The 72089-nt window shown below is 33.6% G+C and overlaps 6 protein-coding genes and 1 long non-coding RNA gene across 13 annotated transcripts in view; 2 read left to right on the forward strand and 5 right to left on the reverse strand.

The window, feature by feature from the left end:
- Positions 1 to 110, forward strand: part of LOC107916940 (uncharacterized) — a 2894-nt gene extending 2784 nt beyond the window's left edge. The window contains exon 6 of the mRNA XM_016846317.2: positions 1 to 110. This exon is cut by the window's left edge and continues 294 nt beyond it. The gene's annotated coding sequence lies outside the window, so the exon portion shown is untranslated.
- A 29611-nt stretch (positions 111 to 29721) lies between these two features.
- Positions 29722 to 31144, forward strand: LOC121213801 (translation initiation factor IF-2). Its single transcript, XM_041086927.1, has 2 exons — positions 29722 to 30324; positions 30555 to 31144. The coding sequence occupies exons 1-2, from the start codon at positions 29808 to 29810 to the stop codon at positions 30941 to 30943; spliced, it is 906 nt and encodes a 301-aa protein (XP_040942861.1). The 5' UTR covers positions 29722 to 29807; the 3' UTR covers positions 30944 to 31144.
- A 1314-nt stretch (positions 31145 to 32458) lies between these two features.
- Positions 32459 to 43808, reverse strand: LOC107917724 (B3 domain-containing protein Os07g0563300). 5 transcript variants are annotated; one of them, XR_001689807.2, is made up of 12 exons: positions 43036 to 43808; positions 39711 to 39792; positions 39462 to 39557; positions 39144 to 39243; positions 38161 to 38413; positions 37856 to 37955; positions 37263 to 37437; positions 36632 to 36711; positions 35821 to 35940; positions 33228 to 33430; positions 32838 to 32938; positions 32459 to 32757 (listed from the first exon to the last, which is right to left on the reverse strand). XR_001689807.2 is itself a non-coding variant. In XM_016847011.2 (9 exons), the coding sequence occupies exons 1-9, from the start codon at positions 43152 to 43154 to the stop codon at positions 35929 to 35931; spliced, it is 1017 nt and encodes a 338-aa protein (XP_016702500.1). In that variant the 5' UTR covers positions 43155 to 43770; the 3' UTR covers positions 35640 to 35928. The 5 variants fall into 5 exon arrangements, 1 of the variants encoding a protein (XP_016702500.1); XR_001689809.2 differs by having other exon boundaries at positions 35868 to 35940; positions 43036 to 43770; XR_001689810.2 differs by having other exon boundaries at positions 33228 to 33435; positions 35868 to 35940; positions 43036 to 43770.
- Positions 43809 to 44128: 320 nt separating this feature from the next.
- Positions 44129 to 46447, reverse strand: LOC121213802 (uncharacterized). The gene is made up of 3 exons (XM_041086929.1): positions 46263 to 46447; positions 46062 to 46116; positions 44129 to 44476 (listed from the first exon to the last, which is right to left on the reverse strand). Exons 1-3 carry the CDS (start codon positions 46345 to 46347, stop codon positions 44317 to 44319), a joined length of 300 nt encoding a protein of 99 aa, XP_040942863.1. The 5' UTR covers positions 46348 to 46447; the 3' UTR covers positions 44129 to 44316.
- A 1078-nt stretch (positions 46448 to 47525) lies between these two features.
- Positions 47526 to 49237, reverse strand: LOC107917727 (3-hydroxyisobutyryl-CoA hydrolase-like protein 3, mitochondrial). Of its 3 annotated transcripts, XM_041086928.1 has the most exons (4): positions 48917 to 49236; positions 48685 to 48749; positions 47865 to 47940; positions 47526 to 47790 (listed from the first exon to the last, which is right to left on the reverse strand). In XM_041086928.1, exons 1-4 carry the CDS (start codon positions 48981 to 48983, stop codon positions 47771 to 47773), a joined length of 228 nt encoding a protein of 75 aa, XP_040942862.1. In that variant the 5' UTR covers positions 48984 to 49236; the 3' UTR covers positions 47526 to 47770. The 3 variants fall into 3 exon arrangements, with proteins under 3 accessions (XP_040942862.1, XP_016702502.1, XP_016702504.1); XM_016847013.2 differs by lacking the exon at positions 47865 to 47940 and having other exon boundaries at positions 48917 to 49237; XM_016847015.2 differs by having other exon boundaries at positions 47526 to 47940.
- A 17982-nt stretch (positions 49238 to 67219) lies between these two features.
- Positions 67220 to 68362, reverse strand: LOC107917194 (protein MAINTENANCE OF MERISTEMS-like). The gene is made up of 3 exons (XM_016846569.2): positions 67748 to 68362; positions 67538 to 67618; positions 67220 to 67429 (listed from the first exon to the last, which is right to left on the reverse strand). The coding sequence occupies exons 1-3, from the start codon at positions 68360 to 68362 to the stop codon at positions 67220 to 67222; spliced, it is 906 nt and encodes a 301-aa protein (XP_016702058.2).
- Positions 68363 to 71653: 3291 nt separating this feature from the next.
- The window catches only part of LOC107917728 (uncharacterized), a 3065-nt gene continuing 2629 nt past the window's right edge, over positions 71654 to 72089 (reverse strand). The window contains exon 4 of the long non-coding RNA XR_001689811.2: positions 71654 to 72089. This exon is cut by the window's right edge and continues 108 nt beyond it. This is a non-coding gene — a long non-coding RNA (uncharacterized lncRNA).

Raw genomic sequence — 72089 nt, forward strand, 5'->3', positions numbered from 1 at the left:
ATTACTGCACAGCGTAACTTTGTATATAATAATCTGTTGTCAGCTACTATGTAGTCTTTTATATTCTTACATTCTCTTCATATTTATGGAACCTGTAATCCAATTTTCCATTTGTAGGGTAATAACTTGGTTCAAACTCAGTTTTACTTTAATTGATTCATATAATCACGCAACAGTGCCATGTGCATATATTACGTAGTCAGCTTGACCTTATTAAGAGAATTTTTATTTCTTGTTTAAGGATTTGATTAGATTACAAATTTAATCGAAATACTGTTAGATAAAAAAATAAAAATTAGTATATTTTTCTCTTGAAAAAACTTAGATAATATAATCACATTTTACAAAATATATTTTTTTTTTGGGTTTTTTTCCCCTTCCTAGTTGACATAAAAAGAAAGCCTTTTTCTTTTCATACGAGTTTGAAAAAAGATTTAGTGTAATAGTTGAGTTGTTGAATTATTTGAGCCAGGCCTAACAAAATTTTAGACTTGACTGATAGGTTTGAGCTTGGATCGATCTTGTCCATATTAAAGCCTATAGTATCGATATAATAGGAAATGTATTGATACTTGCTACAAGGTATCGATACGTTAGGGGTTTTGATACTCAACAATTTTTCTTTAATTTTTAAACCATCGAACCTTAAAATGGTATCAATACCATGCAGGGTATCAATACTTTTGTGAAAGGAGTCGATACTTGTTAAGGTATCCAGGCTGGATCGGGGCTAAAAAAGCTTACTCGAGACTCAATCTATTTAGAAAACGTGTTTCGTTTTTTGTCCAAGCTCATATTTCGGGCTTATATTTTTGCTCAAACTCTTTCAATTTTCGAGCGAGCGTTCAAACTTGATTGGATGACTTGGCCCATAGACAACTCTAATCTACCCCTAAGAGTGTCAACTTCAATTTATTCCAACGTACCCTATATGCAGCAATGAGCGGCAGGAGCACGTGAAGGTGAAGGTTGAGAAATTAAACTTTCTCGTGCATTTGTGAGAGGTTGAAAAAATACTGAGGCAAGTTCACAAGAAAATAGTTTGGAAATGGTGGAACAAGATAGAAGGTTGAGATGATACAACAAAGGCGGAAAGTTATTTGGAGATGATAGAATGAGGCGGAAGACTGTTTGGAGATCATGGAACAATGCAATGTATGAGTAATAATAATGGCAAAGGTGGAGGAGACTGAAAATTGTATATAGATACCTTGCCACCAAGACAAGTAGAGTAAGTTTATTCAACTTTTTTTTTGTTGTTGAGCATTGTTAGTAGCTATTACCTTTTAAATATTTTACAAATTTCATCTATCTTTTTCGATCTTTGTATGTATTTTTTTTCATGATATGATAATTTATGTATTGATACATTAATATCTACTAAGTATTAGTGGTAAATATACGATAGACTCTTGGGATTGTTGTTGAACATATTTTAGTTTATAACAATTTTGAATATATATTAGTGTTGAACATACATTAAAAATTGATACTTATTAGTGTTGATTATCTATTTGTGTTAAATATACAATATGGTGTTGAATAATTATTTTTTAGTTTTATGTTGTGGTGAATTGTAATGGTCAAATTCGTGATACGGATATCGATGTAATTTTTGAGTCCAAAAGACTAGCTAACATGATGTTTGGAAAGGACATCACGTTAGTGGAGATGACACGCTAAATTGGTCAAAAAATCAAAGCTCTAGTTAGATTGTTGAGGCGTAGATTTATTACTTGTGACAATCCAGTGAGATATATTACATTTCCCGTAACAGATGATGATGATAATCTACAAATAATAATTACACTTCATGGGTCAAATGGTAGTGAAAGAGTCGAGCTATATGTCGAGCTCGACAACATTGAAGGACATGGGGGGCGATATTTCAAACTCATCTAGGACCCTTGTATCGATATCACATATGACTCATCTGGTGGATTTGCAAATTGAAACGCCGGACCAGACATACGGGTTGTTAATAGTTTCGTATCGTTGTTGGAAACTCTTTTTATCTCCGATGAATATACTCATACGGGAATGCAATCAAGCTATTTTGCATTGCAGTTTCTAGAATTCAAATTCAGTGGTGCTCCAAATTGAGATAAAGTTCCATCAGCAGTGCATGAAAATATCATCGGCTTGCAGTTTGGAGAACCCGTGGTGACTTTAGTGATGTCGACTCTGAGACTGGGGAACCTGTACATGTCGGTGATGTTGGATAGGATATTCTAAAATATCAATCTCTAGTTCATATGCTCGAAGTTAACTTTGAGTTTCCGAAGAATCCGCATATCACTCCAGGTTATACCACTCTAGACGCTACTAATCAGGGAAATGGGTTGGTACTCAGTTTCCAACGAAAAAGGATGTCGTCCAACATCTCTTGCATCCGTAGGTCTCTTGCATCTCACATTAAAAATATTGAACATGCCTTCGGACCCAATCTTCATTATGATGCCTCTACCGTCCAATCGGTGAGCATCAGGTATGTTTTTTTGAATGCCAAACTATTTTAAGACGCTACCCGGTTGATGCCAATCGATTATCGCAAAACATATGAGCGGACCAGTACCACGCCATCTCTGCAGTTGTTAGTAGACGTCATCCGGTACGTTTCAACGACATCATATGTGGAGTAAGACATCCTAATAAACTGCATTCAAATTATCAACATATTAGATTATGCAGTCAATATATACTCTAAAACAGATGTCATTTGTAATACTCAAAATTTTGGTTTTTAAGAAAGCACAAATATTTTAAAGATGAATTAAGTATTTGGAGAGAAAGGATGAATAATGAAATTTAGTAAGGATTAATTGAAATTTTTTGAAAGCTAGAGGACTGAAAGTGCAAATTTACCATTTTTGTAGGAAGAGCGAAAATTTTAATAAACAATTTTCTAGGATGTGGCATGGATATGTATTGAGTATTGACCTATGAAGTTGGAAAATCGAGTTAATGATTAAATAGAATAAATTGGAAAAGTATAGGCATTAAAATGCAATTTTAATTAGTTTTCTTATCCTTGTGCTATGTCTGAAATTACTAGGTCTATTTGGTACTTCAAGTTGCTTGCTACATGACAAGCAATTGTAAGATGTTTCGTATAAACCAGCTGCTAAACCCAAATTGTCTAACACAATGGAAGCGTTGGGGCATAGAAATTGAAAAAAATAAAAGATTACTAATGTTTATCAATAATGGATTCAAGTCTGTTGTTGGCAGCTTAAAAGTCCAAAACCTAGTAGATTAATCTTGATTTGGAAGCCCCTGTTGCTAGATGGCATGATGTATCTTATAACAACTCATGTTTTGACAATGAACCTTTGCAGGTTGGTTTTCAAGAGTAGCGAACTGAAGGGATGATATTGATGTGGTAGCAATCAATGATCCTTTTATTGATTCTATGTACATGGTAAGCACTTCTTGGTTTGGTCAATATAGAAAAAATTTAAGCTTGTGTATATTTCTAATGTAGCTGATCTGTCAAGAGCAGGGATTTAAATAGCGGTCCGTTACCGAAATAGCGGCCGTTATATAGCGGTAGCGGCACCGTCCGAAACCTCTACTGCCGAAACCTGCTATACCCGCAATACACAATAAGTAATGTAAAATTCACGACCGCGATACCTGCAATGACCGCAATAGCATCCGTTATGTCCGCAACCGCGATAAACGCAATGCGACCGAAAACGCGACCGCGACCGCAATTTAAATCCCTGGTCAAGAGGAACAATCAAAGGAAGCGACTTTAACCATAAGATCAGTGCCAGGGAGACTAGCAGAATCAGAGCTGGCCAATTGATAGATGGTAAGAACTAAGATTTTAAGGGACGATGCAAAAATTAAGTTCAAGTTTCAGTTATTTAATCAACTCTTCTCTTTATTTCTTTAATGAGTGTTCTATTATTTTCTCAAACTATAATTATTTTGGCTGCCTATGTTTGCTTTGTTGGCCCGTAGGAAGAAATCAAGGATGTTCTAACTCCATTGTGTCTCTCTAAACAAGGGAAGAAGCAAATTAGGGCCTTGAGATAATTGCACTGTAATTTATTTAGTTTCATACTCTTGCCTTTGTTAAATTCCTAATGATTGTAATGTTCCTGTATGAGTAATTTTTAATGTATGTTATATTTCATTTAATTGTATACGAACTTAATTCATTTGTATAAAATATTTTATATTTTTTCATTTGTGAATTATATATAATTTTATAAATAATAATGTGAAATTATACTAGGGAATGTTAAAAAAAATTAAAAAATAAATTATGTATATTTAGCAGCGTTTGTAGAGCATAACGCCGCAAAAGATCATACCTGAGGCTTTCTTTTTGAAAATGGTCTCAAAATAGCTTATATTGAATGGCATTTTATGAAGGGAAACATCGATAAATGCCTTATTTTTAACAGTGTTTGTCAAGTAAATATATGAATACCTATAATGACATTTTTAAAGAAACGTCGTGCTTTTCGTGATGTTGTTTGTTGTGGCGCCTTTTGCTGCATTTTTCCCACTATTTTTTGCGCATTTTTAAACGCAGCAAAAACCTTAAGTAAACACTGCTAAAGACATGAATCAAATGGTAAAAAAATCTTTTACCTTGCCGCCAAAGGATAATAAATGGAGGCTCTCATAAGTTGGTAATGAATGGTAGTATATATATACCAAGTCCAAGACTGCAACAACATTATACAACCATCCATCTCACCTACCCCATCTATCGAACCTCAACACATCTCTTGATATAGGAACCCAAGGATGGTCGAATCCCAATTGTAGTCCCTACACTCCTGCAAATCAACTATCAATAGGAGATATGCCAAATGAACTAAATTACCGAATTTATCTAGCATCAGCATTCCTTCTATCAACCGCAAAATATATGCTTTCGCAGCAAGCATATAATTTCATCTAGACTCAAATGATAATTGTTTATTACAAAATTTTGTTCCAACCATGTCATTTTCAAATAGAGACTTTTTGTGTACTTGCTCTCTAGAACCTTATCTAAGTACATGTCACATATCTCATAAACATCATTCTTGATAATATGATTTTCAATCACAACCCTACCTTCGGTCGGGAAGTCAAATTATTATGCCATATCTTCTAATGTGATTGTGCATTCTCCGATTCTCCACACAAAAAGTTGAATAAGTGCGCAGGCCTCCAACATTCAGCCAATACAGGAATCATTTTCCAATGCGTGTGGCTCACATTATAAAATCCGACATCATTAATATGTGACTCAATGATTATATGAGGTTTCTCGATATCCAAAATTTTTACGCCGAATGTTATATCTTTGTACTTGTACCTATATTAATTATTTTCAGTTCTTTAAAAATAATAAAGAAAAACATCTTAATACAAAATTTTAAAAAAAAAATCAATTTTTGGCATACGAAGAAATCTTCAATTACGAGATTTTACCAATTCATCTTAAATATGTCTATCCTCAAATCTCAACAAATTTCCACCCAGTATTCATTGTCCAAATATCTATCATTTATCTCCAATTAATAACAATTGGCAAACCTGGCCAAACATGGGCTATCAAATTCCTGGAATGATGATGCCAGTTGCTGGCAGGCTGAACTATAGAAACTTATGCAAGTTTGCTCTATAGTACAGTCGCAATACTAGCGCTTTTACAGAAACATGTCTACCAAGTTCCTCATTCGTGCATTTCTTTTTCCGCCGCATAAACTATGAAAATGGGACGGACATAAGGGGGAAACTCTGTTGACGATCCGTTATCTAGGTACATATTACTCTCTTTATCCTCGGTTCAGTTACCTGTAATACTGTTGGCCTTGCCATGAGTTTGGTCAGTTATGCAACACACTTGATCTGCTTGTGGTTCAAAATGTCCTATAAATAACTATTCCAGAAATTTCACTCAGAACTCCATACTCCTAAAGTTCACTGTATCATATGTTACAGCTTTTATGCATTGGGGCAAGTTACCCCCGCAAATGGTGTTGTGTTGACCGGAGCTAGCAAGCCTCAATCAGCTTCCCCAGTTTCATCAGCTAATTCTTCAGAGATTATGATTTTTCGGCATTGACACAAGTGATATTCACAAAAACACTGAGTTAGGTCTAGGTTAATGATTGGTGGCATTGTCATAGTATACCAAAATAGTTATTTTGCAGGAAATTATAGCTTTGGAAGGGTTTTGGGAGGGGCTTGTAAACTATTGTAGATGCAGTTTCAGTTTTTTCTTTTTTTCTTTTTTTTTATAACCTATTTTTTTCCTTTCCGTATTTGGCAATGCTTCAGTTGTGAGTAGTTTTATGCCAATCATTTAAAAAATGAGTTTAGGCTGAAATGGATTGATCATTCCTGCCCAAACTGGGTTTTATGAGCCTATGTTTTTCCAATTCCTGATGACTGTCATATATGAGTATGTAGGGAGATATTCAATGTATTTTAAAGTTTTTCCTATATTCAAAGGACTGTGTATATATACATATACATAAAGGTGTTGAAAATCGATATTTTTGTAAAAGAAAAAATCCAGCATATCTTTGAACAGCATTAACATATATATATATTCAGTTAAGATTGGTGATGACCCTAAAAATAAAATCATTGCCACAAACTTCCTTGAGCCTGAATGGTCCCGGATAGTCTTGGCCTTTTTGGGAAGTTTCACGATATTCGATACGAATTTATATTTAATATGGGTATTGTTAAATCTATATTTATTTTAAAATTTTTAATTATTAAGTTGGTGTTACAAATTAGTCTGGTACTAATTCGGTAGAAAAAATATTAATATGCTTTTTATTTTAAATAATAATTAATATTATTATGATGGTACTTTTCTCTTTTTATATTTTTATATAGTCTTTAAATAAAATAACTAAAAGTCATATATTCAAAGGTTAAACACGTGTTTAATAAGATTTATATAGAATTTTTTTACCATTTTACTTATAATAATTGTTAAATACCCTTTTTTTAATAATTTTTATATAAAATATTTCCATAACATATTTTTTTTAATTCTTTTATATTTTTGAAGGATTTTTAGAGATTAATCTTCAAATCCACATCACAAGCACGATTGTGATATGGATATTTCAAACAAAAGCAACTTAGAATCAAAACCAAAGCTAGAAAAAAAATTTTAAGGGGATTGAAATTAAATTATATATTTTTGTGATAGTAAATATAATTTTACCATTTTAATAATTTATGTCATTATAATTTTTAAAAGATCATATCAATTTTATTATTATTTTAGAAATAAAAATATAATTTTATTATTATTAATTTAAAATTTTATAAATTATGAAGGATGTAAATGAAAAAATTTTGATTTTGGAGGTGCGGCCCCTAGTAGTGCCCTGGTAAGAATGTTATCTCTCTATTGGGTGCAAGTCCTGAACTCTTGGTTGTGACTTTTTACACATTGTTCAAAACACTTTCCTTAATTTTCTCTTTTTCCTTTTTTTTCCTTCAATTTTATTTTTCAATAAATAACTTGACTTTGATATGTACCCCACCGGTACCACATCTTTTACCCCCAAGGATAAGTGGTCATCTCGTGAAGAATGTCTAGTCAATTCCACTAGATTTGTTGCATTTTGATTTTTGGTAAAAATAATTTATTTTTTAAAATTTTATTATGAGTAAAATTTTGAAATATATATATATAAAGGTCTTTTATGAAGTAATTTTTAAACATATATTTTATAAAAAAGTAATTATTTAAAATAATTAAAATCAAATTTTAAAAAGTTTGACTTTGACATTTTTTATCAAATTCCTAACAAGAATTGACTATCTCTTATTGTCACTTTTTTTGGGGAAAAAAAATTTGGTCACCTTTTTTTATCTCCAATAGTAAGTGATTTTTGTAGCATCTTTAATATTTGATAAAGTGAAAGTGATAATATTCATTGAATATAGGAACATTTCTTTTTTACAAAAGAAATCAGAACTTACAAAAAAAAAGTTGAAAAAAGGAAACTTATATAATTTTTTTTATAGAAAAAAAAGGAACTTATCATATGTTTATGAGAATATACTCAAATAGAACATATATAGTCAAACATAAGTAAATAATTCGATTAAACCCGAAATTTAGTAAACAAAGTACATTAAAACATATGATCAACAAAATTTTAACATGTAAAAGAGTTGGATCGAGTGAAAAAGTCTTGAATTAATCGAGTTGATGAGTCTCATTTTATCATCCTAACTCGATTTTAATTTTTTCCAGATCGAGTCAAGTCGAATTGAGTGAAACTGTTCAAGTTAAATTAAAATTTTAAACATGTCAAATTAAAATCTTATTATAATATAACTAATTCCGTTATAGACCACATAAATTGAAACTCTTCAAAGCAGAATAAGAGAAAAAGAAATAAGATACTTTAACATGATAAACTTAAATTGTTAATTTACTTATTTAGGTCTCAAAATTATTATTTTAGAAATTTAAAAAAATAATTTCATTTATATATTTTTAGAAATTTTTTAGAGTTCTTAATCTTTTACTTCCTATTAAAAATATAAATTATGAGATTTTTATAAACATTTTGAATTTTTTTTAAAGAGAGACCAATTTGTTCATTTTTAAAATTTTCAGGGATCAAAGAAGTATTTATATCAATCTATTATTTGAGTTACTCGAATTATAAAATTTAACTCGATTTAAACTCGAACTCAAAAAAATCGATAAACTCAAATAACTCAATTCAATTAACTTAAAATTCAAAAAAAAATTCTAAGTAAACCTTAAATGAAAACAAGTGTGAAGTTGGTGACCAATCAATCTCCAGAATTTTCCTTTTGTGTCAGGATAGAGATGCGATAGCGCACAACTTGGCAGACCAGCCTTACCCAAATTAGGTGCAAAATCATTGGGACATTTATTGAAAACCCAAACAAAAACATTGCACAAAGTACGTGAAGAATCTGTTTTTTGGACAATACCACAAGTTCACTTGTGGGACTGTTGAATTACTCCGTACACATGTCGACTCTATAATCATTCGTCGGTCGCTCCATCCATTTTTGGTATCTGTTTCGGTATCATCCACCCATCTTTATTGTTTTTGTCATTTTGCTTTTCCGATGACCTAATTGGCTAATATACAAATATAATATTCACTTTATTTTATCTTATTATTTACGAAATCGAAATTTGTGTTTTTATTTTTTATTTTTTTATTATATGTTTTTGAGAAAATTATTTTCTAGAATATTCTTTTAAAGCTATCTCTACGTATACTGATATCGAGTTTGGCAGAGGTGGAGTTAAAAAAATTAAATTGTAGGGTCAATTTTGAAAAAGTTAAAACGTTTATAAAAGTCATATAAACTAATGTACAATACTAATCATTGACAAAATAATGTATAATATGATTAGATGTAAGACTATTACATAGTTTTTATATTAAGAAGTTGGAAATTTTCGATCCACTCTTGCAACTTTGGGGGGAAATTTGTGATTGCGAGGTTGAAAAAGATACTTTTTGTAAATATGTCAATCTTTTATTATCTCTATCATTTGTATTATAATTTGTAAAGTCGTCAAACCTAGATCGATTAGAAGAGTTTAAAGGCTAAATTTGACTCTTTTGACCATTTTTTCATATTGGTTTGTAGTTCTTCTACTTCACTAGTAGATTTTCTTTTAAATATTTTTTTCACCCATGTTAAGCATTTAGAACAAATAAATCAAAGCCTTAATTACAAAAGTTTTCAAGACGCCAACATGCAAATTGTAATTTTCTTTCACAAAAAAATTCACTTTAATACTTTTTAGTGTCATGAAAATGCAACATACACTAATATGTATCTTGCATGAAAATGCAACTTGTAATCCAATATTGTTAAGCATATGTAAAGTACCTCAACATTTATAGAAGCTTAGTTCTAGGGTAGGAGGTTTGATTAGGGTATTTATTTGATCATTAACTCAACCAACTAAATTAATGTCGACTTCCACTGAATAAATGCCTACTTCCTACCTGAAATCTTTCTTAACTCTCTTAACCTCTCGAGCTCTTGAAAAAAACTAGTTATTTTTTACTTATTTTCCAGGGGAAAATCACAGGACACATTTCTAACTACATTGTCAATACGATGAAATCTCCAACTCAATTCTTTCTAATTTTTAATTCTTGTGGAAAAGTTTTTTATGATATTCGAAATTTAAAAGATATTATGAGTTTTTTTAATAGTTGATAAATTGAGTTCTTCATATTCGAATTCACATTTCCTTGAGTTTGACCGTCATATCAAAGAATGCTTGAAGGATGCTGATTTATATGTGACATCTAAGATGATAAAGTTGAAAATCATTTTGAATTTGGTTACTGTCTTGGAGGAAAGATGGAGGCCAAAAACATTTACATTCCATTTTTCATGCGAGAAAGCGACCATTACGCTTGCAAATGTCAATTTAATAATTGACCTTCCAATCGACGAAGTACGAAGGTGGTGATAGTTGGATGTTGCTCCATAAAAGGAGAACCCGGATAATGATTTAGATGGATGTTAAGTGAAGTGCGCATGATGGGATAATATCGTCAAACTGGCCTTTCCATCATATGCAACTATAGAGGAGATGGATTGATATGTCAAAACTTGGATGTTGTAGATGGTCAAAGGAATGTTGTTGCTAGATAAGTTTAGTAACAATGTTCAAACCATGTTTCTTCCCCCATTCGAGAATTTCAAGCGACCAATAAATTCTGTTGGAGTTTTGCTACTCTAGCTTATCTTTATAGGGCACTTACAGGGTGGTTCATTGATCGTATGCAAATAGTGTATATAAATTTAGAACAAAAATAGATATTCAAGTGGTCCTCAAAATAATGATAAAATGATGAAAATGTAATATGAAAAATAATAATATTATAATATTACTATTCGACCTCAAATCACTAACGTAGTAGTTAAGAATCACCTTTAGTTAAGAGTAAGAGCTCGACCGAATCAAGTCGAATCTAGTGAAGAAATTTTAAGTTAGCCGAGTTAATGAGTCTTATTGTATCATGCATCCTAATTTGATTTGAAAATTTTCCAATCGAGTCGAGTGAAATTAAATTTAAGTCAAGTGGAATAAATTTGTTTGAGTTAAATTAAAAAATTAGACTAACCATATTGAAATCTTGTTGACAGTATGACTAAAAACGGAGTTAAAGAACATAAATACCATTTATATATATATAAACTCTTTTAAAACAAAATAAGGGGAAAAAAACAAGATAATTAGTATGATAAACTTGATTTGATAATTTACTTGTTTAAAGTATCAAATTCATCATTTTAGATTTTTTTTTAAATTATAATTTAGCATTTTATATATTTTTTAAGCTTTTCTAATAATTTTATTTTTTTGAATTTATACATATTTTTTATAAAATTTTGGGGAAAACATTTTATAAATATTTTTAATTTTAGAAGATTATTTTGAATTTTTTAAAATTTTTTAGAGGGGCCAATTTGTGCATTTACAAAATTGTCAGTGTAACACATCTAACCCGTATCGTCGCCAGAACAAGGTTACGGAGTATTACCAGGATTTACAGATCGAATAACATACATTTCATATTATTTAGCAAAAAAATATCCAATCATTCATAAAGTCCCTTATATGAACCTTCGGGGCCCAAAATACACACTAAAAATGAATCCGGGATTAATTTAGTTATCTCGAGGATTAATTTGCAAAGTTATTAAAGTACTAGGGTTTTACCATGGATGAATATGCATGATTTATGAAATTTATGGTAGAAAATGAAAGGTTTTTGATAGATAAAAAACTTTTGTAATGTGAATTTTGATGAAATTGTGATTTAGGACTAAATTGTAAATATGTAAAATTAATGGAAAAATTTTGAATTTTATGAATTATATGGGCTTAAAATGTTATATGTAAAAATTAGCTAGGCTTGGAATAAGGATTAAATTGTATGAATTTTATTTTTCGAGCCTAGAGATGAAATTGTCATTAATTAAAAGTATAGGGACAAAATGGTAATTTTGCTTAGGATGTGAATTGAATTGAATAGGAATTATATTAAATTGAGCTAAATTTACTCGTATAGATCCAGATAGATCAAATACGAAGCAAGATCAAGGTAAAGAAAAAGTAACGAATTAGTAGCAAAAAAGTTCACGAACATTATCGAGGTAAGTTCGCGTAACTAAATTGTGTATATTTATATGCTTGAATTGAATGTTGTGTACGTGATTGTGATGTTGCTATGAATACGAAATTAATATTATAACTGAAAATTCCTGACAAACATTAAGTCTTGATTGAATAAATGAAATTCGATGGATACAGGATTTCTCGTATTGGTTGTGGTCTTGCATATGTTGCAGACACACCACAGCTCGAAAGAGCATCCTGATATTTGGCCCTCTCGAGCTTCCCGTTATATGGTTCTTGCGAGCTTCCTGTTAATAGCTATTCGGAGCATCCCGATCAATTGTGATCCTACATGTGTTGTGGGAACACCACAGCTCTTATGAGCGTCCCGTTATATGGCTCTTCATAAGCTTCCCGATTAAAGGCCTTTTGTGAGCTTCCTAATTAAAGGCTCTCCGGAACTTCCCGATATGGCTCGCTTGAACTTCCTGATATATGGTTATCCGGAGCTTCCCATTAATGGTTCTTCGGAGCTACCCGTTATTGGCTCGCATGAGCTTCCCGGTTATGGCTCTTATGAGCTTCCCGTTATACAGCCCGGATAAGTTTCCCGCTATATGGCTCACATGAGCTTTCTGTTATACAGTTCGAAAGAGAGTTTCCCGATTATGTTCTTTAACGAGCACTCCCAAATATGAATTGACGGATTATAGATTTGTACACTTGGTGTGTACTATCCGTGTATCCATCGATATTTCTAATGGTTCAACGGACAAAGTTCTAATATAAGTTAAGATGAATTATGAATGAAATATTATCTGTATACACCTAAAATTATATGAAAATTTGGTATTTGATTAGCTCATCCCTGATTCTTGATATTCACACAAAATACTCGACTGACATGTTTAATGAAGTTGTGTGTTTAGGCTATTAGCCAATTTTGCTTGGATGCATTTTTGCATGCTTATCTTAAATGTAAATAAATGGTAAGTTAAATTCCTATTATACGAACTTACTAAGTATTAAATGCTTACTCTATCTTATTTCATTTGTTTTATAGTACTCAAAAGGTCGTAAAGTTTGGACGTTGGTCGGAGCAACATCACACTATCCTTCAGCTCATTTCGGTATAAATAGCAAACTTATTTTTGGGTATAATGGCATGTATAGGTTAAATTGGCCAAATGATGGCATAATAATATTTGGTTGAAACTAGTCATTGGTATGGCTTGTGTTTGGTATATTTTGAGATGTAAATATATGTCCTGAACATGTTTGATGTGTGTGTTTGAAATGGCTATATGGTAGAAAGTATGTAAATCTATTGATGAATGGTTTAGAGTTAGCATAATTGATAAAATATGCATATATGTGTATTTGGTAAGTTTGAACACTTGAATATATGTGATAATATGACATGCAAAAGACTTAGTTTTGGCTTGGTTTTAATAACTTGAATTGATTGGTGAATGTATTCAAGTGTTGATGTAGGTGGAAGACAAATTGAGATGAGAAATGTGGCCTTGGAAACAGCCTATTTTCGTCCACACGGGCAGAGACACGGTCGTGTATCTCAGCCGTGTGTGACACACAGTCACGTACACGGGCGTTTGGTTTGGTCGTGTGTCCCCTGCATCTTAAAAATTGAGAAACAAAATGCTCAAAATTGTTCACACGGGCAGAGACACGGGTGTGTGCCTCAGCCGTGTGTGACACACGGCCTAGCACACGGGTTTGTGTCTTGGCCGTGTGACCCCTGCACCTAATTAATGCAAACTAAATTGTTCATACGGCCTAGCACACGGGTGTGTGACTTGGCCGTGTGACCCAAGTCAATAAGCAACCTAAATTGGACACGGGCTGAGACACAGTTGTGTGTCCTTATTTTGAATGCCCACACGGCCTAGGACATGGGCGTGTCTCTTGGTCATGTGAGTCACACGGCCTGGCTACACGGGCGTGTGTCTCCTGCACCTAAAAAATAATTTTGAAATAATTTGCGAAAAATTCTCTAAGTTCCCAATTTAGTCCCGACTTGTTTTTAATGCATAATTTGGACCTCGATGATCCAAACAAGGGACAATATGATTGAGTATAATTGTTTTCTGGTAAGAATAGTAAATGATATAAATTAACTGTATTTGATCTATAAACTCGGATAATGCTCTGTAATCCTGTTACGGCAACTGATATGGGTTAGGGGTGTTATACTAATATTTAACATTTTCACATTTTGGCCCTAAAATCAATATCTAATAAAAGTACTTTATAAAATCATCATACAACAAAATTAAAGCTCTAAATCCATGTTATTTCATCAAAAACATCCAGTATTCATCAATCGTAACTTTCAAAATTTCCAATAAAATCAAAAACTAATGAAATAGCTAGTTGGACCTAGTTGTAAAAGTCTTAAAAATACAAAAATTACAAGAAAAATGCAAGAATTGAACTCACATGAAGCAAAAATATGGAAACCAGATCAAAGAGCTCTCCTATGGTGTTTTTGACAGAAAAATTGATGAAGAAAATGTCTAGAAACTTTTAGGTTTTTCAATTTGATATTTTAAATTTCATTATTTCCAATTTTGTCCTTTTAATTACAGCATTTAGTCATTTTTTTGTGCTTATGCCGCCTCAACCACTTCACTTAGGCTCAATTACTCTTTAAGTCCTCCCTATTTACCATTTAAGCCATTTTAATCACTATTTCTCTTATTAGCAAGTTTTGCATCTTTTCCAATTTAGTTCTTTTTAATTAATTAACTATCAAAACATTAAAATTTTCTAACGAAACTTTAATACTACCTTAATGACAGTTCGTAAATATTTATAAAAATATTTACGGCTCGGTTTATAGAAATGAGGTCTCGATACCTCATTTTCTAAACCACTGACCTAATAAATCCTTATAAAACACAAATTATTAATGCAAAAAAAAATATAAAATCACATTTGGCTCGTAAATACTAAATAATAAAATTTATGAGCTTACTCATCGGATTTAGTGGTCTCGAACTACCATTTCTGACACCACTGAAAATCAGGCTACTACAGTCAAAAACCCAAGAGGTATTTACATCAATTTATTATTCGAGTTATTTGAGTTGTAAAACTCAACTCAACTCAAACTCAAAAAAAATGAATTACTTATTCGAGTTGATTCGAAAGACTTGATTCGATTAACTCAAAATTCAAAAAAAATTGATTTTTTCAAATTGGATTAATTACTTGTATCAAATTACATCTAATTTAGGACTAATGACATGGATGCGCCTCCAAGATTAGGCTAAGTGCTAAAAGCACAAGTATCACTATCACACCTTTTCCAACGCATCCAAGTAGCTTAACTATCTACCAACCTCGTACAAAGTGCAATATGGTCCATAGTTAGTCATTTTTCTTGAAACTATTATTTGGTAACAGTTTGAGTTAAGCAACGGTGAAGGCATAAGCCAAGGCAAATGTTCCAATGGGGAGAACTACCCAATAGAGTGACTCGTTGGGAATCGACTGAGGCATTAAGACAGTTCTGAGACGAATCAAACCAATGCCATTCCGAGGACGCAATGAGGGCATCAAGAGAATGGGTGGGGGAGAATGACACGAGTTGTGGATCAAAGCCAGTGACGAATGCACATAAAACATTCAATGGGCATCAACTGAACAAATGAGACTCATTTAATCCACTTGAACTAACCCAATTCGTGAAACATATGGAGAAATCCATCTTCAATCTAAATTGCTAAGGTATAATAAGAAGCCTTCTTCACCTACTTTCCTTTTAGGATTTCTATTAACTTAGGTGTTACCTAGAATTAATTCATAAGCACAAATAAAAAGAATTAAATCGTAATTATATTTTCTAAATTTGGTTGTAGGGCCCAATTTTTAACCCGAGGCCCAATTACAAACAACCCAATTAACCCCTAACCCATTACAAACCCAACAAACCCAATAACAGAACCAAAAACAAGCCCAAACTAACCCATAGCCCAAAATCTAAAAACCCAATACCTATTTTCAGAAAAAACAAAAGAAAACCCTAGCCCCTAACCCTAGCCGCCGCACCTAGCCCACTTGCCCTGCCACTGCCGCCTTTGACCAGCACCGCCACGGTCACGTCGCCGGATCGCCACTTGCGCCTGCAAAATCAAAAAGAAGCGACAAAAAGCAAAAAAAAAAAGGGAATAAAAAATATGTAAAAAAATGGCTATATAAAAGCCATTCGAAAATGTAAAGAGGGGGATCTCTTTTTGTAACCTTTTTTACAATGTCTGAAGGAAAAGAAATAAAAAAGAAAGGTGGTTGCATATTTTTTTCTTTTTTCGATTTTTTTTCTCTTATTTTCGAAACAAAATAAAGTAAAAAAGGAGGTCTTTTCTTACCTTTTCGCCATCGTCGGAGTGCTCGGGGTCAGAAGGCTGCATCGGAGCGAAAAAGGGGAAACTTTTGGTCTCCCTGTCGCCGTGCACGGCTGAGCCAGTGACCAGCGGTCGGTGCGGTGGCTCTTGGCCGGACCCTTGGCCGGATTCTGGGGAGAAGAAGGGGGGAAGAGAGCATTTTCGGATTTTTTTTGAAAAGAGGGGGAAGAATGGAAATTTTGAAAAAAATTTAGCTTAAATAGGCTTCCAAAATGACGTCGTTTTGGACAGCCTTCTCAGGCACCAAAACGGCGCCGTTTTGACCTGACCCGTTAGCCGACCCGACCCGCTCCAGAGGGATCCGCGTGTTTTTAAGGGATGGGCTAATTGCACTTTTAGCCCTTCCGCTTTTTAATGGTTTTGTAATCAAGTCTTTTAGTTTTTTTAATTTTTCCCTATAATTTATTATGTTTTCAATTTAGTCCCTACTGGAACTCGCGTTTTGCAAGAATGAGATTATTTCCCTTTTGCCCCTCCTAGTTTTTCAGCGCATTTGATGTGGCCCTTACGCTTTTTTATTTATTTCAAATTTGACCCCAAATTTTGTTTTAAAATTTCAATTCGGTCCTTTTTCGTTATTTTAGTTATTATTATGATTATTTTTATTTATTTATTTCTTCATTTATATATATACATATATTTCCAATTTCCAATTTTGCTATATATATATGTGCATGCGTGCATTTTTTATATTATACGTACATATTTTTATAATTTATTTATTTATATATATACATACTTATATATATTTTTTATATTTTATAATTTTTATATACATTTTGTATACATATACGTGCATATACATATTTACATAAACTTTTATATTTAATAATTTTAAAATACATATATACATATATTTTTCATATTTTTATAAATTTATGTACATATACACTTTTTTATAACGTACATACTTAAATTTTATATATTTTTTTGCATTTTATAATCTATATACATATACATGTAAATACTTATATTTTTATATCTTATAATTCATATATATTTTTTCATATTTTCATAATTTTATGTATATACATACATATATAGTTCCCTTATATGTACATACAGATGTCCATTTTTATGTTTTAGTTTATTTATTTATTTATTTATTTATTTATTTATTTATTTGTTATGGTATATACATGATTCATTTGTTTTTTTTTATTCGTTTTTGTTCATATTATTTTTGTTCACATCATTTTATTTATTATTTCATTATGCATATTAACACCATACTTCAAAAAAGGAAAATTTTTCAAAGTAAGGCAATATTTTGCGTTTGGAAATTCGAGAAAACGTGCCCTAATGTGCTGGGTTTCAATTTTTCTCATTCGATCAAATAGCCAAATATCCTTTTAAAATTTCGAAATAAGACAATATTTTGCGTTTGGAAATTCGAGGAAATGTGCCCTAATGTGCTAGGTTTCGATTTCTCGTTTAACCAAATAGCTAAATATCCTCTTAAATTTTAATCCATGTCATTCAAGTTTTTTTCTAGGATCGTATTTTAAATCTCTTTAAAGTTTTCAGCTTTTCGACACTAAGACATTAAGTAATCAACTAGGTACCAATTTTGGGCGTATCGAGGGTGCTAATCCTTCCTCGTGCGTAACCGACTCCCAAACCTATTTTTCTGAATTTCGTGGACCAAAACCGTTGTTTTAATAAAATCAAATCGTTTATTAAAAACAACCACTTTTCAAGGTGACCCGGTCACACCTTATCAAAAAGAATTGGTGGCGACTCCCCTTTTTTCGTTTTCATTTTCAAAATCCAAGTCGACCCCGTACGTTTTCATCAAAAAAATGGTGTCAACATTGGTTTTATCTTATTTTAATTATTACGTCATTAATCTACAAATCTTCTAATCATATAAATGATTTAGCTCAATGCAATAAAAATAATCTTCATTTGAAAACATTGCTTATGAGAGTTTTAGACAAATATCCTTCATTTGTAAATGCGTTTATTTAAACGAAATAAAAACATTACAATGGGGGAGTCAAAAGGAGACTCCATCAATTGAGCTAAAGATAATTTCATTAAACTAAAAAATGAAAATAATTATTTTTTATAAAAAAAAACTTAATTAATTTACAAAGAAAAAATGACAAGAAGTGCCACATAAGCGAAAAGTGCCTTTTTCCTAAGCAAAAGGATAACATTTTATTGGGTAAACTATAAAAGTAGTCACTTATGTTTGAAATCTTACGTTTTAGTCATTTACGTACGTTATCGTTTTGTTACGAAGTAGTCATTCTGCCATTAAACTCTGTTACCTTCCTAACGGCAATCCTACGTGGCAGTCCAAATGGATTTTAAATGTCAACTTGAATGTCCAACTAGGATAAGAATACTTTTTTCAATCAAAATGGAAAAGAAAACTAAAAGAAAAATGAGACAAACGATTTTTCTTTTATAGTTCAAAGTGTAATTAATTTAAAATTTTCAATTAATTAAATTTATTTAATTGAAAACCTATTATCGTCCCAGTTGGACATCCAAGTTAGCATTTAAAACCCATTTGGACTACCACGTAGGATTGTTGTTAGGGAGGTAACAAAACTTAATAACAGAGTGACCACTTCGTAATAAAATGGCAACGTAAATGCTAAAACGTAACATTTCAAACATAAGTGACTAAAATGTAATCTGAGACAAATAAAAATAACTATTTTTATAATTTATTTTATTTTATTTTATTTTTAGATTATATTTAAGAAAAAAAAATCCTCAAACGATAATAAATTATTTGGAGATATCAGCAATTGATTATCACCAAAATCCCCCCCGCCCCATGTATTAATTTATCACAAATTACGTGTTCAATTGCTAAACATCACGCTATGTATCTTTCTTTTTGCATGCTATCTTTTATTTATCTATTTTGAAGTATTGAAAATTCAAAGGTCAAATATTTTGTGTGGACTGCCCATCCTTAGCTTAATCAAAAATCACAACCAATTGTTTCACATTTCAATGTTAGGTCTTGTAGCTTTCCCCCCATGTCCAATGTCGGCACTTCTGAAAGGTACACTTCCATTTTGAGGCTTGAAAAAAACTTACACTGTAAAAATTCTAAAAATATGAAATAAAAAAAATGGGTAAAAATAAACAAAAAGTAATTGAAAATTAGAGGCGAATTTGAGGTTCTCAAAATCAAAAATTTTATTTGAATATATAAATTAATGTAGTGAATTTACACTTTGAAACAGGGTTGAAATTAGATTATAATTTTTACGATAGTAAAAATTTAATTTCACCATTTTAATATCTTATATCTTTATAATTTTTAAAGATTAAATCTAATTTTTATCATTTTTAGGGAGGACAAAGTGCAATTTTACCTTTACTAATTTAAATTTTTAAATGCCTAAATGAGAAATTTTCCATTTTAAAGAGGGACAGAGACCCTGCCAGCCCCCTAGCTACGCCCCTACTTTGGATTCCAAAATGAAAATTTTTTAATTCAATCATCTTATAAATAAAAAAATTATAAATTAATACATAATAAACTTATATTTTGATCTATAAAAAATTATAATTATATTTCGACCTCTATTATTAAAATTTATGGATTCACACCCTATTGAAAACATTAATATAAAAGTTATACCAATAGCATCAAGTGAACCATGAGTAAAAGACCTACGTTAACCATAATTCCGAATCTTTTTTTTAAACATCTCATTATAGGTTTTAAGCATATCTATTTTTGTTGACATAATAATATTTAGAACTACCTATAGCCCCTCCCCAACCCATAAATAGGAGGATAATGCACCTCAGCGTACTCGAATCCACGTCTTTTTGTATTTACAATAATGTTCATGCCAGTCGAGTTAAGACTCAATCGGCAATTTCGAACAATTTTATTTTAATATCAAATTATGCAAGTAATAAAATCATTAAAAATAATCGGAGTAAATTATAAACACAATTATTTCTTGTGATTAGGCAATTGTCGTACAATAGCTTCCAAAAAGAATGGTCAAATCAAAATCTATATATTTGAAAATAAGTTAATAATAACCACAGTGTTTGGTTGAAAGGTAATAGCACCACATTTATAAAGACACGTCCATTTTAAGCAACTTGTTCATCGTCTATATATATGTGTGTGTGTAAGAGCTTGAAAATTATAGATGGCAATTCTGGAACGGCACAAAGATACAGATGAGTAGGAACTAGGAAGTAATACTGTTTTGTAGATAGGTTAAAGTCAAGGATGTTCTCATTGCATGTGAGAAAATTTTGTGCTTTAATTTCCTATCTTCCAAGTTACGCATTTTATCTTCTTAAATAATTAAATTTAGATTTATATCTAATTCATTAATAATATATAAGCTGCTAAAAAAATTATGACTTAATGCATGTTTTGTCAAAATGGTCTTAATTGTATTTTTGAGCCTTTTTTGGCCATCAACCTTTGTTCTCTTCTTCAATCTACTTTTTTTAATAGATTTAATGAAAATATTGTTAAAAATGTTAACGGGGATGATGTGGAATTTCATATGTGGAATATTTTTTTAATGAGATATAATATATTACTTAGATAACCTAAACATGTGAAAAAACTTATCAGTAAACAAACGTATGAAAGATTGAAATATTTTGAAAGAAAAAAATTTTGAAACCTTGAATTTATTGATTAAATCTGTTAGAAAAAGCAAATTTAAAAAAAGAACAAAGATTGATGGCTAAAAAAGGCTCAAAAATATAATTAGAATCATTTTGACAAAACATGCAAACGTATATAATTAAGCCAAAAATTATTATTACGTTTATTTTCAATTATCGTACATTAAATACAAACGGGTTAAATTTATTAATAAATATTAAGTGTAATAACAAAGCACATTACATTTTCAAAAAGAGAATAGGATTCGAAATTACGATATTATTGAAAGATATGACGATGAACCCATGTGCAAATGTTAATTAAGATTAAAGAAATTTTGGTTATTATTTAATTAAACTTCAAATATTCAGATCTTATCATATCAAACATAATCTTCTTAACAATGTATGATTTCTCCTGACAAAAAAAAATTATTTCTTAAAATTTTTGTATATTAGAAAAATAAGTGAAGAGAGATTGCCTCATTTATGAGTCAAGAATTGTAGCATATCAATTTCAGTAAAACCTGTATAACGAGTTGTTTAATACAAAATCTGTCCTTAAATTGTATCACATTTTTCTGTTATTTTAATTAAAAAGAAATTTAGAGTATCAATTTTATCTTATTTTATCAATATATATATCATTCAATAAAAACATATCATATGTCACGTTTTTATTAGTCACTATCTGGGGCGAAATTAGAAAATTTTTAGGTGGTGAAATTTTTACAATAGTAAAAATGTAGTTTTTAAATGATTAAATCAAAATTTTATCATTTTTAGGGGGCCAAAGAGCAATTTTACTTAGACTAATTCAAAATTTTAAAAAAATTTAAAGGGGCTAAATAGAAGATTTTCCATTTTAGGAGGGACCGAACCCTTACCAGCCTCCTAGATTCGCCCCTGGTTACTATCATATTTTAATGTAAAATGAAATGAATTAATAAATTAAGTACTATAAAAAACTTTAATAACCCGAATTGAAAAAAATATAAGATGAATTTAACCAGTGGCGAAACTAGGGGGTTGGCAGGGGCCCAACCCCTAAAATGAAATTTTTTTCATATGGCCGCTTTAAAATTTTTAAATTTTTAAATTAGTAAAGATAAAATTGCACTTTGCCTCTCCTAAAAATATAAAAATTTAATTTAATCTTTTAAAAATTATAAAGATATAATCTATTAAAATGATGGAATTACATTTTTTCTATCGTAAAAATTACAATTTAATTTCGCTTCTAATTTCGCCCTTAATAATTGAACATCTAAAGTCAAAATCTTTATTAAGCAACCGAATCATATCTACTAATAAATAATGATTACTGCTATCAGCAAAGGTTGAATATAGTAATAAAATATATTGCAACCGTAAAGAGAAAAATGGAGTTAAAATTTTAGAGACAGTCTTAACATGTACTTAAATAAATAAATATGAATAGTTTTGGTAAACGTTGTAGGTATGAAAACAAAGAAAAACATACTAAAAATAACAAGCACATGGAAACTGTTAATGTCGGCGAGACGGTCACACCCCACTCGTCCACTTGATGTATGGTCGTGTAATAAAAAGTAACTGATAACTTGAATGTTTGTAACCTTACCAAATTTACCCCTGGAATATGGATCTAAAATCTTAATGAGGCATGGCATCTCATACACATATAATAATAAACAGATCTATACTCGTCGGAACTACCAAATTAAAAATTACTTTTATATATATATATATTACTTTATACATGAATTGGTCGGTGAAGGGTTGCACCACCCTGGCTGGACACACATGCTGGTCCCATTCCCCAATTGACCCACCTTTCATGGCTGCCGGAAATTCAGGATCCCCATTTTGTTTTCCAATTAATTAAACTAATAAATAATTACTTGTTTTAACGCATAAAACTCATTTTGTCTTGTTTTGAGGATTCTCTTTTTGGTAGATTACTATCCTAGGTAAAGTCTTATTTAGAAGTTTGGAATCAAATTGTTTTTGGGCATAATGTCAAATTTAGTCTTTAAAGTTTATATTTGTTGAAAAAAATCCTCACTTGTTTAATACACAGAGTATGTTTACATTTATAGACTATTTGTTTAACTAACTAACTAATCTTGTAACTGCCTAATTTTGCTAACTACTAACTACATTAACTTCTCGACACTCCCCCTCAAGTTGAGGGTTGATATATATCTTTAACCCCTAACTTGGATACTAAAAACTCATGTTGTTTGATGCTCAAGGCCTTTGTCATCAAATCAGCAAGTTGCTCGGTTGTTCTAATGTGCTGCATCTGAATCGTTCCATCCTTGATTTTATCTCTTACAAAATGGCAGTCAATCTCTATATGCTTTGTCCGCTCATGAAAAACGGGATTAGCAGCAATTTGCAATGCTGTTTTACTGTCTGAAAGAACCAATGATTTATCAAATTGATTGGGACTAACTTCTTTCAATAAACCGTTCAACCATACAACCTCTGCTACAACCACTGCCATACTTCTATACTCCGCTTCTGCCGATGATCGGGAAACTGTGGTCTGTTTCTTTGACTTCCACGAAACAAGGGATTCTCCAATTTTTATACAGAAACCAGTCACCGATCTCCTAGACATGGGGCATGAAGCCCAATCAGAGTCACAAAAAGCAATCAACTGTGTCTTGCTTGCTGCAGATAATAGAATACCTTGACCAGGATTTTTCCTTATGTATCGTACCACCCGAAAAGCAGCTTCTAAATGCGATTTTTTTGGTCTGTGTATGAACTGACTCAAATGTTGAACCGCAAACGTTATGTCTGGTCGTGTATTTGTCAAATATATCAATCTTCCCAATAACCTTTGATACATTGTAACATCCGTGACTAAATCATCTCCATCCACCTTTGTTTGTACCGACTCATCATACTCAATTGATGTGAGTTTCAAATTCTGTTCCAGCGGTGTACATACTGACTTCGCTTCTCCTAATCCCAAATCAGCTATCAACTCCAAAGCATATTTCCTTTGATTCAACATAATCCCTTTATTTGATCTCATTATTTCAATTCCAAGAAAAAACTTCAATACACCCAAGTCTTTCATCTTAAAATTCAAATGCAGAAACTGCTTCAATTCATCTATCATGCTAGCACTGCTGCCTGTAATTAATAAATCATCCACATATATGAGTAGAACAACCATGTTACCTCCATCCCTCTTTGTGAACAAGGAATAGTCGTATTTACTTTGTACATATCCTCCTCGTATTAAAGCCTCTGTAAGCTTCGAGTTCCACTGCCTGGACGCTTGCTTCAGACCATACAACGATTTACGCAGACGACATACATGAGACTCCCCCTGGCTGCGAAAACCAACTGGAATTTCCATATAAACTTCTTCGAATAGGTCTCCTTGAAGGAACGCATTGTATACGTCCATCTGAAAAAGAGGCCAGTTATGAATGGCTGCCATGCTTATCACCGTCCGAACCGTGACATGTTTAACGACCGGAGAAAAAGTGTCATGAAAGTCAATACCAGCCTTTTGATTATATCCCTTAGCAACAAGCCGTGCTTTAAAGCGTTCCACCGAACCATCAGAAGCATATTTAATTTTGTAAACCCACTTGCAGCCAATGGGAACAACGCCAGGCGGTAAAGGAACAATCTCCCATGTACCATTAGCCTCCAAAGCTTGAATCTCTTTTTGCATGGCATCAACCCACCGAGGATCCAAAAGGGCCTCATCATAAGTACGGGGTTCAAGTAAAGAAGAAACATAAGCAGCAAACAATTGAGTATGAATAGGCAAATGAGAAGAAGAATAAACAACAACTATAGGAAACAAACTTGTGGCACAAGAAGTGGACGATTGGTTAGAGCAGACGTAGTCCTTCATCCAAGGAGGCTGCTTAACAGACCTCGTAGTACGTCGTAAAGGAACAGCAGTAGGCATAGAAGGGTTAAAAGATGGCTCGGGTACACAAGATGAAGAGGATGAAGAAGATGGAATAAACAAGGAAGAGGAAGGTTCAAGTTGTAGAAAAATAGAAGGATCAACATCAAGAAAAGGCAAAACCGGTTTGGTGGGAATCTTAAAAGGAAATATGGTTTCATGAAAAACAACATCTCGGTTAACAAAAAAGGTTTTGGTTTCAAGACTAAACAGCAAGTATCCTTTTTGTACAAGAGAGTAACCCATGAATACAGATGGAATAGCCTTATGAGAAAATTTATCATGGTAGCTAGGATTAGTAGCATAAGCTAGACAACCAAAGACCTTTAATCGAGAAAAATCAGGTGACTTATGATACAATAGCTCAAAAGGACATTTCCAGCTTAAAATAGGCGTAGGAAGACGATTAATCAAAAAACAGGCAGTTAAAACGCACTCACCCCAAAATTTGCTAGGCACGTGAGACTGAAATTTTAAGGATCGGGCGACTTCTAGTAAATGTCTGTGCTTTCGTTCAGCAACTCCATTTTGTTGAAGAGTATAAACACATGAACTTTGATGAACAATTCCAGACATATTAAAAAATTCAGTACATTCATTTTTAAAGAATTCATACCCATTATCACTACGAACAGTTTTGATTACAGTAGAAAATTGATTTTTAACCAACACAAAAAATTGTTTGAGACATATAAGAGCATCACTCTTAGAGCGCAACAAATAAACCCAAGTCATTCGTGTGTAATCATCAACAATCGTTAAAAAAAACCTATGACCACTATGAGTAGAAACTCAATAAGGTCCCCACAAATCAATGTGCACAAGAGAAAAAGCAGTATTAGCACGAGACTTATGAATAGGAAATGGAAGTCTGGTTTGTTTAGCTAGTGGACAAACAGGACACTTATGAATACTGTCAACAGCAGATTTTGTACAAGAAAAAATAGGAACCTTGTTCAGTCTCGAAACCGACGCATGACCAAGTCTATGGTGCCAAAGAATGGATGAATCTGTAGAAGCCATGGATGAATCTGTAGAAGCCATTGTAACAAAAGAAGGAGGTAAAACCATAGCCTGTTGAGACGGATCCAGGATATAAAGACTACCTTGTGCTTTACCAATCCCCCTCATCCTTCCACTGGAGAGATCCTGTATAAGGCAAAAATGAGGATAAAAAGAAACCATACAATGAAGATCGGTGGTAAGTTTGGAAACAGAAAGTAAATTGTAACGAAAATTCGGAACATAAAGAACTTTTGTCAATGAAAGGTTAGGTAAAATTGTGCAAGTGCCAGTATGAGTAACGGAGACTGAAGACCCATTTGGAAGCCTAACACTTGGTGACCCTAATGGACATGCAACAGGAGATTCCAAGAAATGAAGATCCGACAGTATATGGTCAGTGGCCCCAGTGTCAATGATCCATTTGTTACCAAGATCCACCATACCTGCTATACTGGTAGCAGCTTCAACGTCAACAGGGTCTTTATTCAACAAACGCATGATCTGGTTATATTGATCTTGTGTAAACATAGGTGCTGTCGGACATGACCCACTAGAGTCCAGTACTTCACTACTACAAGCAGAGTCAGGGGTAGAAACATTATTCACTGCCGAAGAAGAAGAAACATTTATTTTCCTCTTTGTAAACTTAAAATCTGCAGGATAACCGATGAGTTTATAACAAGTCTCTCTTTTATGTCCCTTAACTTTGCAGTGGTCACAAATACCATTAAATCGTTTTTCTGTACCATCTGAACTGAAGAAAAAGAAACCAAGTCATCCCCAACATTACTAGAACTATGCTTTCTCTGCGACTCTTCTTGCATAATCATCGAGTACGCATGATTAACAGACGGTAAAGGACTCATCAATAAAATCTGACTACGCACAGCACTATATGACTCATTCAATCCCATAAGAAACTGGAATAAACGCTGCTGTCCAACATGAACATCATTCTGTCGAGGCTGACCACAATCACAAGAAACCGGTGGTACAAGGGCATCATATTCGTCCCAAAGTAACTTCAATCTGGTAAAATAGGCAGAGATTGAGACCGTACCTTGAGAATAGGTAGTAATTTCACGATGCAAGAAAAAAATTCTTGAATCGTCAATTTTGTGAAATCGTTCACTAAGATCGTTCCAAACTGCTGCCGCACTGGACGCAAAAACAATCCCCGCCGAGAGTTCTTTACTAACAGTATTTAGAATCCAAGAAAGGACAATCGCATTGCAGCGCTCCCACTGATGACCCATATCCTCCGGTACCATGGTTTTAGAACAGGTGCCATCCACAAATCCCAACTTGTTTTTTGCCAATAACGCAATTCTCATCGTCCGACTCCAAACAGTGTAATTCTCAACACCTGTCAACTGATGAGCGACGAGCAATGTACCCGGAGTATCTGATGGATGAAGATAACACGGGTGATTGAAATCAAGAACAGAATCAGAGAGACTCATCTTCTTTGTTACTGAAAGAACCCAAAAAGAAAACAAAGATAACCAGCAATCCAAAAAACGTCGAAGACACAAATGAAAAGTGCCCTAGAGAACAAACCAAAAACTGCCAGAAAAAACGACTACCATAGCATCTGATACCATGTTGAAAAAAATTCTCACTTACTTGTTTAATACACAGAGTATGTTTACATTTATAGACTATTTGTTTAACTAACTAACTAATCTTGTAACTGCCTAATTTTGCTAACTACTAACTACATTAACTTCTCAACAATATTTTTGTCAATTCGAATTTAATATCATCAATTTTTTAAAAAAAATTAATTTGACCATCAACCTTTTAAAAAGAATTAAATTGTTTTTTTAACTGAAATATTGACTAAAACATTAAATTTTTAAATATGATAGCTCGAATGACAATCCACATGTATTTCATGCCAATTTTTTTAATTTTTATAATTTTTTTTAAATTTAAATATTTTTATTTTTATTTTTTCAAAATTATTTGTTGACATGACATATAAGATAAATTGTGCGATGCCAACATAAAAGTACATGTGGACTACCATGGAGGTCGACACACTAATATTATTAAAAAACTAATGTTTTAGGCAGTATTTTTATTTTTTTAAAAACAATAATTTGACTTTTTTTTGAAAGGCTGAGGGTTAAATTTAACTCAAAAAAGAACAAAGACCAAATCGATAAAAATATAAATGTTGAAAGCTAAATTTGATATTACGATGTTTTGTAAGATAAGGATGGATGGAAAAAGCACAACCTTTTTGGTGGGCAAAGTAAGGCATACAATTGGGAAGAGTTACCTGCAAAATTTGTTTGGTTTTTGTTGGAATTGTTTAGTACCTAAATTGGTTTTTGAGACAATGTTGTCCTTAACTACCCAATTTGATAATTGCAGTTTGGTCTTTGCTCTTACAAGCTTGTCTCCTTGTTTAATTATGATTAATGCATGGCTAATATTTTATTGCTTCCATATTCACTTAAGTTGTTTATTAAATACTAAAATCTTTTCTCCAGCTATTATTTAAGTTAACAATGTAAACCTAGAATTTATTTATTACAATTTCTTTTCACATTAAAAGAAAGGTCTTGTTGAGAATTGAATTTTAAGTTGTTTATTAAATGGTTTTGATTATTTATTTTTTTAAGTTGTTGATTTATTATACTAACGTTGATTTAAATAAAAAATATATATATTTTAGATTTGTTATATCATTTCAATTCTAGAAATTTTTGAGTTAAAATTATTTAAGTTTGAGATTCGAATTTTTTTAATCCAGTTATTATGGATTTGGATTAGTTATATCTCTACCTCTCGAACACACCCTTCAAGCACCTACTCCCTAGAAAGATTCTTAAATACTTTTTTTTTAAAATACTCTTCAATTACACAATCACGTGAATCTTGTACATTAATTATCATATTTGGCATTAACCATCATGTCTCATCTGAAATGATTAACAATGTGTCAAATTACCACTCTATTTAGATCTATGGTGATAAGCTACTTGGCCAACTTGCTTTAAGATCACCAACAGAGGAATCACACGTGACACGTTGAGATCGTTGTTAAGAATATATAAACTCTTAACCTCATCTGTGAAAGGGGATCTCTCTCTCCACTACTTACTTAAACCCATAACTATCATCTTCTAACTATCACACGCAACGAATCTTTCTCTTACCCTAAGCAAGATAAACCATGCTACATTACCATTATTTTTATTTTGTCGGACTGTATCAACATAATTATTTTTAGTTCTAATTATTATAAATTTATGACATTTTAAATTCAAATTATTTCGGATATTGCCCTTTTTGAATTAAGTTTTTTTAGTTTAAGGTTGAAATAAAATCGAGTTTTATAATAATTAAATTAGGTTGTGTGGAGTTTTCGAAACCGTAAGGTCTATCTCCAAGTCAAACAAATACGTCGACTGTACGCCAAATGTGCACAGTACCACGTGGAAAATGAAAGCCCATGTCACCGCCTGCCAACGTGTCGCCTCTCTAAACCGTATCTCCTGGCCCCACGTCAACCTCCAATTCGACGGCCAAGATTTCATCACAAAAACCTTCTTCCACTTCTCCTATAAAAATAGCTTTCACCATCTTCAAGTTTCAATCTCCACCCCTTTCCACCTACAAGTTTTTATTTTCTCACCTTATTTTCTCGAGAAATTTTTTTAGCTCTTTTGTTCTGCTATAACTAATGGCTACTCTAATGCTCTCTCTCAAAACAGCGCTAATATCAACTGGAGTCATATCCGTAGCGATTCTGCTTAAAGTTTCAGCTCCATCGGTGACTCAGTTTGTAACGTCTGGTATTCCTTCAATTTACGGTTTAATACTCTCTTTTCTTCGGCCTCCGTACCTTTACCTTCTTATCAACGGCATCATCATCTCTATCGTCGCCTCTTCCAAGCTCCAGGCGCAGAAACCAGAGTCTACTGAAGAAATTAATCCTTCGCCGGAGATAGTTTCGCCGGCGCTCAAGGTTCCAAGCGAAGTATTTAGCAATGAGTACAGTTACGGAACTCCTGCAGCAACAGTCTTGGTGGCGGAGGAGATTAAGAGAACGGTGGAAGAGGAGAAAGTTAAAGTGGTGACGGAGGCGGCACCGGCACCATTGAGGACTGAATCTATGGAGCTTATTAGTTTGATGGCGGAGAAGCCGCCGGTGGCGAGGAGGTTCGGTCAGCGGAAAGCTGTGAAAGCGGCCACGGAAGGTAAAACTACTAAAACCTCTAAACCTCTCGCATGAGATTTCAAAATGAAACGATTATGAATATACGTGAAAAGTCGAAATTATCCCTAATCTTTACATCAAATTTCAATTTAAATCAAAGTAGAAATGCGAAAATTATTACAAGTGTACGAATTTCATTTTGCACTATAGATTTGTAACGGTAAGGATAGAACAGTAAATTTGATGGTGGTTGGTGCAAAAATTTTGCAGGGAAAGCCTTGAGAGTGTCGAAGCCAAAACGGCACGATACATTGGAGGCAACGTGGAAAACGATCACGGAGGGTCGTCCGATGCCGTTAACACGTCACCTGAAGAAATCCGACACTTGGGAACAACGCACTCAAAAGGACCATAATACCCCTCCCCCTCCTCTCCCCAACACCATGAAGAAATCTGATACCTTCAACGAACACTCCAGGGAACCGCCACTGGCTCGATCCTCTGGCTCAGGAAAACTCAAGAAAGACCCTTCGTTGAGTCAGGACGAATTGAACCGCCGAGTGGAAGCGTTTATTACGAAGTTCAATGAGGAAATGAGGTTGCAAAGGCAGGAGTCTTTGAATCAGTATCAGGAAATGCTTAGAAGAGGGGCACAGTAGAGAATTTACTGACCTCTTGGGGTTAAAAAGTAAAAGGACTCTCTTATTTTTTACTTTTTACCTTTTTTGTAAGTGGGGGTAAATAGTTCCTGCTCTGTAAAGGTGCTTTTGACTTTCCTTTTCTTCTAGTTTTGTTTTAATGTAATGTTGATCATTGGAACTCCATGATTTTGTGTAATAGCTCAAATACAGCATTTGCCATATTACGGTCTGCATGTCCTTCAAATACATATAAAAAAATAAATAACATTAGATTATGCATGGATGTTCTCAAATTTTATATAATACAGATCTTTAATTTCTCAAAATCCATTTAAATACATTATTTATTTATTTTTAAAATATTTTTAAAAAATATATATATAAATATAATTTATTTGAATTTAATACATCAAAATTTTTATTATTTCAATTTTTTACAGTTTCAATCAAAATTACACTTAATATATATATTTAAAAAATTTACGTAAAACTTTTCACCGATAGTATTTCATAATTTATAGCATGCATAAGATTACGCCAATGGCGTCCCCTACATGTCACTAAAAAACCGCTTGCAATGCATTGCATTTATTAATGGTGAGGTTGCAGTGTTACCTTGTTTTTAGGTTAGTGGACATATTGGGTTGTTGTTACGTTGATGTCATTTCATTTGCATCATTTTAGATTTACCAAAAATCTTATACGATGTTCGTTTCCTGCCATTAAATTATTGTAATGTCCAAAATTTGTCAAAGATTTGGTCGAGTTTGGTTGAATCTGCTTCGCATATCTTCAGATTTAGCATCTCAAATATATACATATTTGTTGAAATTGCTACTGTTTTTTTTTTTTTTCTCTTGGAAGGTGACACATTATTTGTGATACTAAATAGAAATTTGTTAATTATTTTGGAAACTAACTGGAAGGAAACTTGTCATAATATGATGGATTTCTTCCTGTGGAAAATCCATTTTTATTTTTTTAGAAATTCGTAATTATTCTTTTCAAGTGATCTTTAATATTCAAACCTGATTTTCTTTCTTTCTTTTTTGACTATTTAATATTACACTCAACACTGATCGGTAAAAATAATTTTTGAAGTATTAATGGATACCGAACATGTGTCCAAAATGGTTATTAATAAGGTTTATTGGGCCTGTTGGATCGGGCACAAACAAGTTTTTGCTAGTTGGGAATGACCTATGTCGGCCCGGTCAGCTTCCACTTCATATGAATTCTTAAAACATTCTGACCCAACTTGTAACTGAAATTAAGACATAGTTTTGCCATTGTGTAAGGAACACACAGCCTTTCAGGGCCCCTAATTGACATAGTTTTGCCATTGTGTAAAGAACACAGCCTTTCAGGACCCCTAATTGACATAGTTTTGCCATTGTGTAAGGAACACAGCCTTTCAGGAACCCTAATTGACATAGTTTTGCCATTGTGTAAGGAACACACAGCCTTTCAGGACCCCTAATTTTCCCATGGAAACCAACAAATAGACAGCAACAACAACAACAACAATCATCATCCACAAAAAAAGAGCTTATAAAGTTCTCATCATAAGCTGTTTTTCTTTTTTCCAAATTCTACTCTTCTCATAAAACTGAGTTCGTTTACAGTTCAAACCAAGGATCCTTCTGATTCGAGAGGATATACAGCAAGAGACTAACACGACACAGAGAATATATATGTATATATGCAGATACATTATTCACTTCCTCATGATTTGTGCTGTTATAGATAATTGCACGGAGCCAGCAGCACTCACTTCATTGCTGTTGGACTGTGTTGTACAAAATTCTCTTTGAAGGAAAGATAATAACAATCTGACCAAATCCAATAAGTCTCAAGTTACAATCTTCATCAGATTAAACAAATTGTGAATACAAAAAATTGTACATCTGACCTGAATTCCAAAACATTCCCAGTTAGGATACGGAAATCCAGAACGGATTGAGCAAGGTACCTACTGCATTACATGTTTACTTTGGTAGCTACTGCATCCCCCTACAATACCAGAAATTGTGCAAGATTAGCATGTGTGTTACCAAATCATAAAGTTGGCCTTTTTGTCATTTAAAACCATCCTCAATTAATCGTTTCTTATAGGTATGACCTGTGAACATAATAAAAAGAACCAACAGTATTACTGCAAACACTCCATTCTTGTAAGAACATTGATAGAATACAAGATACCAGCCAGAGACAAGGAATGTGTATAAATCTCATTATTTAAATTGTAGAACATATCTATTTATTTATCTCAGCTTTAAGAAAAAAGAAGAAAGGAAGATACCTCAGTTTTTCAGGCTATATAGATAGAATGCAGTGTGGGGTAGGAATCAGAATTGAAATCTAACCCAACAATTGTCAACCAGTCGAACAGCTTTTCTTGTTATGTCATCAAAGTGGAAAGACATACGAGTGTTTGACATGCCAAGGATACTCCCTCTTTTTGTCCATATTACGAAGCGAGGTATCTTTCATATGTCCTTGAACCTACTCTGACACAAAAATGTAACTGCCATATAAGAATCCACATTAAATCAACAAATGGCAAGAGGCTTAATACCTGACAAAGCTATTTGTAACTCCCATACTCATAAAAATGTGACCTTTATTTTGTTCTATATGACTTTTAGGATTTTTCCTAGTTATAGGGTTCAAAAACATGACCATCAAACATGATACATACACAAAGTAATAAACTTCCAGGTCCAATAAACAATGTAATATGACCAAATATTATCTGGTTAAAGACTGTTTTTTCATTAGTTTGCAGGAAATGTCTTAGAAATCATTAAGCAATGTAATATGACCAAATATTATGAATTTACGAGACAGATTATGATGTATGCATGCACAAGCATGTGTAGCTAAATAACTGATAAATATAGAAAAAAATTCATTAATAGAATAAAGATGTCAAAATAATCTCTGTTAACAAATTTCCATATATGATATCAGATTATAGAAATCGCAGACAGATAAGGAACTTAATAATACTTCCAAACAAAGGCATTAATTAATGCAGTGTGAAGTTTATTACTAAATATAGCTTACTGAATTAATTGCAGAATAGATTCCTGAGTTTTGGCATTTAAGTATAATAATGGTTAAACTTGATAGCATTACTAATTATAGATTAGAAACAAAAGAAGCCAACTCAGTATGTCCCACTACGAAAATTTTGATGGAAAATATCTCGGATTTAGATCATTCACAAGTAACAACTCAGTTTGAACTAGCTTAATTACGATGCAAGTGACATTTTTCAGTTGCCGATAATGAAGGTTTCCATCATCATTCTGACAGAATATAAGCTTTTGTCTTCTTATCATTCATGCCAATCACTTGCATCTTCCGTGACAGGAGCTACAAATTTACGGCAGGACGAAGGCAACATCAAACATGAGTTGCACTTCGTCTTCAATAGGTTCATGTATTATTGTTCATAAGATATCTTAACATAATGCATTTTAAAGAAACTAAAACTAGAACGAAAGGTCAAAGGAAATTAGCAAATCATGACATGAAGGAAACTAGTGGGAAGAATAAAAAAAATCCATATTTTTGACTCAATATATCTAGAAATTTGTTATGTTATATTCATAGTCCAAATACTCAGTGAAGTATTAATGTGAATTCCAATTTATTCAAGCTTAAAAGATGAACCGAAGAACCCCTTTTGTATTAAAATCAACCACAAGACTTGAAAAGATCTTCTCTTCAATCTCTTTCCATAGGACAAAGAGAGATCCATGTTGGATTTTTCAGAAAATTGTATACAGAAGTTTCCTATATGACAGTAAAACTACAAATTGAGCCACACAAGGCTACAAGGTCTTCAACAAATAATACATTTACTAAAAAATTTAATTCAAAACAAGCTTAGAGATCTTTCTCATGCTTGATTGGTGATTTTCTATATGACTGTAAAACTACAAATTAAGCCACACAACGCTACGAGGTCTTCAACAAATAATACATTTTCTTAAAAACTTAATTCAAAACAAACTTAGAGATATTCTCATACTCGATTGGTGATTCTTCGGGCCCTGACTAGTCTAGATTGACCCTACCTTCTTTTTATTGAACTGCTTACATACTAAAGGTAGTGAACTTTTTGCATTCTGATCATTGTAGTTAATATGGTTTTTTACCATTAGTTTTGATGATTCTAACACTTTAGATTTTAGATTTTATTCCAGACCAAAATTAAAACATCAGCTTTCATTTCCTTTCTCAAGATCAATCATCTTACGTCAAGAACATATTGTTTGAATACATACACTGTAAGATTGTGATATTTTCAAGCTTTGTACTGATTTTTGTTTCTTTTTTCTAAAATTTTTCAAGACTAAGAATTAAAGCATACTCTTCTTTCCACACGAACATCATAAAGTAAGAAGACATATTCTTCAAAGTGTTATTAGTAATAGAGCTATCAGTGAATTGCTCCGTTCTTTGTTGATTACTCCTAAGGTTTGAACACCAAATTCATCATTCCAATTAAAAGAACTAAGATGCTCAAAAACCTTCAAAGAACCAGCACATAAATATTTTTTTTTCTTTGGGGGGAGGGGGTTGTTAAATTGCATAAATATAGCTCAAGGCATGAACCAGTACACCTTTTAATACTTATTGGTGTCAAGTTGCATGCAACTTGAGTTCATGGCATAGTATTACGATTTTAGGACAAGGATTATTAATATAACTACTATGGTTCAATTTTCTAACATGCAAGCAAATTGTTTGAAAACAACCCTAGGGTACTGCAAAGTAGCATACCAAGCTTATTGCAACAGTCACTCTGAAGATAGACTAAAAACAAAAGAAACATAGTTTTCCAGCCACAAAGAAACAAACTTCCTTGATTTATAACATACTAGTTCGCTGACCGATGACAGCATGTATAAAAAGGAACTTCCAACACCTTCGATGAAAAGCACCAGATTCAGACTACTGGCCTTTGAAGGTAAAGTCGCTTTCAGACATCAAGTTGAGCTCTGCAAAAGAAAGTGTGAAATCTTGGGCCGGTAAAACAACCTTTTCTTGACAAATCGTGTTGAAATTGTTCGCATCATGAGAAATACAAACTATTCTACTGAGATGAAAGATTGAAACAAAGAAGACAGTGATAGCATTGTACACATCAAATAATACTCAAAAGACTGAAACAAAGAAGATATACAGTCCTTTTCTTTTCTGAAGGTAATTAGTAAATGAATGTTAATGATTTGTATTAGGATGAACTTGAAGACAATATCATTCTGGATAAAGGGGCCAATACATATGTCTTAACTGCATTTCAAGAATTTGCATTACCTTTTGTGGATTGATACTATCATTAAGGACCTACTGTGAAGTCAATACTAAAGAAATTCAGTCTCATTTTCTTTCCTTCTGATTAAAGCTGCCAACACTAAGTAATGCTTTATGCCATTCATTTGGAAACAGGAATTATGGTTTTTGTGTTGTTTCTTTTACTATTATTACCATCAGTATCAAAGCTATCATATGATAATCCTATTTTCAGCCTTATCCTAGCATATAACTGACCTTGGAATGAACTGCATCAACCATTGAACAATTGACATATTATAGATTTGAAGCAGATGTATAAATGGATACCAGCAAATGCAATTACCAGGCACGGACCCTCTAAGAAAAATAAGTTGACTGAATTAGCACGCATACCTTCTGAGCAGATTCGGGAGCCTGATATTTTTTGAATCCCATGAACAGCTTTTCATCTTCCTCTCTCTTATAAAATGTAACTGAAATTTTGATCACTCAAAGTCACTAATTAGTTAGCAACATCATATTTCTCAGGTGAAACAAATAAATCTTGAAGCTTTTTTTCTAATAAAGTAAATGTGGAGAATCTTTGGTTATTTGATATTATTAAATAGTATCTTTAGAGATTACAGCTGATATTTTTAGAGATTCTAATTAAGAGATATTATTTCCTTAGTTGTTTAATCCTACATGTACATATAGTTGTACATATTTCTAAGAAATATATACTTAGAAATATATACTTTGAGAGAGTTTTTTCCTCAATACATTAGAGTATTCATCTCTAATTTCATCAGTAAATCATAGCTGGAAATATTATCTCATGCATGAACTGTCACTACTAAATTTAACATGTAATTCACCTACACATTCAATAATTGGGACTATTATTTAGCAAGCACAACTATACTCAAAATTTCTAAATTTTTGGGACTAAATAGTAAGATAGAATGAAGAAACTAGAAGTAAAATATACAATTCAAATGCTTGTTCCATGAAAAGGGGATCATTAGACACTTGTATCATTTACCTGTATCACCTGCTTCCCATTCCATCATGATCATGTAATCCTTAAGGCCTTCAAGGACATACATCTTTCCATTAGTATTTGACCAATAACGGTAGAAAACTTCCCAGTCATTTCCTTTTGTATCTTGCACAGTGAGGAAGATTCCTTGTTGCCCCGAAATCTTTGGGAAATAAGCCTGCAGTAGTCTCTTTCAATACAAGAAATACATCTATTCTTTACCAGGAAAAAAAAAATCAAATATGGTGGATATGCTGTAGCCAGATTAGATCTCATATATAATGTATTTAATATATATACATATAAAGACCAAATTGCAGCTAATATATAGCTCAAATAGTTAAATGCAAATAGTAGTAGTAGTAGTAGTAGTAGTAGTAGTAGCAGCAGCAGCAGCAGCAGCAGCAGCAGCAGCAGCAGTACTAGTACTAATAATAATAATAATAATAATAATAATAGAAACTTAAATTACAGTAAATGCAAATGATGCATTAAAAAACTGCTCAATCACAATCTCCATCAAGAAACTTACTTTATTTTCCAATGCATACAAATTGAAGAAATTAAAAGAAAAATAATAATCTGCAAAAACCTACCTCTGCACATCTCTTTGGTAACACAAGGCGCCCATTCCTGGTGTCCACATCACTAGCAGTCAATTTTTTCTCAAACAAAGGGATAAGACTTGATTTGGCCCTGAAATATGATTAAGACTCAATTTCTAAGACATCAAATTCAATATCAACCAGGATATTGCATTAAAGCTATATCAAGCTAAATATTAAATAACACAGTAAATAAATGTTAGACTACTACAAATGTCATATGGTCAGACAACCAATAATCCTTCAAAAAATAAGGTAAACAGCACAATAGATATAAAGTCAAAGTTAGGAGTTACTGTCTGCATATTTCCCTAAGCTCCTCTGGGCTGGTCTTTGGCGAGTACCTCGCTTGGATTTGATGTTGTTTAGAGGCATCTTTCCGATTCTTGCGACCCTTCTTCTTACGGGACTTTTTGGTTCCAGCAGGTGAATTCACGGAGGACTCTCCTTCAGTTTCTGCTGCAGGAACTGCTCCGGGAGTAGGAGTGCCTATCTTATCAGGTGAGGCATTGAGTGCAACAGAATCAGGTGATGCAATTGGATCAACCCCTAGTTTTAATTCCAGCAACATGAGTGAAGGAGTCAGTTTTCCTTCCTACTGGAAACCATATAAATGACAAGCTATATTGCTGTAAATGCTGGAGTAGTAAGATAAAATTAAGCAACTTCCACAAGCAGTCCTTGATTTCTTATGAATAAAAAGGATAACAAAAATACTCTTCCTATCAAGAACACTACCCACAATCAGTTGGACTTTCAACTTTAGCATGAATTAAGCAAATCATTTTAGCCTATATTACATTTGTTTGGCATGGGAGTTTTCCGCAATTAGGATTTCATTTGATTGCATAAGAAAAGAGAAAAAGACAAACTTGTGCAGATCTAAGGGCCTTAAATTTCCCACAATCAGCTGGACTCCAACTTTAGGATGGATTAAGCACATCTTTTAGCCTATATTTTCCCCAATTAAGATTTCATTTGATTTCATAAGCAAGGCAAAAAAAAAAGGATAAACTTGTGCAGATCTACGAGCCTTAAATTTTACAAGTGCTATGAAAATTGTAATATCTCATTCCCCACCTCCTCCCATCCCCACCTTACAACCAAAAGTGAAGACTTTGGATGAGTGTTGAAAACCTTTTTCCTATTCCTAGGAGAAATTTATGAACAATCTATATCAGACTTCATATTTTCATGTACGCCAGTCCATCCCCACTATGAACAGTATTTAAAAGAAAAAATAGTTCATTCCAAAATGTAAGATATATTGAAAATTAACCAGTCACGGTTTCCTCTGTGTCATCCGATGCCTTTGGATGAGAGTCCGATGCCTGCATCTCCTCGGGGTTCGAGAAGGTTGGTGAGTTTCTGTGCAGCGCCTGAAATAGAAAATGTTTTTTAGACTTTGATAACTTCTATTTTTAGATTAACAAGGAATAAGAAGAAATCAAAGTCCAATATATGCTCATTTGAAGTTTGAAACATTTATTTTAAGGATAATGGCATATTATATAGACTCTAATTGAGTATAAAATATTAGTTAAACATGAAAAGGGCATGGAAACAAAGATAGAATGGCCAGATAGTTGACTCTTACGAGAGCTTCATTCAAGCAACACTCCAAACATTTCACACCACCAAAGTCCAATATTGCATATGAATGAGCAGCCATGATACATCCGCAATGAATTCCCTGCAGCAAATGGAAGAAAAATTACGCATTAGAGAATAAAGTTTGCAGACTCGAAAATCTAATTAAATATAAATAACCTGGAGAGAAGTTCTTTTCAATCACCTACATACCTGGGAAAAGAAAATGCAAATTTGATAAGAATTTTCATCTTACCTTGTTACAAGAATCACATTCTCTCCAACCAGAGGCTTCAGGATGAAAAGTTTCACAGAACCTTCCTTCGACAAAAGCAGAACTGAATTTGCAAAAGACAGAGTCAGCTTGTTTATGAACACTACAGAGATAATGAACTCAAATTCTTTTTCCAGGCTTCCCAATGTTACTTTCTTGAGAACACAAATGATGCTCAAATAAGGATACCATATTCAAACAAAACCTAGCATAAAAAATTTCTAAGAACCGAGCAGATGCATGCGCAAAAATTTAACATAGAATCCATGATGTCAAAAGCAAAGCCTAAGCTCAAGCTTTAATATTGTAAAAACATTGAAGAATCACAAGTAAATCAATGTGAAAAGAAACAAACTGCCACACAAAAATGAAAAGCAGCAATCAGGCAGAAGATGTCCGCCGCAGCAACCTTATGAACAACCTGTTCTAGAAAATAGGCAAGCTATTACAAATAAAAAGTATTCCGTGCCATCATTAGCATGCAAGAAAATTCAGCCAAAGAAATTTAAGATAATATTGATATATTTATCACTTTCATAAATGATGCATTTTAGTTTACAGCATTAAATGTTGAAGCATGTGGCGCACGTGCACAAACTCTAACGCATGAAGAGACAGTTCACAGAGTAAGACAGTAGCGCAAGTAAGGGAAAATGATCAACATAATATAATAACTTTTATAGCAACAGCGTGAGTAACGCTACTAAAAGCATAAGAAATACGACGTCGTTTCATTATCTAAAGCCCGCCTCGCTGCTCACTATAACCAAACAGATATTTGACAACGCACCAAAAGGTTCCAGAAAGAATGCTGATTTTCTTGGTTTTTTCTAGTAAGACAAAATTAAACCAACTATGACATACAATCATCATTTTTACCGAAAACATCATACTTTTGAATCAATTTTCATAAATGTTTTAGTCACTCTTAACTGTAAATAGCATTAATGTGTTGCCAAAAGACAATGCACATTATTCAGATTGCCAACATCTGTACTCAAGCAATAAACAGATCTGAATGCATCTCAAAGTGTTTACCTTCTCATGAGAGACTATTATCGATTGGGCCTCTTAGATTATACTTAATACAAGTAAAACGGTTACCGTTTTCTAGACACCATTAATTGTTCCATCATTTTCGAATGAATACCAACTCGTTCTCAATATTCGAAAAGCCATTTAAGTCAAAACCAAATACTACATTTTTATCCCCTTAAAAGATGCATACTAATTTGGAATGTATTATTACAATGAAAAGCATTCCTAATAATCATCTGGTAAACAGCAATCTACTATTTGGCAAAGAAAGAGCACGAATAATAAAGAACATTCTATAAATTTATATGTATAGAAGTCCCAAAGATGTTCGGTGCCTCTTAACAATTCAACCTATAACATCAATATTTACTGGCCACACCTAAAGAAATTTCTAGTCCAAACACTGGTAAAACCAGAATTGTGGTTCATCGTTAGACTAGCCCATTCTATTAAATCTTTAGTGAGCTTTACAAAAAGCTCCATATAGAAGGATCTCTTCCACTATACGATTACGTTTTAACATAGAAATACAACCTACATGAAAGGAGCTTCTCAAGATATGAGAGACAGTCTTCTTTATCCAATTAGTTTATGAAATAAAGAATATTATTACGAATAGAGTGAATTATCATCATGAATCAGTGCTTGATGTCCCATATTCTATGCAAATGCCTCAATTTATATTCAAAGTTATGAAGAAATTGTTTAAAATAAACTGAAGTATTTAGGCTTTGCCACATTTTATGGTGTCCTTATCTTTACTAACAAATACCATTTAATTTCCCTGTGAATTGATGATTACAATTCATAGTCACCCTAGAAGAACTGTTTCCTTTATATTATTATTGTTTAAATTATGCATGCACGGACAAGACACATCATGAGAGGGAAACTAACCATCATGTCCTGCCTTCCTGAAATGCTTATCAAAAACCAACTGTTCTATTAACAAATTTCTCAAATAAATAAACAAATATAAATGAAATAAGGAAGGCTCACACCACCAAAAGGAAAGAGAAGCGCACTGATGAAAGTAACTTATTGTAACAAAGGAATTAGATGAATGAGTTACTTAGGATGAACATAACAATAATGGAATAGAAACAGAGCTTACTCCATAAATTTGTTATGTGATATCCTATTTACAACTTATTCTAGAATTTCCTGTTACTTTCTTTGGTAGTTGAATCTCCAATTCACCTTAGTCGCCGATATGACAAGAAGCAATAGATAGTATGTGAAGACAAAGAATGGCAGCAAACACCAGGATTTCTTGACCATTTTTCTTCAGCTTGCTCTTCGAACATAATCCGTAAAAGGGGGAAAAGAAAGGCAGAATTGACAAATGGAGGGTAAAAAGCCCCCGCAAAACAATACCAAACCTTACTATCAAATTTAGATTAACAAAAAGAAACACAAAAGGAATCCATGTCATCAAAAGGCATAGCAGATCTAAGCAATTAAAATGGGCCTAAACAGCCAAGAACAAGGAAGATAAGTTGTGAGCAACCTGAGGGGGCTTACACTTTACAATCAGGGGAAGAAATAACCTCTCTATGCATCATATTCCAAGAAAACAAAAACCATATTTAAGCACAAAGCAATCCATAGCAGAGAACAGTTTATACCACAAATTTAACTTCTTTTCTTCAGATCAACCAAAGTTAATGTGGCCAATTTGTTTTAAACAACAAATCAACATGAAAATTAGGGAACAATACGCCTCTTTCAAATCAAGTTGAAAATGAAACAATTTCATCTTCTTTTTCACATTATATCCTTATCTACTAACACAACTTTCAAGTTCTCACATAGTAACACCATAAAAACTCTCAAGCTTTTAATCCTGGCGACAAACATGGAAAAATGTAAATATGTAAGTGTATTAATTATCCATATTCCTGTTCCTGATATGTCATATGTCTGATAAATAAATACAATACTAAAAGATAAAAATTTTAACTATAGAGATTTACGTTGGAATTCCCTATGTTATAAACAACAAATAAACAAAACAGAAAAGGAGACAACCCCAATTTTAATTCAGGAGGTTTGGTTGAAAATCTGTATTAAAGAGTTTTAAGTTGAACTTGAAGCCACAACAATCAAAAGTGAAAACCAAAAACAAAACACAAACTTTATCTAATCCAAATAGAAAACATCAAAACCCAACAAAAAGAAACAGACACATTCAGAAGTGAAAAGAAAAACAACATGCATTGGAAAACAAGTGAGATTCAAAGTGAAAGAAAACGTAAAAAAAGCTTACCCACAGGGGTGGCAGAGCAAGGCGAAACTGCCGTCACGAAGCTGCCAACCCGAGAAGAAGACATCAGATTGAGATTGACAATGGAAACAAGTTCCGATAAAAACTGTAGGAGCAGCCATTTCACTCAAACAAACAGTAAACCAAAAGAGAGAGCTTTTGAAAGGATTTCTTTGCTGTTTTCTTCTCTTTTACAATGATATGACACTTACAAGAGTGAACATAAAAAAGGGTATTTGAGATAATGACAGTTTTTTAAGACTACAAATATTTGTCAGAATTTTAGTCGCACTGACATCGACATAGATACGCCCCGGCTATGCTACTCTGCTCCTCTTCCTATCATTTTTCGGTTACTCTTCCACCCTTTCTGGACCGTTGGATTAATCTAATGGTTGAGAAAATTTTATTTTATTATAAAAATTTGACTCTTTTTTTGTCTATATTATACGTGTCTTCTTTTTTAAAATTTTGTTTCAGTAACGCTTCTGGAGACCAAGTGTGAACATAAATAAATATAAATTAGTAAAAATGAACTACTTTGGTTAATACAGATGCAAAATACCTATTAACCTTAAATACATACATGTACAGCTAGGATAAATGATGAATACAGACAATTAAAATGAACTATTTATAGTTAATACAGATTTAAAATACCTGTTAACCTTAAAAAGACACAGGTACAGGTAAGATTTTAGGTGTATAGTGTATTGCCATAAATGTAATGGTTAAGAGAACAGCTAGGCATGTTTGTAGTGGATTAAACCTTTGGTGGTTTTGGAGCTTTTTAAGAGACACGGATTCCTCTTCCTACGTCAAACAGGTGTTGGCCTCGACGGTTACATGCAAAAGATGCTTCAGCCCCTTTTCAGCCACCTATTTCCACAGCACCTAATTTTTGAACTTTTCTATACAAAGCAAATACGTTACGAAAATATGACATATACACTATGAAAATACGACATGACAAATTGTATATGACATTATAATCCTGTTTGTGAAATTTAAAAACCACGTAAAGTTTATGTAGAACTAATGAGAGTAATTCAACCAACAAAATCAAAAATCGAACTCAAACTCAGATAAAACTAAGTGTTTCAAAACAGTCTTCTATTGCAATGGAATACCCCAATCCTCAACAAATACTTTTAAGCTATGAATGACAGTGCAAGCAGTTGTAATTGCAAAATTTGTAACTATTATACATGAACCTAAGCGCAGCTAAATTATAAATGACAGCAAATTCAAGTTCATTTGGCAAATAAAATTCTTTAAACACATTCAGTCATATAGAAGTTTAGCTGATTGAGTTCTTGATTTCTTGCTTTCGGTCTTGGAGCTTTTCTCGGCGTACTTCTCGTTCTTAGCGATAGCTTTTTCCACAGCCTTCATCTTCCGTACATTTTTCGATCTCTTCATCGGTCGTCCCTTCTTCGTCTTTCTGTTTCAAGATAGATAGAAAGTTAGGGATTTGGTGAAACGGAGAACGGAGATAACAATGACACAATAGAATGAAGTTAAACAAAGATGCGTACTGATGACGGCTTTTAAACTAGTATTCCGTAACGGCAACAGTGTTTTGGGCTTGGGCTCGTTCGTAAATTTATAAACATGATGTAAATAATGCACGCCACGAAGATAATCATTTCAAAAATGGAAATCCCTTTCGGGCATTGGCTCATTCGTAAATTTATAAACATGATGTAATTAACGCACGCCACAAAGAAAATCATTTCAAAAATGGATATCCCTTTCGGGCTTGGGCTCATTCGTAAATTTATAGACATGATGTAATTAACGCACGCCACGAAGAAAATCATTTCAAAAATGGAAATCCCTTTCGGGCATTGGCTCGTTCGTAAATTTATAAACATGATGTAACTAACGCACGCCACGAAGAAAATCATTTCAAAAATGGATATCCCTTTCAGGCTTGGGCTCGTTCGTAAATTTATAAACATGATGTAATTAACGCACACCACGAAGAAATCATTTCAAAAATGGAAATCCCTTTCGGGCTTGGGTTATTCGTAAACTTATAAACATGATGTAATTAAAGCACACGACAAAGAAAATCATTTCAAAAATGGAAATCCTTTTTGAGCTTGGGCTCGTTCGTAAACTTATAAACATGATGTAATCAACACACGCCACGAAGAAAACCATTTCAAAAATGGAAATCCCTTTCGGGCTTGGGCTCATTCGTAAATTTATAAGCACAATGTAATCAACACACGCCACAAAGAAAATCATTTCAAAAATGGAAATCCGGTTAATAGGCATACGCAATGCGACCGTAACTTTTCTATGACAATAAAAAATTTGTTATGGTGAGTATTATTATCTAGAAAAACACCACTAAGAAACCAAACTAAAGAAAGCTTTGAATTCTGAGAATCTCAATAAAGTAAAACAAGCTTGCAAGATGAGAAGATGAAGCCAATAAATAGTTACAAACCACCAAAGAGAATCAAGGTCAAGCATAAACATTACACCATGTCACCATTAACAAACTAACAATCCCTGATAAACTCAGAAATGCACATATCCAGAGCTAAATGCGAGTGTAAAGGAATCCAAAACTCTTGTTCCGTTTATCCGCTGACCGGAAATACTAATTTAACAACTCTTACTACCAATCAAAATGCAAAAATCGTTGATGAAAATACTCATCTAAACAAGAAGGCATCAATTTAGAATTAACTTCACAATCATGTTTTCGGTCCAGAATTGTGCTCGATATTTGCATTTTCCCTTAAATCATACTATCTCAAATCAATAGAACATTAACAATTCACCTCCACATTCTATTATATCCCTAGAATTTTCAACCAAATACGCCTGAAAGACTTCACCCACAATCCAATCTTACATATACGTAAGCCTATGTCTATATGATATACGTATGTGAGAAACAACCATTTTAATCATTAAGTAACTAATTCCTCTTTAAATCACTAATTCTTTCTTCTTCTTCTTTCGTAAAATTAACAAACAAAAAAAATAGTAGATAAAGTAACACTTACAATTTTGCAGTAGCAGAATCAGGCTTTTGACCTCCAGTCTCTGAAGTGTCCATTGCTGCATATAAACCAAAATTTACATGAAAATTTCAACTTTTTTTAATAGAAAGCATAAGCAATAATGCTACCTTGAGGAAGATCAGAATCATATTACTATTTATAGATTGAATTTTAATATTTTAGGGGAAAAAAAGTGAAAGCTACCTTGAGGAAGATCAGGAACAGTTCCTTCGTTGACGTCCATTGAAGAAACGCCGCTTCGCTTCTTCTTGTTTCTATTTTTGGCCATTTCGTCGGGGATTTCAGATATCAGACAAACTGAAAACAACAGAATATTCAGAAATTGGACTTATAAACCCTAAACTTTCTTCAGAAACCCAATAAACCGGAAGAGAAACCCAATAAGACTTTCTTTAGAAATAAACCCGACCATTGAATTGAAAATTGGGCCAGAAAGGTCCAGATTTGGGTCTAAAAACAATCTTTTAATTGGTTCATTCCTTTTAAGAAATCCAATAAGCCTAAAACCTAAAGCTCAAAATTTACCGAAAGCAAAATACCAGGCTCTATAATTGTTAGGAAAACAATTACACCACGTTTGGTTCAGTATAATGGAATAGAGCTGTAATATAATAAAGTTGTAATAGAATAAAACTGTAATAGCAATTCAATTGTTTGGTTGAATGGAATGGAATAGAACTGTAACAGTATTCTTGTGTTTGGTTGAATGAAATAGAATTGTAATAGCATAAGAAAAAAAGTTGAAATGACCAGAGTACCCTTAACAGAAATTTTGTTAGAAGGGTGATTATTGTTATTAAATTTTAATAGGATTATTATTAAATATAATTTAATAATAATAATACATAATTTAATCCTATTTTAATAAATTTATTATTAAATATAATTTAACAATAATATATAATTTAATAATATTCTTAATATAACAATTATTAAAATATGAATATATTATATAATATTACAAAAAATAATATATAACCTACTTTATTGTTTTTAAAATATAATGCATATTTAACATGTTAGAATATTATTAGCGAAACAAATAATTTAGCATATATATCACAATCTATATGTGACTTAAAGAATAATTTAAAAGAGTAATTTAAAGAATATCTTGTCTCAAATATTTGTACTCATAGACAGATGTTGAAATACAGCAAAAGAACTAATGAAATTGTTATGTTGTATATATATTTTTTTTAACATATTTTCATTAATTTATTTATGCTCCTCGACTTGTATAATATAAGAATCTCATATAAAAGTAAAAACGAATAATATAGATTTAATGTATGTAATCATAAATTCTTGTGCAACTTCATTTTTACATATGCCAAACTTCACAAAGAATACTGATTGAAAACATCTATTCACAAATAATAGCATTAAGGTTCCTTTAAAATACTGACGGAGAGTATTCTATAGAATCAAATATAATAATGCAAGTTTATTTTAATATAATATATATTAATGGAAAATTATTGAACATATAAAGCTTCCCTGCATCAATGAATGCATTTTAGAAGCTGGAAAATACAAAGCAAGAATACCAATAGACTGAATATACTTGAATAACATACAACCATTGGCTCCTCTTCTTGAAAATTTGTAAAGCTTTTGCAGCTGCAATCAATGGAAACTCAGTCTCCCAAGCTACCCATTTGTCCAATGCTCCATAAATTGTCTCTTTTTCATTGGAAAGTTGAAAAACCTACTTTTACATATATAATCAGTGTGTATCTTTATCTTTAAATACTAAATACATACTATAACTAAAAACTATACCCAAAATAGAGAATACTCTATAAAGCTTCTTGTAATCTAAAATTTTGCATATTAGAGAATATTCTATGGTGAAGACCTGGAAAAAGAACAAAAGATAAAGATATTAACTTCAGATGGCATGTAAATATGCAACATACAAAGTTAATTTCATCTGATAACCAATAGAGGCAAAATTATTAATACATTAAGTAAGTTGTATTATATGTGCGGTCAAAGATTTCCTTTCCTATCTCTCTGAAAAGAAAGGAGTTTCACAGTACGTACAACTATTTGATCCCAACCATCTTGAATGTTTGTGTCATAGAGGATATCAGAATTGCATACAATTAGTACTAGGAGAAAAAAAACCATAGAAAACGAGTGAAGGTTTCAAGCTAAGAAGAATACAAGTAAAATCAGACTCATTTCTTTTTTCCAAAAAAAAGAGAAGGATGGTTCTTTATTGTCACTGATATGAGCAATCATAAAGGTTTTTGGAAGGTTAATTGTATCATAATCACAGCAATAGTTTGTTCCAAGTTTGGACGAACATAATAAACGTCTTGTGTGTTGTCTTGATTTTAGCAAATTGCAAACGTTTGTGATTAAGATGGTAAAAAATTCAACCTGAATCATATTTTAGAGTGCATGTATTTTTATTTGTAATCACGCTCTCTAAGCCAGGATCTAATTTATCAATGAGAAAAGCATTAAATTTTTTAATTTAAGTAAATAACACAACATTGAACCAAAAATAAAAATAAACAGAGAAAAAACAACAGCACAACAAGTTTGCAGGTTAGATAGTATGCATTTACAGATGGAAGGGAAAAAGAAAAACCTTTGGCACAAGAGGAGTGTTTCTGTCCTTCTGGATTTCAGCAACACCACCTTTAATCTCCATTCCTGTGATACCCATGAATGATTAGCCCCAAAAACTCCCTTAACACTAGCAAAAACGAAACATAACCTACAATGATATCTATACATATTTTTCATTACAAACACGAAATGCTATTGAACTTCAAACCTAAAACAAACAAACAAAAACCAAAATAAAAAATTAAACTTACCAAAAAAAATCCCCAAATCAAGAGAAGAATACGAAGGGTATTCAACAGATTTATGTAAACAAAGCATACTCAGACAGGCAATTCAACAGATTATCGACTAAAGAGCATGACTTTGGATATTCAATTCAACAAAGCTAAAACATAAACTACTGGAAAAAGAAAGATCTTGATCATCAAAGTTCATCTTCTTGTTTGTAGCTTAGGAAAGTAGAAATGAATTTTAAGGCAGAGTGATATGGAAGAGAAATTGAATAGAGAAAAGAGAGAAAGAGGTTAGAAAAGAGAACAAGAGAGAAAGAGAAATCTGTTGAATAATTCCTTGAATAATGCTCCCATGCAAAACATGCAGGTTTTAAAGAAAAAAAAAATGAAAGAAATGACGTGTACAAAAATCTATTATAACTAAACGCTCCGTATCACTTATTATTAAACTCCCCGTTTTGACTTAAACTTAGAAAATTCCTCTGCTAACATTTCAGCTCGCAACAATACTTCATTCCTCGAAAGCAGCCTTGTCCTCAAGGCTGAAAATTTGGAAATTTAACTTGTATCTCTGTGAAAGCTTCCCATGTCGCATCCTCCGGAACTGAGTTGGCCCATTCCACTAAAACTTTCGCTACTATCTGACTGCCTTTCTTAACTATCCTCCTGTCGATAATTCAGACTGGTTCTTTAGGTAAAGCCCCATGATCATCTACCAATGGCAAGTGAGCTTAGTTGAGAGACATGAAATGTAGGGAAAATCCGAGAGTGTGGCGGGAGTTGTAAAGTATAAGCCACTTCCCCCACTCTCTTAATCACAGGAAAAGGGCCATAGTACTTTGGGGACAACTTCTGGTTGGTAACCTTCTGAATTGTTTGTTGTTTATATGGCTGCAAGCGTAAATAAACCATGACACCCACCTGAAAACTCATTTCCGATCGGTGCTTATCCACCAAATGCTTCATACGAGATTGAGCCTTCTTAAGACAAAATTGTAGTAGTTTTCGAGCGGCTTCCCTAGCTTGTAAACTACGATCCACGACATCCACAAGGGAAGCACCCACCAAATAAGGCATGTGTGTGGGTGGAGGCTAGCCATACAAGGCCTCATATGGTGTGAGTTGAATCGCAGAATGATAGGAAGAGTTGTACCACCACTCTGCAAGAGGCAGCCACTTGAACCAGTATGCTAGCGTTTCTCCAGTCATGCACCTCAAATAGTTTTCCAAACAACGGTTAAAGACTTCAATCTGTCCATCCGTTTACGGGTGATAGGCTGTTGATAACAACAGTTTAGTACTCGATTTTCTAAATAACTCCTGCCAGAAATTACTAACGAAAATTCTGTCTCTGTCTGATATTATAGAATCAGGCATGCCATGCAACTTGAAAATCTGTGTCAGATATTCCTGGGCCATGTCTCTAGCAGTGAATGGATGATTCAAAGCTAGGAAATGGCCGTATTTGGTCAGGTGATCAACCACTACCAAGATGACAGTCTTCCGATTGGATGCAGGTAGACCTTCAATAAAATCCATGTTGATTGTGGACCAAGCCCTATCAGGTATTGAAAGAGGCTGGAGAAGACCAGGAGAAGCTATCGATTCCCCTTTGTATCTCTGGCAAATTTCACATTCGCGGATCCACCTCTTAACATCCGTAGTAAGGCCCTTCCAATAAAGCTGACTCGACAAACGCTTCCTAGTAACGTACACCCCCGAATGACCTCCCATGGCACTGGCATGGAAGTGAAGAAATAGCTCCCTACGCAGTTGAGAAACCTTCCCCACCATAATTTTCCCTTTTCTGTGCAGAAAACGATCATCCCACGAATACTTTTGATCATTATGTCGAGTCTGCAAAACATTCTGAATAATTTTCTGTAGGCGGTCATCCAACGTGTAAGATTGTTGTACTTGCTCTAAAAGTCCCAAAATTACCGAACTAGTTGATAACTGAAAGTATTGACAGTGGTCAAACTGTGGATGTCGAGAGAGGGCATCAGCGACCTTATTATTGCTTCCTTTTCTGTATGACACTTCAAAATCATAACCCAGCATTTTCGCGACCCAACGCTGCTGAAAAGGAGTAACGGCCATTTGCTCAGATAGAAAACGCAAGCTCTGATGATCTGTCCGAATCTTGAAATGCCGTCCCACCAAATAAAGATGCCACTTCCGCACCGCCAGCAGAACTGTCATCATTTCCTTCTCGTAAATCGACAACGCTTGGTGGCGTACCCCAAGGGTTTTACTGAAGAAAGCAATAGGTCTACCCTGTTACTGTAGAACTGCTCCAACACCCACCCCACTAGCATCCGTGTCTACCACAAATTCGAGCTAAAAATTTGGTAGTGCCAAAACAGGTGCTGAGCTCATAGCTTCCTTGAGTGCCCGAAAAGCTTCAGTTGATTTGTCAGACCAATCCCACCCATTCTTCTTTAATAATTCAGTCAATGGTTGGGCAATCACCCTATAATTCTTGATAAACCGTCTATAGTACCCTGTGAGGCCAAGAAAACTACGCAGTTCTTTTATTGATCGAGGAATAGGCCACGCAGAAATACAGTCAATTTTTGAACTGTCCATAGACACTGTACCCCCTACAAAATGTGTCCCAAGTACTGGATATGAGAAGAACCAAAACAACATTTGGCCTTGTTAGTATACAACTGCTGCTCCCTAAGAATTAGCAAAACCGCCCTCAAGTGTTGCCAGTGTTCAGACCACGAACCTGAATAAACGAGTATGTCATCAAAAAAAACCAAGACAAATTTCCGTAACACAGCCTTAAAAACTGAGTTCATATGGGGCCTGGAAACTTGATGGTGCATTAGTGAGGCCAAAGAGCATCACTAAGAATTCATAGTGTCCCTCATGTGTGCGAATTACAGTCTTATGTACATCAAGTTCCCACAGACGAATTTGATGGTAGCCTAATCTTAAATCCAGTTTAGAAAATACCTTGGCTCTACCTAGTTCATCCAGCAGCTCTTCGATCACTGGGATAGGGAATGTGTCCTTGATCGTTTGCTAGTTTAGTTGTCTATAATCCACACATAATCGCCAACTCCCATATTTTTTCTTAACCATGACAATAGGGGAGGCAAACGAGCTTGTGCTATCGCGAATAACTCCAGTTTGCAGCATCTTTTGGATGAGTTTCTCCATTTCATTCTTTTGAAACGCTGGATATCTATAAGGTCAAATTTTGATTACAGCTCCCTCATCCCGTAATGGAATCTTATGGTTATGCAGCCTGCAAGGTGGTAACCCCTTTGGGACCTGGAATATATCATCGAACTCCTTCAACAGCTCTTGAAGCTAGTTCGCATAGCTCTTGCCCTCCATGGTGGAGAGTGTCATTTGTTCAAAAGAGCTAAAAATAATTGAGAAAAGTTTCATTGGTTGCCCCATAGTTGCGAAAAATCGTGGATGTGAACCCTTTGTACCAGCTGCTAAAGACCCAGGCACAATACCCTGTAGAACAAATATTGGATACCTACAATCTTTGACTTTTCAAAGATGAATAGTGGCAGAAAGTTGGCACCGAAAGGCACCGAAAGTAGAAAGTAAGATTAGTTGGCATGGGATAATTGCAATTTTGGTCCCTAATTGTATAGGGACATTGCAAGTTGATCCTTAAACCTCAACTATAAATAGGCCTAACCATTTCTTACTTTCTTCATCCCACACTTGCCATTCTCTACTTAAGGCAATTGTTCGCTCTCCCTATTTGTAAACTTTCACTTGTATTTTTGGAGTGAAATATATTTGGTAGTGCCCGAGGACGTAGGCAAAATTTGCTGAACCTCGTTAAAATTCTAGTGTTCTTTATTTTTGTTCTGCATATTTTGCAAGTGTCATTGTAGTGATTTATTGTGCTATTAAATTACGATAGAGGGATATTCTGGCTAGGAAAGATCTGGTATGTAAGCGATCATCGTGATCCACCTCTCTTTCCTGGGAATTGAACTTAGTGTGATTTTTCAGTACAATAATTTTACTCTTTCACACGCTTCCGCGCAACAATTGGTATCAGAGCCAGGTTCGTACTTGGGGAATACGACCGTTTACGGCACTATTCACATTTACAGTACTATTCACGTATACGGCACTATTCACATATACGGTACTGTTCACGTATACAGTAGTTGGGATTGAGGAGAAAAATGGCAGCAGCATCGTCATCAGCAAGGACTACTGTGACAAATGCAAAATTTGAAGTAGAGAAATTTGACGGTACCAATAATTTTGGTATGTGGCAGTGTGAGATCCTGGATGTCTTATGTCAGCAAGAGCTGGATATAGCCCTTGAAGAAAAACCTGACAAGATGGATGACAATGAGTGGGCCAAGATCAATAGACAGGCGTGTGGTACAATCCGCCTATGTTTGGCCAAAGAGCAGAAGTACTCCGTCATGAGGGAGACATCAGTGAAGAAGCTGTGGGATACATTGGAAGAAAAGTTTCTAACGAAAAGTCTTGAAAATAGACTTGCTAAATTTGGATGAGAAATATGAAGATGAAGACAAGGCATTATTGTTGTTGAATTCCCTTCCTGATGAATATGATCATCTTACCACCACATTGCTTCATGGGAAAGATTCAATCACATTTGATGCAGTCTGTAGTGCGTTGTATAGATCTGAGACTCGAAAGAAAGATAAAAGAGATCACAGAGATACAACTGCGGAAGTCTTAACAGTAAGAGGTCGTTCACACAACAGCAAACCTGGTAGAAGGGGTAAGTCCAAAGGGAGACCCGCCAAAGATGAATGTGCCTTTTGTCGTGAGAAAGGGCATTGGAAAAAGAATTGTCCTAAGTTACAAAAGGGCAAGTCTATTTCTAATGCATGTGTAGCGGAGCATGATGAGGAGTCAGACTTTAGCTTGGTTGGCATGGCAATGGCATGTCAAACGGATGAGTGGATATTGGATTCGGGATGTACTTACCATATGTGTCCTAATAAGGACTGGTTTTCTAGTCTTGAAGAACTAGAAGGTGGAGTTGTTTTTATGGGCAATGATAGTGCCTGTAAGACAATGGGTGTAGGTACAATCAAATTGAAGAACCATGACGGCTCAATCCAAGTTCTGACAAATGTTCGCTATGTACCCAGCTTGAAGAAAAATCTCATCTCATTAGGGGCCCTAGAATCTAAAGGGCTCACAATCACTTTGAGAGATGGATTACTAAAGGTAATAGCTGGGGTATTGACGGTGATGAAAGGCACTAGAAGAAATAACTTGTACTATTTAAATGGAAGTACAGTTATTGGATCAACATCAACAGCTTCTGCGAAAGATGCAGATTCAGAGGTTACCAGGTTATGGCATAGGCGATTGGGACATGCTGGTGAAAAAGCTTTGCAGACTTTGGCGAAGCAAGGCTTGTTGAAAGGTGCAAATTCTTGCAAATTGGAATTCTGTGAACATTGTGTTCTGGGCAAGCAGACGAGGGTAAAATTTGGTTCAGCAATTCACAATACGAAAGGAATTCTGGACTATGTTCACAGTGATGTGTGGGGACCTACCAAAGTGGCTTCTTTGGGAGGTATGCACTATTTTGTCACTTTTCTTGATGATTATTCAAGAAAAGTATGGGTGTATTTAATGAAAAGAAAAAATGAAGTTTTGGATGCATTTCTGAAGTGGAAGAAGATGGTGGAGACTCAGACAGGTCAAAAGGTCAAACAACTTCGATCAGATAATGGTACTGAGTACAAAAATGATCCATTTCTACAAGTATGTCAAGATGAGGGCATTGTGCAACACTTCACTGTTCGAGATACACCACAGCAGAATGGGGTGGCAGAACGCATGAATCGGACTATACTGGAGAAAGTTCGATGTATGTTGTCTAATGCTGGATTGGGCAAGGAATTTTGGGCTGAGGCAGTTACATATGCGTGCCATCTAATTAACCGATTGCCATCAGCTGCAATAAATGGAAAAACTCCTATGGAGATGTGGACTGGTAAACCTGCTACTGATTATGATTCTTTACATGTTTTTGGTTCCACTGCATATTATCATGTAAAAGAATCTAAGTTAGACCCAAGAGCAAAGAAAGCATTATTCATGGGTATAACTGGTGGTGTAAAAGGATACCGTCTCTGGTGTCCTGATACAAGGAAGATTGTTTTCAGTAGAGATGTAACTTTTGATGAATCAACCATGATGAAGAATGAGGATTCACAAAAGGATGACAAAACCAGTAGTTCTTTGCAGCAGGTGGAGTTTGAAAAGGTTAATGATGATCCAGCTAATATTGAAAGAACAAATGATGAAGAAGTTTCGACCCAAGAACTTCTACAGCAACAAGATTCAATTGCATATAGGAGGCCAAGAAGAGAGATTCGTAAGCCTGCTCGCTTTGACGATATGGTGGCCTATGCACTTCCAATTGCAGATGATGATGTTCCTTCCACTTACACAGAAGCAATAAGTAACTCTGATGGTGTAAAGTGGAAGCAAGCTATGAATGAAGAAATGCAGTCTCTTCATAAAAATAGGACTTGGGAGTTGGTGAGACTGCCCAAGGGAAAGAAGGCAATTGGATGCAAATGGGTATATGCAAAGAAGAAAGGATTTCCTGGTAAAAATGAAATTCAATACAAGGCTAGATTGGTAGCAAAGGGTTACGCTCAGAAAGAGGGAATAGACTACAATGAAGTGTTTTCTCCAGTTATGAAGCATTCGTCTATTCGGATTTTGCTAGCCTTGGTTGCGCAATATGATCTTGAACTAGTTCAGCTTGATGTGAAGACCGCGTTTTTACACGGTGATTTGGAAGAGGAAATCTATATGACTCAGCCAGATGGATTCAAGGTTGCTGGAAAAGAAAATTGGGTTTGCAAACTGACAAAGTCGCTTTATGGATTGAAGCAATCTCCGAGGCAGTGGTACAAGCGATTTGATCAGTTCATGAAAGGGCAAAGGTACACAAGAAGTAAATTTGATCATTGCGTGTATTTTCAGAAGCTACAAGAAAGAACTTTCATATACTTGCTCTTATATGTTGATGATATGCTAATAGCATCTAAGAGCAAAGTTGAGATTGAAAGATTGAAGACTCAACTCAATCTCGAGTTTGAGATGAAAGATCTAGGAGAAGCTAAAAAGATTCTCGGCATGGAAATATGTAGAGATAGAGCTCATGGCAGAGTTAGCTTGTCTCAAAAGCAGTATTTGAAGAAAGTACTACAGCAGTTTGGCATGAACGAGCAGACCAAACCTGTAAGTACCCCGTTGGCTTCTCATTTCAAGCTTTCTGCACAACTATCTCCTTCGACGAATACGGAACGAGAATACATGTTGCAAGTTCCGTATTCTAATGCAGTGGGTAGCTTGATGTATGCAATGGTGTGTACAAGACCCGACATTTCACAGGCAGTTAGTATAGTGAGCAGGTATATGCATAATCCTGGAAAAGGACATTGGCAAGCTGTGAAATGGATTCTACGGTATATTCAGAAGACCGTGGATGTTGGATTACTGTTCAAGCAGGATAATACACTTGGTAAAGGTGTTATTGGGTACGTTGATTCTGACTATGCCGGTGATTTAGACAAGCGAAGATCAACCACCGGTTATGTGTTTACACTTGTTGGAGGACCAATAAGTTGGAAGTCTACACTACAGTCTACAGTTGCATTGTCAACCACAGAAGCCGAATACATGGCTGTAACAGAGGCTGTAAAGGAGGCTATTTGGTTACAAGGTATGGCTAAAACCTTGGGGTTGGTTCAGGAGCATATTAACGTGTATTGTGATAGTCAAAGTGCTATTCATTTAGCAAAGAATCAAGTCTATCATGCACGTACAAAACATATCGACGTACGATTCCATTTTGTGCGGGAAATTATTGAAGAGGGGAAAATTTGTCTTCAGAAGATCAAGACTGCAGATAATCCCGCAGATATGATGACCAAGGTGGTAACAACAACCAAGTTCGAACATTGTTTGAACTTGATCAATATCCTGCAAGTTTAACAGTTGAAGAATGCACTATCAAGTATTGTTGTCAAAGGTAGAAAGAATTGTGTGAAGATAAGATTATCCTAATCAAATCTTCAAGGTGGAGATTATTGGATACCTACAATCTTTGACTTTTCAAAGATGAATAGTGGCAGAAAGTTGGCACCGAAAGGCACCGAAAGTAGAAAGTAAGATTAGTTGGCATGGGATAATTGCAGTTTTGGTCCCTAATTGTATAGGGACATTGCAAGTTGATCCTTAAACCTCAACTATAAATAGGCCTAACCATTTCTTACTTTCTTCATCCCACACTTGCCATTCTCTACTTAAGGCAATTGTTCTCTCTCCCTATTTGTAAACTTTCACTTGTATTTTTGGAGTGAAATATATTTGGTAGTGCCCGAGGACGTAGGCAAAATTTGCTGAACCTCGTTAAAATTCTAGTGTTCTTTATTTTTGTTCTGCATATTTTGCAAGTGTCATTGTAGTGATTTATTGTGCTATTAAATTACGATAGAGGGATATTCTGGCTAGGAAAGATCTGGTATGTAAGCGATCCTCGTGATCCACCTCTCTTTCCTGGGAATTGAACTTAGTGTGATTTTTCAGTACAATAATTTTACTCTTTCACACGCTTCCGCGCAACAACAAAAGATTGCCCTGCTAACTGAAACTGCATGGTTAATGAACTGAAATTCCAGATAATGTCTCCAAGTGTCAAAATCCACTGCACACCTAATACTATATCACATCCCTTTAAAGATAACACCATAAAGTCAGTAGAAAACTTATGGTTTTGTACCTTCCACGTAACCTCTATACATAGCCCACGAGTAAACATGCTACTACCATTCACTGTAGACACTCGCAACTGCTCTTGTTGCACCACTGGCAGAGACAATCGATTCACCAGTTTTAAGTCAACAAAATTATGTGTGCTCACGGAATCGATCAAGATGATAGTCACATTGGTCCCTACTGTGGCAGCCATTCGCATGGTATCGTGTCCTTGCAACCCCGTCAAGGCGTTCAAGGAAATTATTGGCGATCGAATCCCTTCCTCCTCAGTTTCACTTACTTCTAACTTGTCAAAGCATTCTTGAAAGTCCTCATTCTCACCATTAGGGTAAGGTTCCAACAGAACTTGATACAATTGGGACTTCATGCATTTATGTCCAGCATGATATTTAGCCCCACACTAGAAACAAAGTCCTTTTCTGTTTTCTTTCGGCCATCAAAGCTGGAGATATGCTCTTAGATCCGGAGTTGTTGGACGAGACCCTAGTAGCGGATTGGCCACTCGCTACAGATTTCGTTGGAAATGAGGAATGCTTTGGTATAGTAGAAGCATTGTTAAAATTTCTAGGGAAAGTAACACCAAAAGTTGCAGACCCTTTTCTCGAATTCGAAACAAGGACTTCAATTTTTTTAGCTAACTGGAAAACGTCCATTAGGGTTGATGGGGCAAAAAGATCCAGATAATGAGCGATTTTAGCTTTCAAGTTTCCCAGGAAGATGCTAAGAGCATATGATTCAGGCAATTGGAGTTGATTAAGTAACCCGACAAAAAGATCTTGAAATTTCTCAACAGTACCTTGTTGTTTCAGGTTGACCAACTCACACATCGGATCCCCAAAAATCCTGCAACCAAAATGATCCTGAAGGCTCTTTATATACACCGGCCAAGATAGCATGTGTAGACCTCCATGACGCTGAGAGTAAAAATGATGCCATTCCAACACTCAGCGTTCCAAGTTCAACATTACCAGGCGAACCTTACTAGCATCATGGGTACCTTCCGCTTCAAAGTATTGCTCCAACTTGGTCCATCATCCCCGAAAATCGGTGCCGTCGAACTTGGGACATTCCAAACGGCTAAATGGGGTTGAAGTTCCCAACACAAACGAAGAATTCTTCAACTGTACATTGCCTTTATCAGAAACCAAGGGATCCGTTTGCATCTGAGGTAGCTCGGCATTCTTAGGTAAGAACCCAAGAGGAGCTCCCAGAACCCCCTTCCGTTTATCCGGTTGAGCATTTGCTGACGACCCAGTTGGTGGTGGTCCAAAATACTGACTCAACAAAGCTTGAAGATCACCCTTAATACTAACTCAGTAAAGCTTGAAGATCACCCTTAATCTCGATTTTGAAATCTTGTAATCGAGTATCCATTTTGGTCTCCATTTGTACGATTTCCTCTTGCATCTTCAAAAGTTCTTGTTGCATATTGCCCACCTCCTTTTGCAACCTTGTCGATACACCTTCGCCGGCCATCAAAAAGGATCGTGAAAGCTCTGATACCCTTGATACGGAAGAGAAATTTAATAGAGAATGAGAGAAAGAGGTTAGAGAAGAGAACAAGAGAGAAAGAGAAATCTGTTGAATAATTCCTTGAATAATGCTCCCATGCAAAACATGCAGGTTTTAAAGAAAAAAAACAATGAAAGAAATGACGTGTACAAAAATCTGTTATAACTAAACGCTCCGTATCACCTATTCTTAAACTCCCCGTTTTGACTTAAACTTAGAAAATTCCTCTGCTAACATTTCAGCTCGCAACACAGAGGAAGAAAAGGTAAACTCATTGGAAGCCTGGCAAGATAGACATTTAGATCCAATATTTCAAAGATTTTGTTTATTAAAAAAAATAGAGATGATGGCGAAGGGAAGAAAACTAACAACAATCGATGATAATTGATCAGAGCCTCGCTGTTCCCACAATCGCTGGGCTGCACAATGGGAAACGTGTGCATTTCTTTGGAAAGCTCCACCTTCGACATCGATTTCTCCATATTTTTCACCACACGCAAATCTGCCACACCCAAAATCCAAAAACACAGAGTCTTCTATGCATTTTATGGAAAACCTAAGAAGATTGTTGTCTGAATGATAAGTGGAAGTGGGAGGAGATTTTCGTCTGAAATAAAAAAAAAAGTTATTACGAGAGGCATTGAATAGGCATTCAGAGCCCGACCCTCTGAATGGATATGCGGTGTTTACGCGTAATAGAGCCCGCACGGAATAGCTATTCGACGGTCAAATTTCAACCAAACAAACATGTCACTGTAGCGTGTGGAACAGGGACGAAATGGAATGGCCATTCCATCGAACCAAACATGCCCTTAATTTCCCATAACAAAGCTTAAAAAATACCTACATTCATTCTGACATGCTTGTGATTCCGGTCCAAATTTGATAGCAAAATTAGGGGGTAAATGAACAGAACATTCGATGAATTGTTCGTGAACCGTTTGTATAACATTCGTTTATGTTTGTTTATTAAGCTAAATAAATGAGTATAAACAAATTTTTTATGTTCGTTTAATAAACAAACGAGCACGAATAGAGATGTGTTCGATTCGTTTATGTTCACGAACAAGCTCGTTTATTGGCTCATTTATGACTCATTTATTTATTATTATTATTTTCTTATATAAATTTCATTAATATATATTAATAAAATTATCTTAAAACTTGTTTATTGTTCCATTAGTATATATTAATAAAATTATCTTGGTTTGTATTTTTTTTCATTTATAATATAATTATTAATATATATTTATATTTGGCTATTTTATATCTAAATAATATATGTGTGTATTTATTTATTATTTGTTTTTATTACCTATTAACATTGTTCGTGAACATATTCAATTATATGTTTATGAACATGTTCGATTAAGTTAAATGAGTATATTCGTGAACATTAAACAAACGAATATGAACACACAAAATTTTAAATAAACAAACATGAATAAAAATTTAAAATTCTTAACGAACACAAACTGAACACGAACAAGGTTTAAAATAAACAAACGAACATGAATACAGGTTTATTGATTCAAGCTCGGTTCATTTACGACCCTAAGCAAAATGACGGAACCAGAAAAATTTTGTTCTACTTCTGACAAAATTATTGATGTCAGCTATTTCAATTATCATTAATCAGACATAGTGAAGAAACAACTGAGCTGAGTTTGGATTTTCTTTTCGACCTTAACATAAACTTAAATAAATAATTTTATAAAAATGAACTCCATCGTACCCATTAGGTGGGGCGATAATCATTTGTAGAGATGCCACCAGGGGACCTTACTGTAATATAATTCGAGGTACATTCTTATATCTTTTCTTTAAATTTTTTTTACAAAAAAAAAGTTTTTTTTCGTCGGGATAAATTTCGAAATTATATATAAACTATGATTTAATGTGTAATTATGTACATGAATTTTGATTTTGTGTAATTTTTGCTTTGATTCAAATCTTATAATTTATTAACACAGTTATTGATATAACATCATTTTATGTTTATATATTGCATACATAAATAATTATATTTATCCAATATAAAAATAAATTGATGTATTTATTTAAATGTGTATGATTAAATCAAAATTAAATATTCAAGTATGCTGTTAGGATCGACCCAATTAAGCAACAAGTAAAAAATAGCGGAATAAATTGAGAAATTGAACACACAAATTTAACGTGAAAAACCCTCCAAAGAGGATAAAAAACCACAGGCAAATATAATTTTACTATAATGGCAAAAGAACGAAGAGTACAAAAGATGGAGATAAAAACTAAACCCCGAAAACCCGAAAACAAAGAACCCTCAAAACGTAAACACAAAATTTTCTAGATGTGTTTTGAGTTCTAATCTCTAATGTGGTATATTTTCTAAGGTTGTAAAAGAACCTATTTATAAGCTAAATTAGTAGGTCAAATAAATTATGTTAATAAATGCTAAATATATTATACTAATAAATATTAAATCTTCTAGAAATAAAATATATTTTATTTAACTTGACTTGCAAGCAATCTCTTATAATTGGATCACACAACTCTAACATATACATTTGAACCACAATTAGAGTTTCACATATATAATTGCATCAAATTACAGTTCATGTGTACAGTTATACAATAAATTTAAACTCATATATAATTTTGAGATTTATTATTTTTGTTCGTAACACTTTTTACAATAAATAATTGAAAATTGAAGAAAGAAAACTAAAACTCTAAAATATCATTAATTAAACTTTTAAGGAAATCAATGGATATTATACATAAAATTTAGAGAAAAAAATACAAGCTTTAACATTAGTTATTCTTTTATATAATATTAGAGGTAGGAAACGGAAAAACACGGTTTGAACATGTATTAAATGGGTGTTTAATAAGAGTTTTAATCAATGCTTCATTTAAGTTCAGACATTAGTGTGTGTTTTATAGGATAATTTTTGATGCGCTGTCGGTACATGAACTACCATCAATGTACCACAATTTGTCACATCATTAATGAGCAAAATATTAAAAAAATTGAAAAACTTGCTAACAAATACTTAAATTTTATTTAAATATATCCCTTTATAATTTTCTCATCTTCCTCCTTATGTATGGTCATAAAAAGGAAAATGTTTTAGTATTCATTAAATTTTAAAATATTTATTAGATTAATATTTAGGTTTGGAGTTAAAATTGAATTGAGGTGAGGAATTAATTAAAATCCTAAAAATTTATTGAAATTTATATGAAATTACATATATTAACCAAAGTGAGAGGTTGTTATTTTAAACAACTCATTTTTTTCAAAGTCGACATTTTCTTTCAAAGAAGCTCACCAATAATATGAATATCAGAAGTTTTTTTTAATGTTGTTGCCCCCATCAAATTTAACACTATATTTTAGACTTTAAAACAATTCACAAATTTATCAAAATCCGTAATCATATAAATTAAATTTAAACAAGGTAATAAAATCAGGCTTTCAAATTTATTCCGCCAATAAAATTGAATTGCACCAATAGTAATAAAGAACAAGAAAAAGAACCATCTTCATTCGATATAAGATTTTTTTTCAAACTATTTACAACCCTAGGTTAAAACCTCAATATTGTTATTAAGAGATGAAGAGAATAAATTTTAATTAATGTTAATTTCATTTAAACAAGATTTGCAGTATTTATTAGAAAGTCCTTCAATTTTTTAATATTTGCTCATTAAAGATATGACGAATTGTGGGTTTTTTACAAAAATGATATAAAAAAATAAAAAATTACCAAAATGTTATAACTTTTTTTATTTACCAAAATATATATAATTTTTTTTATTTACCAAAATATATAAAAAAAAACAGAAAAAAAAAACATGGACTGATTTGACAACTCCCTGGGTGGAGGGAACCCTGTTGGCGGCACCAATGGAGGATTCCCTGTTGGCGGCACTACTCGTGTTATAAACACGAACTCTGTCAAGCTGAAACAAGAAAAATCAGAAGAAAAAGAAAAGAAAGAAGAGGTGTTGTGAAAAAAAGAGAAAAAGAGAGAAAGAGAAGAGAAAAATAAGGTATTTTTTTTAAAATAATTGATTATGTTATTGTTATTGTTTTGTATAATTTGTATTTTTTTTGTTTTAGTTTAGTTATTAAGATTAAAATCAATAAAACTCAAATTGATAGTTTTAGTTAGGGTTTTATTATCAAAATATTACAAAAAAAATAAAAAATTTATAGTATTATTATTATTATTATTATTATTATTATTATTAAGATGTTACTTAGTATTATTGTTAGTAAAAAACTAGTATTATTTTTATAGTTAGTTATTAATAATTTTAGTTAGTATTATTTTGTATATAAAATTATTAATATTATTATTGTGTTAGTTATTAGGATTAGTGGTTAAATGGCTTGCATGTACAAAATTGAATATTGAAACATTAATTTTTTTATTTAAGTTATTTATTATCCGTGCGAGATGTTTTACGAGATTTTGTTTATTTTTGACAGATTAAATATTGAAGATGGATGCTAAGTTTTTTGTATGCGTTTATTTCGACGGAGTCATCTTGACAACAAGTGTTGGATGTGTATTTGAATGTCAGCAACAAATAGCAATGAGATTTAATAGAAATGTCTCGTTTGATGAAATGAAGGCAAGGATTAATGCAAAAATTTTAAGACGTTGTGGGAGAAGGATAGTAAATATTTTCTACAAGTTTCCAGTTTCGACAAATCCAGTCAAATTCGTCGAAATGAAACTTGCAGATGACGAAGACGTTGAGACAATGGTCGATCTCTACTGTGGGAATGGGAGTGACAAGAATGCACCGATTCACTTATTTGCTGAGTTAGTCGGTATGGAGCAAAATGCATCTGATGAAGAAGACGGGGCTGAAGAACCGCGGATGGTGGCTCCAATATCATACGTTGATAGTGAATCAACTGTGGGATCGGTATCGACCTGAATATTACACCCGATGTTGATATGGTTGGTGGTGAAGAAGAATGTGGTTGCGAAGAAGAAGGTGGTGGCGATCATTGGGATGAAGAGGTCGATAGTGACGGTGATCCCAATGTGGATGATGTACCTGATGATATCGACAATGAAGACATTAACGCTTCTTCGATCGGGGAGCAAATGCGGCATATTTTGATACACAATAATCCTGGGCCACACATGTCGCTCATAGACCCCGACGCAGCGTATGTAGTTGAGTTCCCAGAGGAGTTATTCATAGGCCAGAGATTCAGCTGTAAAGAAGAGTGCGTATATGCCATCAAACGGTACAGCATGAATATATCAGTTGATTATAAAGTCAAAATGTCTACTCTGACAATATATGTTGGGGAGTGTTAGAAGGTAGCGGAAGGCTGCAATTGGCGGGTGCGAGCTGCATTCATTAAAAGTTCTCAGATGTGGGAGATACGAAAATTTGTTGGTCCTCATACATGCACATCGACACGTATGACAGAAGATCATGGAAAACTTGATTAAAAATAATTTGCACGTGTATCATGCCAATGGTGAAGGACATGCCGACCATTAAAGTTTCGGTACTGATTGCCGAAATGCAAGCACGATTCCAGTATCGAGTCTCATATCGGAAGGCATGGATTGCTAAACAGATGGCGATGGAGCAACTGTATGGAGATTACGATTCATCGTATAACGAGCTTCAAGGTTGGATAGCTGCTATGCGGGAGTATGTACCGGGGACTGTGATTGAGTTGCAGGGAAAACCATATTACGGCTCGGACGGCCAGTTACAGTAAGTAAAAAGGATTTTCCATCGAATGTTCTGGACGTTCGATCCATGTGTGCGGGCATTTCCCCACTGCAAGCCACTTGTGCAGGTAGATGGGACTTGGCTGTATGGAAAATATACACAGATCCTACTTATTACGGTTGCTCAAGACGGCAACAGAAACGTGCTCCCGATAGCATTTGCTATCGTAGATAAAAAGAACATGGAGTCTTGGGAATTCTTCCTCACAAACCTGCGGAGGTATGTTATTAGCAACGATAACATTTGCATCATCTCCGATAGAGGAAAGGGTTTAATTGCAGCAATCAGGCGTTCCGGTGTGTCGTGGAGATCCGTTTACTGCATCCGTCACATTGCGGATAACTTCCACAAAGATTACAAGAATGCAGACTGGAAGAGACAAGTCGTGGCAATAGGTAAATGATAACCTTATATTTTCAATATAAGTTGTAATATTTCATGTTATCGAGTTACTAGAACTTATTTTTCTTAATGCGTATGCAGCGTACGAGTTAGAGCCACATATGTTCCGGCAAAAAATGATCCGATTTGAGAGTGACATGGAGGGGCAGACAAACACATCTTTCCGACAATGGTTGGGCACAATGGAGCCGTGGCAATGGGCTCAAAGTTTTGACGAGGGCTTTCGTTATGGCCAAATGACCACAAACTTAGTCGAGGGGATCAACGTTGTTTTGTTAAAAACACGTCATCTTCCGATTGCATCTGTATTTTCTGCTACTTTCTACAGGCTGGCTACTTTGATGCCAAGAATAGGTCAGCAGCAAGTCGACCAGATTGAGGCGGGACACGTGTTTGTCGAATATGTCAGGGATACAATGGTCGCAAACCGTCGGTTGGCGAGGTCAATGAATATAGAAATATATTCACGACGACTGTAAACATTTCGAGTTATTGAGAGCATCAGTCGTCGACCTGGTATACCAACTAGGTCCTACGGAGTTGATCTCCGTAACCGACGGTGCGAGTGCAGAAGGTTCGAAACACTTCATTATCCCTGTGCGCATGTCGTGGCAGCGTGTGCTAAAATTAACGTCAATATTGAACAATATGTCGATGATGTGTACACGCTGGAGCGCACATTGCGTGTCTGGGAAAATGAGTTCCCCGTCTTGCCTGACCTATCAACGTGGGAGGTGCCTCTAACGACTTTCGAGCTTCTCCCAGACAGAGAGCTGCGGAGGAATCCGAGAGGTCGTCCGCAGTCAAGCAGAATCCGTAATGAAATGGACATCAGGGAGAAGTCTGACGGAAAGCGTTGTGGAATATGCAGGTAAGTGGTCATAGTCGGAATAAATGCCCTAACCGAAACTTTCATGTTGGACAGTCGTCCGGATCGGGTCGTAATTGACCTAATATTGTAAAATTTTTATGTGTAATGATAAAAAATTATACAAATGATTATGATTACATTGTATCCAAATTAAGTTATAAATTAGTATATGGCGTTTGGAATTATTAATATTATATCGAAAATGGAGGCATATAACCTTAAATTAAGCTTTAATATAATGCAACTTTAAAATAATTAAATTGGTAAAAAGAAATTGAACAATAAGCACAATAACTAAAACTAGAATAATTAAATTAGAATAATTAAATTGATACAAAAAAGTACAAATGTGTTAATGTACAAACATGTGCCATACACCCCTAAAATTGATGGTTCGATGGTGTAGTCCTAGGGGTATATCTATTTGGAGGTCGACGGTCACGTTCTGGGTGCCCGCGACGACCGACATTATCATTTGGCGCAGGTGGTGGTGTAGTAAAAATAGGGAGGAAATCATTTTGAGCAAGTCCCTCGTTCGGCAGCGACGAACTTGATGCTCCTGAGGGAGTCCCATAATGCTGCGGATATGGGCCGGGCGAGTAGGATCCGAATAGTTCAAAGTCGTATGCATATTCTGGCCCTGAGAAGCTCGGCAAATTGTTAGTGCCTGACAATTCCGGATGATAGCTATCTGAACCGACAAATCTAGATTGTTCCGGATCTGGCTGGGGCTCCTGCTCGGGCTCCGGTGGTTCCGGGGAATAATATGCCATGGGATCTGCATCATGCTGGGCCGTTGTGGACGATCCCCCATGTCGCTGCATGTGTGGGGGGATTACAACCGACTGGTCTCCGTATAAATTTGGCTTCCCGCAACTAAAGTACCATTGCATATACTCTTCTGATGGTTGCGAGTCGGTAGCCATAACCAGCTGAAGTCTTCGACGAAATCGATCGTTCCACAGCGCCACAAATTTTCGGTGCTTAATTCCTCAATCTATCACCAATTTTCCTCTCTTATTCTTCCCGTGAACTTCTCCCACCTCACACGCAAACTGCCGTAGCACCCGATCCCCGTAATACCACTCGACCATGTTGAAATTTATAATTGGTGCGTTAGTGCACCATATGTACGAATGCACGTACGCAGACGAGGGTACCACGGCGGTAATTTCTAGCGTTCGGTACGGCGTCCATATAAACTGCATGATTAATAACATGGTTATAATTAGCCATAATGTGTGCGTAAGATATAGAAAGTAATATGTCATGAATATGGCTATAGCATGAATATTAGAATAGCATCTTACCCCATCCCGGGCATACTGTTCAATCATGAGGCGGTATAGCGGGACATTGTACGACTGCCCGATACCCAGACGACCACTCCACTTACAAAAAACAAATATAGCGTTTAGAGTTGGTTGGTAACATTAGTCAATATATTATGACTACAAATAACGAGAAGTTATATTTTATCACATGTTCAGCAGTGGATAAACATACGGTTGGTGTCTAACCGATGCCAAAAATGGCATCCGATACAGCGCCCAGGACTGCAGCAGTGAGAGGCATCCGCCAATGTCGCGAACTTTCGAATCTGTCGCCCGACAAAGCTCTCGATACAAGACTGCTAGCACGGCTGAGCCCCAGCTATAGGAGCTAACAGTGGACAAGTCAGCTAACAGGGGCAAGTACATCAAATGCACCTTGTCGTTGCTTGCATCAGGCATGATTTCTCCCCCTATGATATGCATGATGTATGCTCGAGCAGCGCACATCAACTCGCCTTCAGTGGCTGTCGTTGATAATTGTCCATACTTGGCTTTCAGCCATGTAAATTGTACGCCTGAAAAATATGACTCACCGTCCCCTGGTGAGTCTCCTAGAAGTTGATAGAAAAGTGCATCCGGATCGGTAAATGCAGATAATCCCGTTACGGGACTCCCGTCAATTGGGAGCCCAAGCTGCAACGCTACATCCTCTAAGGTCACCGTACACTTCCCGCACGGAAAATGAAAAGTGTGGGTCTCCGGGCGCCACCGCTTCACTAGCGCAGATAATAAATCAAAGCGCAAGACGGTGTACCGGATCTGTGTTACGGACCCAAATCCGGCTAGCTCTAAGTACGGCATCAACCGTGCATCCGGAGTATTCTTCAAAACACTCACACGGCCCCTTAAAACTCGGTACAAGTCCAGATAGTGTTAAATTACAAAAAAAAATTTACGATAACATTATTTCTTTGTACGTATATCCTTTTTAAATAAATAGAACCCGTGATTAATAAATAATAACTCATACCGCGTTATTAACCGCATCAGATATGTGGCTTTTGCTGCTAATCAATGAAGCCATTGCGATGCCTCTAAGTTGAAAAAAAGTTAGTAAAAACTCTTACTTCGGCCATTTGTTCGTATTTTTTTCTCCGCATTTTATTACTTTAAAAAATATCTTCATTTCTAATTTTATAATTTTACATAATGTTTTAAATTTATTAATTTAGTGTGTTTTTAAAATTAATTTAGTGTAAAAAAACCATTATCCCTGCCATTTACTCGTATTATTTAGTGTATTTAGTGTAAAATTAATTTATAAATTTAGTGTGTTTTTTTCTATTTTTTTTCTATTTTTTTGGTTTTTTACTTTTTTTGATATATTTTGGTAAATAAAAAAATTATATATATTTTGGTAAATAAAAAAAGTTATAATATTTTGGTAATTTTTATTTTTTTATATTATTTTTTTATAAAACTCATAATAAAACATTACAAAAAGAATAAAATATTAAAAAATATCAAAATATTATATATATTTTTTATTTACCAAAATAAAAAATACTAAAAACGGGTTTTTTATTTGGTGTAAGAAAAAAATCCTTATCCCTGTCATTTGCTCGTATTTTTTTCCCGATTTTTATTACTTTCAATAAAAAATATTTTTTTATTTTATTACTTTATATTATTTCATTACATTTTTTTAAAAATATTTGTATTAACTAATTCCCAATTTTTTAAAAAGTTAGTAATACACTATTATTTTGGCCATTTGTTAGTATTTTTCTCTCCGCATTTTATTATTTTAAAAAATATCGTAATTTTAAATTTTATAATTTTATACTTTTTCAGTGCATTATGTTTAAAATTTATTAAAGATATAATTTTTTTCGCATTTTCTTACTTTCGGTGAATATATAATTTTCGTTTTTTCTTTTCGTATTTTATATTTTCTTAAATATATTTCTTTATCATTTTACTTTTAATGTTATTTTTCTAACAAAACTAATTTCAACATCCTAAGTCAATTTCATAAAAAAATTCCTAATCAACATATAATGTACATACCATGAATTTTTTCATGCTAAATATATCTAAAAAATTATATATCCTAAATAAATTAATAAAATACGTAAAATGTACTTAACATTATTTTTTAACATACAAATATTACAAAAATCTTAAATTAATAATAAAAATTACCTTATTTTCTTTTTTTCCTTCCTTCCCTCTTCTTCTTCTTTTTTTTTTCTCTTCTTCTTTCCTTTTCTTTCCTTATTTTTCTTTCTTTCCTCCCCTTTCCTTTTCTTTCCTTCTTTTTCTTTCTTTCCTCTCCTTTCCTTTTCCTTCTTTTTTTTTCTTCCTTTCTTTCTTCTTCTTCCCCTCTCCTTCTTCCTCCCACCAACCGACCACCCTTAAATTTAAGGGTGGTGCCGCCAACAAGGAACCCTTGTTTGGTACCGCCAACAGGGTTCCCTTGTTTGGTGCCGCCAACAGTGTTCCCTCCACCAGGGTTCTGTTTTTTGTTTTTTTTTATATATTTTGGTAAATAAAAAAATTATATATATTTTGGTAAATAAAAAAAAAGTTATAACATTTTGGTAATTTTTTATTTTTTTATATTATTTTTGTAAAAAACCCACGAATTGTAGTGCATTGATGGTGCATATGACTCATGCACCAATATTGCATCAAATATTATCTCTTTTTTTTAAAAAAATTATCTTTATTAAGTTATGCGTCAAAAAAACTGTTAATGTAATGTTAATATGGGAAATAATATTTTTAAATTATCTTTATTTAGATATATCTTGTTCTTTTATACTACGCTAAGGTGATGTTAGTATAGGAAATAATTTTTTAGAACAATAAATGTCTTCTCAATCATATTTTGAAGTCTTGAATACCTCAAAATAAAGTGTTTGCGAGTTATTTATAAAGCTTATGTCTAACACCATTCTCTCAAATTATATCATACCCACAATATGATGCAAGAAATTCTTTTGTTTTTGTATAATTAGCATCAACTTTATAATATTTAGGTTTATAATAAAAAAATCTATAACTTTAATTATAAAAACTTATATAAACTTAATTTGACAAAAAAACTTATTCTAAGTTATATCTTTTTTATAATATGTAAATTAAATAAAAAATAATATAAATTTTATAATATATATCCTTTATAAATAAGGCTTCATAAATTGAATGATTTTTATAATACTTCTTATAAATAATATAATCTTTTTATCATAACTTTAGAAAGTTATTTTTTATAAATAAGTTATGAAAAAAAATTATAACATTTTTTAATAAACAACTATATTATTTTATATAGAACAAATTGAAAGTACAAATAACATTTTAGTTAGGGCGAGTAATCGATCGAATAAAAAATTTCGAGCTAATCAAGTTGACAAATCTTATTTTATATCCTAACTCGATTTCAAATTTTGCCAAACCTAGTCTAATGAGATAAAATTCAAATTGAATAAAATATATTTGTTTAAATTAAATTTAAAAAATGACTTTAGATTCTTGTAATCACTAGCACCCACTATAATCAAATTTGTCCACCATAATTAAATTTATTATTAACATTCATCCCCTTATAATTTATTGATATTTTATATACGAGTTAATTTCTTTACTTAGTTTCTTCAATTATCTTCTGATTCCTGTCACCATTATTTTGAAATTAAAAAATATATAGTAAATGTAAAAAGTTTAATCTTTTAAAAATTTAACGCAAATATTTTATAACATCATCAATGATATCATTAATAATTCAATTTTAACAAAAATTGATAAAGATTCAACATAATCAAACAATTCAATAATATAAATAGTGCAAAATATAAAATTTAATTCAATAATATAAATAATAGACATAAATTCAAAAAAAAATCTTTTAGGTTTGGAGGGAAGTAAAAGCTTTGGAAAGAAGTAAAAGGAAAAAAATTAGAGATTTGGGGAAGAAATATTTTTTAGGGGAAAACAAAAATTTTGGGGAAAGTATAAAGAAAAAAGTATTTGGTGTGAAGTAAAACTTTGAAAAGATTGGAGGGGGACGAAGTAAAGGGTTTAATATTTGGCTTGTTTAAATTTAAAAATTCAATTCGATTCAAATTCAAAATTCAAAATTCAAAATTCAAAAAAGAAAATCAAGTTGATTCAATTAACTCAATTAATTCAATTCGAACAATTTAAAATTCAAATTTTTTTTATTTTTTTTGAGTAAAATCGAATTTTACTCCCCGGTAAATCTTACCGTTCTCCCTCGGAATTTTAGTGGCATAGAATTTTAGTCGCATTGACATCGACATAGATACTCCCCAGCCAAGCTACTCTCTTCCTCTTCCTATCATTTTTTCAGTTACTCTTCCACCCTTTCTAGACAGTTGGATTGATCCAAAGCCAACCAAAATTTTAATCCACTACAAACATGCCTAACGGCACCCTTAAAACATTATTTTTTATTGCTATATACTATACACCTATAAATCCTAGGTGTATATAGCAATAAATGTAATGTTTAAGGTACTGTAGTGGATTAAAACTTTGGGTGGTTTTGGAGCTTTCTAAG

This window comes from Gossypium hirsutum, chromosome D01, assembly GCF_007990345.1.
Source record: "Gossypium hirsutum isolate 1008001.06 chromosome D01, Gossypium_hirsutum_v2.1, whole genome shotgun sequence".
NCBI classification, from domain to species: domain Eukaryota; kingdom Viridiplantae; phylum Streptophyta; class Magnoliopsida; order Malvales; family Malvaceae; genus Gossypium; species Gossypium hirsutum.

Coding starts and splice junctions, on each gene's coding strand:
- LOC121213801 (XM_041086927.1), top strand. CDS start 29,808: ATGGCTACTCTAATGCTCTCTCTCAAAACAGCGCTAATATCAACTGGA. Junction 30,325..30,554: donor TGTGAAAGCGGCCACGGAAG/GTAAAACTACTA, acceptor AAAATTTTGCAG/GGAAAGCCTTGAGAGTGTCG.
- LOC107917724 (XM_016847011.2), bottom strand. CDS start 43,154: ATGGCTGCTCCTACAGTTTTTATCGGAACTTGTTTCCATTGTCAATCT. Junction 38,414..39,143: donor CACAGAGGAAACCGTGACTG/GTTAATTTTCAA, acceptor AATTAAAACTAG/GGGTTGATCCAATTGCATCA. Junction 37,956..38,160: donor CTTAGGGAAATATGCAGACA/GTAACTCCTAAC, acceptor ATCATATTTCAG/GGCCAAATCAAGTCTTATCC.
- LOC121213802 (XM_041086929.1), bottom strand. CDS start 46,347: ATGGCCAAAAATAGAAACAAGAAGAAGCGAAGCGGCGTTTCTTCAATG. Junction 46,117..46,262: donor TGTTCCTGATCTTCCTCAAG/GTAGCTTTCACT, acceptor GTTTATATGCAG/CAATGGACACTTCAGAGACT. Junction 44,477..46,061: donor GATTCTGCTACTGCAAAATT/GTAAGTGTTACT, acceptor ATCTTGAAACAG/AAAGACGAAGAAGGGACGAC.
- LOC107917727 (XM_016847013.2), bottom strand. CDS start 48,983: ATGCTTTGTTTACATAAATCTGTTGAATACCCTTCGTATTCTTCTCTT. Junction 48,750..48,916: donor TGATTTGGGGATTTTTTTTG/GTAAGTTTAATT, acceptor TGGGTATCACAG/GAATGGAGATTAAAGGTGGT. Junction 47,791..48,684: donor ACACTCCTCTTGTGCCAAAG/GTTTTTCTTTTT, acceptor ATGTAAAAGTAG/GTTTTTCAACTTTCCAATGA.
- LOC107917194 (XM_016846569.2), bottom strand. CDS start 68,362: ATGCCGTACTTAGAGCTAGCCGGATTTGGGTCCGTAACACAGATCCGG. Junction 67,619..67,747: donor GGATGCCATTTTTGGCATCG/GTTAGACACCAA, acceptor GTTTTTTGTAAG/TGGAGTGGTCGTCTGGGTAT. Junction 67,430..67,537: donor AACAGTATGCCCGGGATGGG/GTAAGATGCTAT, acceptor TTAATCATGCAG/TTTATATGGACGCCGTACCG.